The sequence below is a fragment of the Salvelinus namaycush genome, chromosome 26 (assembly GCF_016432855.1).
Source record: "Salvelinus namaycush isolate Seneca chromosome 26, SaNama_1.0, whole genome shotgun sequence".
Classification (NCBI taxonomy): Eukaryota; Metazoa; Chordata; class Actinopteri; order Salmoniformes; family Salmonidae; genus Salvelinus; species Salvelinus namaycush.
Window position 1 is genome coordinate 27,089,495 of NC_052332.1, and position 72,089 is coordinate 27,161,583.

Here is a 72,089-nt window from a genome sequence, read left to right on the forward strand (position 1 = left end):
AGAATTAATTCAAATTTGATAACTAAAATATAGCCACCTTATTTTCAAGCATGGTCGTGCCTGCATCATGATATGGTTCAGTCTGCTTTCCAACAGACACTGGGAGAGGAATTCACCTTTCAGCAGGAAAATAACCTGAAACACAAGGCCAAATATACACTGGAGTTGCTTACCAAGAAGACAGTGAATATTCCTGATTGGCCAAGTTACAGTCTTGACTTAAATCTGCTTGAAAATCTAGGGCAAGACTTGAAAATTGCTGTCTAGCCATGATCCTCAACATCTTGACTGAGCTTGAAGAATTATGAAAAGAACAAGGGCTGATATTGTACAATCCAGGTGTCTAATGCTCTTATAGACATTTCCAAGAAGACTCACCGCTCTAATTGATGCCAAAGGTGTTTATAACATGTATTGACTTAAGGAGCTGAATACGTTTGCAACGACTATATTTTAGTTATTTAATTTCTATCAATCAAAAAATATATATAATTACAGCGTATTTTGTGTAGATTGTTGACCTTTTTTAAAATTAAATCTATTTTAATTCCACTTTGTAACAATAAATGTGAATAAATCCAAGGGGTATGAATACTTTTGCAAGGCACTGTAGTTTCAGTGGCAATAATGAGTTTTAAAGTACTTTCTGAATTCCTGTTCAGAAGAGTGTCGAGAAAGTTGACAATGATAATGATTGTTTATTTCACATAAGGAAACATGCACAGCTGAGGAACTCTCTTCCTGAGAGTACACTTTTCATAGCTCAAAATATACTTTCAAAAAGTATATTTAACAGAAACGTCCACAAAATACATTGAAAGTATACTTTCAAAAACACATTTGCAACTTTTTTGCATATAACCCAGCATCCCTTTCTGCAGTTTTGATTTATAATATGATATTGTTCCTCATATTTAGCTAATTCTAATGATTTTGTGTTCATTTTCCCAAACTGAATAATGTTCTATCTTTACTCACACAGTACACACTTTATTGAAATGTTAATTTATCACCGTAATCTGAACAACTAAAGTGTGAAATCCCACTAGAGCACAGTTATGCACAGTTATCAAAAGCTTTCCTTGTAATTTGAGGCTCCAACAACAACTGCTTTGAAAATAGCATATTGGTTGAGAAGATGCTTTGGTCAATCAAGGTAGCATTTATATGACTAATTACAGTAGTTAATGTGGTTACTGAGTAGAAGTGTATTTGTGAAAGTATACTTGAAACATTAAAAATACACTGTTGTTGTAAAGAAAATACAAAATACATTTGACTCATATACCATTTTAGTATATTTCAAATTTATGAGAAATGTGCAAAAAATGTGCTTAAGGTGTAATCAAAGTATATTTGTTTTGCTCTTTATCTAATATACTAAGTAGGTTAGCTTCAAGTTTTAATATCAAATGCACAAGTACAGTGAAATGCCTTTCTTTCTAACTCAAAACCCAACAATGGAATAAATAATAGCAATGTATTACCAGAAAAAAACACAAGAAATAAGAATAAGATAAATTAAGTACACAATAAAGTAAGTAAGTATGAAGGTAAGCATACTATATACTGGAAATACTTTTTAAAAGTCAGATACAATACCATATTTACAATGTACAGGGATACTGGAGTGATGGAGGTACAGTTGAAGTCGGAAATTTACATACACTTAGGTTGGCGTCATTAAAACTCGTTTTTTAACCACTCCACAAATTTCTTGTTAACAAACTATAGTTAGCTAGCAAGCCAGCCAGCTAACATTAGCTAGCTAACAGTATACTTTAACTTGAAATGAAACCACTTTCTGTCAAAATTAGAAACGTGTAATATCTGAAAATGTAGCTAGCTAGACTATCTTACCCATATACATCATGGATGGACATGTTTCCTACTGGATGCCATGGTTGCCCTTAGTTTGAAGATGTAATCCAGAGACAGATGTTTTCTCCATCTCCAAAGCTATCAAACTCGAATTCCACTGATTTCAAAACTAGGTCCTCCAGAAAGTGGAGAGAATACACGTAACGTTAGTGAGCCAGCCATCTAACGTTAGCTAGCTAACAGTACACTTTAACTTGACATTAGGCTTACGCCGTTTTACTACACAATACATATTTTAAAAGCCGCGTCAGACAGGATTACCTATATATTTAGAGATGGCATACAAGTTTGTTATTAATGCACATGAAAGATCACATGTTCGAGAAGGCATTTTTTATTTTAAAAAAAAGTTTACGTTCAAATGGCTCTCCTGTGAAGTAGTGACCTGCGACATACGCCACATATAAGGTCCCACAGTTGACAGTGCATGCCAGAGAAAAAACCAAGCCATGAGGTCAAAGGAATTGTCCGTAGAGCCCCGAGACAGGATTCTGTTGAAGCACAGATCTGGGAAGTGTATCAAAAAATGTCTTACTCCAACCTCAGCCTCCTTCTGGTTTCCGACAACTCATTCGAGCTTCCCCGGATCTGCACTCCATCTCTCCCTGTGTTACAATAAATACCTTGGTTCATTCATCCCGGTTTCCTTTTCTGAGTCTGCTCTTGGGTTCCCCTGTGCTGCTCCGCCTGTTCCGCCTGTTTTAGGGAAATGTCATCATCAAACATTGTAAGAGCTTTCATTGTCTGCTTATATGCCCCCTTTATTTATCCTACGGTTCTGACTTGGTGTACAGGAAGAATACTGTAAGAACATCCCATGTTCTGAATTCTGCCGCTGTACATTTCAAAAGTGCTGAACAAATAGTTATATTGAATACGTCCGTCCTAGCTCACTTATGTCTTCATCGAAATTACGGATTGCCTCTCATCCGCTCGTCATCCCCTTATGCCATAGTTTGTACATCTCAATTGCCAGTAGAAACCACATTTGTTTAAGCAAGTCAACCATATCATCGATGTTTTTTTTAAAGTCAGTAATTAGGCTGAATGAACCGTTTCGCTGCCAGATAAGGCTCCGCTGATAGCCTGGTGTAGCAGTGGTAAGGATTCACTTGTCACGCCCTGGCCTTAGTTATCTTTGTTTTCTGTATTATTTTAGTTAGGTCAGGGTGTGACATGGGGGATGTTTGTGTGTATTTGTCTCGTCTTGGGTGGTTGTATTGTATAGGGGGTTTTGTAGAGTGTATGGGGTTGTGTTCAGTGTAGGTGTTTAGGAAAGTCTATGGTTGCCTGGTTTGGTTCTCAATCAGAGACAGCTGTCTATTGTTGTCTCTGATTGGGAGCCATATTTAAGGCAGCCATAGGCATTAGGCTGGTTGTGGGTAATTGTCTATGTTGAACGTTAGTAGCTTGTGTGTGCACTTTCGTTTATAGCTTAGTTTATAGTTTATTGTTTTGTTAGTTTTGTAAGAGTGTTTCGTTTTGTGTTACGTCTTCGTCAAATAAAAGGAAGATGTATTTCTCTCACGCTGTGCCTTGGTCCACTCATTCACGTAAAGACGATCATGACATCACTCCATGGTGCTGAAAAGAAAGCTCTGCTGTTGGGACAGCTTTAAGTAGGCCCTAACAGTTTGTGGGTACCGTTTGTCACCGTTATAGTGCATTAATAAATATTTTTTTCAAATTGCATCAACAATTGTTTTTAAATCATATCTGTATCCCTTAATTTGGTCATACAGATGTTCACAGTCAGACTGTTGGAAAAAGGTCAGACGTTTCATTTGCCCATGCTCCCCCTATGGATAGATCCCATTGAAAAACTCTACTAGCTATTCTGGCAGTTTGCATATTCAACAGTTTATTCCAAAGTCTCACCATACATGCCTTCCATCTCATCTCACAGGGTTCCCAGCCCATGTCTCCAGTTATTGCAAGTATAGGTGCAAACTTGTGGACACATAAAAAGTAACGTACTGCTCTGTTATGGACACGTTCGTTTTTAAGATACTTCTTAGCAAATCAAATCAAACTTTATTTGTCACAGGCGCCGAATACAACAAATGTAGACCTTACCGTGAAATGCTTACGTACAAGCCCTTAACCAACAGTGCAGTTCAAGAAGAGTCCAGAAAATATTTACCAAATAAACTAATGTAAAAAATTATAAAAAGTAACACATTAAAATAACATGAACGAGGCTATATATAGGGGGTAGCAGCAGTGTACAAAACAAATGGGGGGGGGGGCTTGGGGGTAGAAGCTGTTATGTAGCCTTTTGGTCCTAGACTTGGTGCTCTGGTACCACTTGCCGTGCAGCAGCAGAGAAAAGAGTCTATGACTTGGGTGACTGGAGTCTCTGGGAATTTTATGGGCTTTCTTCTGACAACACCTATTATATAGGTCCTGGATGGCAGGAAGCTTGGACCCAGTGATGTACTGGACCGTACGCACTACCCTCTGTAGCGCCTTATTGGTCAGATGCCGAGCAGTTGCCATACCAGGCGGTGATGCAACCGGTTAGGATGCTCTCGATGGTGCAGCTGTAGAACCTTTTGAGGATCTGGGGACTCATGCCAAATCTTTTCAGTCTCCTGAGGGGGAAAAGGTTTTGTCGTGCCCTCTTCACGACTGTCTTGGTGTGTTTGGACCATGATAGTTTGTTGGTGATGTGGACTCTCGACCTGCTCCACTACAGCCCCGTCAATGTTAATGGGGGCCTGTTCGGCCCGCCTTTTCCTGTAGTCCATGATCAGCTCCTTTGTCTTGCTCACATTGAGCGAGAGGTTGTTGTCCTGGCACCACACTGCCAGTTCTCTGACCTCCTCCCTATAGGCTGTCTCATCGTTGTCGGTGATCATGACTACCACTGTTATGTTGTCAGCAAACTTAATGATGGTGTTGGAGTCGTGTTTGGCCACGCATTCGTGGGTGAACAAGGAGTACAGGAGGGGACTAAGTATACACCCCTGAGGAGCCCCAGTGTTGAGGATCAGCGTGGCAGACATATTGTTGCCTACCCTTACCACCTGGGGGTCAGGAAGTCCAGGATCCAGTTGCAGAGGGATATGTTTAGTCCCAGGGTCCTTAGCTTAGTGATGAGCTTCGTGGGCACTATGGTGTTGAACGCTGAGATGTAGTCAATAAACAGGATTCTCACATACGTAGGTGTTCCTTTTGTCCAGGTGGGAAAGGGCAGTGTGGAGTGCGATTGAGATTGTGTCATCTGTGGATTTGTTGGGGCGGTATGCGAATTGGAGTGGGTTTAAGGTATCCGGGAGGATGCTTGTGATGTTAGCCATGACCAGCTTTTCAAAGCACTTCATGACTACCAACGTGAGTTCTATGAGCGGTAATCATTTAGGCAGGTTGCCTTCGCTTCCTTGGGCACATGGACTATGGTGGTCTGCTTGAAACATGTAGGTATTACAGACTCGGTCAGGGAGAGGTTGAAAATGTCAGTGAAGACACTTGGCAGAAGGTCTGCACATGCTATGAGTACACGTCCTGGTAATCCGTCTGGCCCAGCGGCTTTGTGAATGTTGACCTGTTTAAAGTTCATGCTCACATCGGCAACCGAGAGCATCATCCAGAACAGCTGGTGCTCTCGTGCATGTTTCAGTGTTGCTTGCCTCAAAGCAAGCATAAAAGGCATTTAGCTCGCATGATAGGTTCGCGTCACTTGGCAGCTTGCGTCTGGGTTTCCCTTTGAAGTCTGTTATAGTTTTTAAGCCCTGTCACATCTGACGAGCGTCAGAGCTGGTGTAATAGGATTTAATTTTAATCCTGTATTGATGCTTTGCTTGTTTGATGGTTCATCTGAGGGCAAAGATTTCCTATAAGCGTCCAGATTAGTGTCCTGCTCCTTGAAAGCGGCAGCTCTAGCCTTTAGCTCGATGCCGATGTTGCCTGTAGTCCATGGCTTCTGGTTGGGTGTATGTACGTACGGTCACTGTGGGGACTACGTCGTCGATGCCCTTGGACGAATCCCGGATCATATACAAGTCTGTGCTAGCAAAACAAGCGAGTCACTGGTACTTCCTGCTTTAGTTTTTGCTTGTAAACAGGAATCAGGAGAACAGAATTATGGTCAGATTTGCAAAATGGATGGTGTGGGAGAGCTTTGTATGCATCTCTGTGTGTGGAGTAAAGGAGGTCTAGTTTTTTTTCTGTTGATTGCACATATGACATGCTGGTAAACATTTGGTAAAACTGATTTAAGTTTGCTTGCATTAAAGTCCCTGGCCACTAGGAGCATTGCTTCTGGATGAGCGTTTTCTTGTTTGCTTATGGCCTTATAGAGTTGATTGAGTGCGGTCTTAGTGCCATCATCGGTTTATGGTGGTAAATAGACAGCTACGAATAGTATAGATGAGGACTCTCTTGGTAGATAGTGTGGTCTACAGCTTATCATAAGGTACTCTACCTCAGGCGAGCAATACCTCAAGACTTCTTTAATATTAGACATCACGCACCAGCTGTTATTGACATTAATGAAGGCTTGAGGTATTGCTCTCCTGAGGTAGAGTTCCTTTTGATAAGCTGATAAAATAAAAACTGATAAAATAATGTCTGTGAGTATAACAGAACTGACATGGCAGGCGAAAACATGAGAAAAATCCATCCAGGAAGTGGGATTTTTTTATTTTTGTAGTTTTCTATTGAATGCCATTACAGTATCCATTGACTTAGGACTCAAATTGCACTTCCCATGGCTTCCACTAGATGTCAACAGTCTTTAGAAATTGTTTCAGGCGTGTATTCTGAAAAACGAGGGAGTAAGACCTCTCTGAATGAGTGGACCCTACAGTGTCCCAGAGCTTTTTCATGCGCGAGACCGAGAGTGCGCCTTTCTTGTTTACCTTTTATATTGACGACGTTATTGTACGGTTGAAATATGATCTATTATTTAGGCTAAAAACAACATGAGGATTGATTTTAAACATCGTTTGACATGTTTCTACGAACTTTACGGATACTATTTGGATTTTTCGTCTGCCTGTTGTGACTGCATTTGAGCCTGTGGATTCCTGAACAAAACGCGCAAAAAAAACAGAGGTTTTTGGATATAAACAGGGACATTTATTGAGTAAATGGGAGTCTCGTGAGTACAACCATATGAAGATCATCAAAGGTAAGTGATTAATTGTATCACTATTTCTGACTTGTGTAACTCCTCTACTTGGCTGGTTACTGTTTGTAATGATTTGTCTGCTGGGCGCTGTTCTCAGATAATCGCATGGTATGCTTTCGCCGTAAAGCCTTTTTTAAATCTGACACCGTGGTTGGATTAACAACAAGTTAATCTTTAAACTCATGTGTAACACTTGTATGTTTCATGAATTTTTATAATGAGTATTTCTGTTTTTGAAATTGGCGCTCTGCAATTTCACTGGATGTTGGCCAGGTGGGACGCTACCATCCCACGTCCCCTAGTGAGGTTAAGTCCTCGTTTTCATCAGCCGGCAGTCCAGCCGCTATGATAGACACGTCTGGGTCGAACTTTGTTGTTTTGGCAGTGCCTATTCTCCCAGATTCTAGGAATTCTACATGGGACTCCAGACGTCCAACTTCAAGATTTATGTTGTCTTATGTCTGCTTGTTATTATTCTCCAGTTGAGTCAGCAAAGCTGCATGATTATCCTGAATGGCTTTCTCCAAAGCTGCATGATTATCTTGAATGGCTTTCTCCAAAGCTGTATGATTATCCTGAATGGCTTTCTCCAAAGATCCACGTAAGCTGTCAACTTTACTATTCATTCCTTTTTCAATACTCAGCTTTTTTGATCTCCTTATCGCCGTCATTAGATTAGCCATGCTATTGCCACTTTGATAAATTCGGCGCAATGCTTTTCTCACCACTGCGTAGATTTCTGCCGGGGTCCATATGTTTTAGCGGTTAAGTGTTTCTGTTATTGCTGTTCAAGGTAGATAGCCAGATAAATGTATAGCTAGGCTAGCCAGATTACTCGCCAAACATTCAACAAGTCTGTCAAATGACTGTCTTTCATCCTCATGGGATTCAGACTTCAGCTGCCTCCATTTACGGGGCACACTCTATGTTGAAACTTTGAAAATGTTTTTTTTTTAAAGTTTTGAAAGAGTTTGGTCCCATAAAGAAGCAGCAATGTTTTTCACTGTGTACACCTGAAGTGAAATTAATGTATTATTTAGTGTCTTGTGTAGAGACACTAAACTCGGACAAAACAGAGATGCTTGTTCTAGGTCCCAAGAAACAAAGAAATCTTCTGTTGAATCTGACAATTAATCTTGATGGTTGTACAGTCGTCTAAAATAAAACTGTGAAGGACCTCGGCGTTACTCTGGACCCTGATCTCTCTTTTGACGAACATATCAAGACTGTTTCAAGGACAGCTTTTTTCCATCTACGTAACATTGCAAAAATCAGAAACTTTCTGTCGAAAAATGATGCAGAGAAATTAATCCATGCTTTTGTTACTTCTTGGTTAGACTACTGGAATGCTCTACTTTCCGGCTACCCGGATAAAGCACAAAATGAACTTCAGTTAGTGCTAAATACGGCTGCTAGAATCCTGACTAGAACCAAAAAATTTGATCATATTACTCCAGTGCTAGCCTCCCTACACTGGCTTCCTGTTAAGGCAAGGGCTGATTTCAAGGTTTTACTGCTAACCTACAAAGCATTACATGGGCTTGCTCCTACATATCTTTCCGATTTGTTCCTGCCGTACATACATACATGTACACTACGGTCACAAGAGGCCTCCTAAATTGTCCCTAGAATTTCTAAGCAAACAGCTGGAGGCAGAGCTTTCTCTTATAGAGCTCCATTTTTATTGAATGGTCTGCCTACCCATGTGAGAGACGCAGACTCGGTCTCAACCTTTAAGTCTTTACTGAAGACTCATCTCTTCAGTAGATCATATGATTGAGTGTAGTCTGGCCCAGGAGTGTGAAGGTGAACGGAAAGGCTCTGGCGCAACGAACCGCCCTTGCTGTCTCTGCCTGGCCGGTTCCCCTCTCTCCACTGGAATTCTCTGCCTCTAACCCTATTACAGGGGCTGAGTCACTGGCTTACTGGTGCTCTTCCATGCCATCCCTAGGAGGGGTGCGTCACTTGAGTGGGTTGAGTCGCTGACGTGGTCTTCCTGTCTGGGTTGGCGCCCCCCCCCCCTTGGGTTGTGCCGTGGCGGAGATCTTTGTGGGCTATACTCGGCCTTGTCTCAGGATGGTAAGTTGGTGGTTGACGATATCCCTCTAGTAGTGTGGGGGCTGTTCTTTGGCAAAGTGGGTGGGGTTATATCCTTCCTGTTTGGCCCTGTCCGGGGGTATCATCGGATGGGGCCACAGTGTCTCCTGACCCATCCTGTCTCAGCCTCCAGTATTTATGCTGCAGTAGTTTATGTGTCGGGTTGGCTAGGGTCAGTCTGTTATATCTGGAGTATTTCTCCTGTCTTATCCGGTGTCCTGTGTGAATTTAAGAATGCTCTCTCTAATTCTTTCTTTCTTTCTTTCTTTCTTTCTTTCTTTCTTTCTTTCTTTCTTTCTTTCTTTCTTTCTTTCTTTCTTTCTTTCTTTCTTTCTCTCTCTCGGAGGACCTGAGCCCTAGGACCATGCCTCAGCTGGCATGATGACTCCTTGCTGTCCCCAGTACACCTGGCCGTGCTGCTGCTCCAGTTTCAACTGTTCTGCCTGCGGCTATGGAACCCTGACCTGTTCACCAGATGTGCTACCTGTCCCAGACCTGCTGTTTTCAACTCTCTAGAGACAGCAGGAGCGGTAGAGATACTCTCAATCATGGCCATGTTCTGTTATAATCTCCACCCGGCACAGCCAGAAGAGGACTGGCCACCCCTCATAGCCTGGTTCCTCTCTAGGTTTCTTCCTAGGTTTTGGCCTTTCTAGGGAGTTTTTCCTAGCCACCGTGCTTCTACACCTGCATTGCTTGCTGTTTGGGGTTTTAGGCTGGGTTTCTGTAGAGCACTTTGATATATCAGCTGATGTAAGAAGGGCTATATAAATAACTTTGATTTGATTTTGATTTGATTTAGAGGCTTTTCTGGCATGCAGCTAAAACATTTTTTCCCCCCACCAAGATTGACATGCTAAAATCATGCTAAAATCATGCTAAAAAATCATGCTAAAATCGCAACTGATCATGACCACCCACAATCCCAGCATAGCCTTGTATTTGTACCCATTCCATGCAGTCGTTAAAAGAGAGACAACCGACAGAATTGTGTCCAGAGTTGTGTCTTCCATCTATCTACACCTTACCAGAACACAACACAGAAAGGTACCGGTACAGAGCCGGTTGCAGAAGTAGTGAGTATTTTTCATAATCTGATCATTTGAGACTGTCATGGAAGGAATGATCATTTGTCAATGATCATTAATGCTCACTTCTATGGTTTAAGAAGAAAGTAAAGGCTTTCCACATCAACAACTATCTATGGACACAATTAAAGGTATTTTCCCATTGTCTAAAATGATTGCATCTCAAGTGTATTAAGGACTGCTATATATTGTTGTCTGATTGATTTACGGTTGATTCAAACATGCTTGCAAGGCTTGGATACTCATATATAGTGAATTCATCTATGTTGATACACCGTTATATTGATATTTGTCTGTTTCAAGTGTCATTTGTGCTACTGTGCCTTTCTTCCAAATTCACTGTAAATCAAATATTAAATGGCAGAGTCAGTCACCTATCCTTCAATTTTAGGAGAGATAGAGAAGCAGATTAAAGGATTTCAACACGAAATTCAAGAGTTTAAGGATGTGCTCCAAAATGAAATGGAGACTACGGAGAGACATCGACTAGAGGAAAAAATTCCAGCCAAAGAACAAGCTTTGAATGACCTCCAAGGTCAACTTCAAGGTGTCTACGAGGAACCTCAAGGCCTTCGACGCTCTGTCCGACCAAAGAACCCTACATACAAAATGATTGCATTGAAAAGTGAAGAGGCACAGAAAAAGGAAAAAATACTTATCTCCATGTATGACCAATGGAAGATCAAAGCCTGCAAAGCAAGAGAGCAGCTAAAGTCAAAGGTAACAGAGTGCCAACTGACATTTCTGATCGACACATTGGAGAAAGGAAAGGATGATGTCATTTGCAACTATCTTGAAATTCGAGATCACATCACACCGACAACTGAGTTAAGGCGTTGTGTCGACAAACGTGAGGCAGTTGCAGCAGATATTATATTATCAGGCATTGATGAAGAGTTGAATGCTGAACAGGAATAATGTTGTCTCCATGAGTTACTTGATCACGACAACGCTCGCTCCCATTTACTGATCTACTGTTCAATCCAGCCCTCACTCCATGGCCTCATGTACAGTTGAAGTCGGAAGTTTACATACACTTAGGTTGAAATCATTAAAACTTGTTTTTCAACCACTCCACAAATTTCTTGTTAAAACTTCTTTGGGATAGGGGGCAGTATTTATCACGTCCGGATGAAAAACGTGCCCAGAGTACACTGCCTGCTACTCAGGCCCAGAAGGTAGGATATGCATAATATTAGTAGATTTGGATAGTAAACACCCTGACATTTCTAAAACTGTTTGAATGATGTCTGTGAGTATAACAAAACTCATATGGCAGGCGAAAACCCGAGAAAAATCCAACCAGGAAGTGGGAAATCTGAGGTTTGTAGTTTTTTAAGTGATTGCCTGTTCTAAAAAAACAGTGTAAATGGGGTCATATTGCACTTCCTAAGGCTTCCACTAGATGTCAATAATCTTTAGAACGTTGTTTCAGGCTTCTACTGTGAAAGGGGAGCGAATAAGAGCTGTTTGAACCAGGGGTCTGACAGAAAGCCTTGAGTTGTTGATCGTGCGCAGCCGTGAGCACGAGCTCCGTTCCCTTTCATTTCTAAAGACAAAGGAATTGTCCGGTTGGAATATTATTGAAGATTTATGATAAAAACATCCTAAAGATTGATTATATACATCGTTTGACATGTTTCTACGAACTGTAATGGAACTTTTTTGACTCTTCGTCTGGACTTAGTGCCTGCGCCTTGTGCATTTGGATTGGTGAACCTAATGCGCGAACAAAAAGGAGGTATTTGGACTTAAAGATTAACTTAATCGAACAAAACAAACATTTATTGTGGAACTGGGATTCCTGGGAGTGCATTCCGATGAAGATCATCAAAGGTAAGTGAATATTTATAACGCTATTTCTGACTTTTACTGACTCCGCAACATGGCGGGTATCTGTATGGTTTGTTTTGGTGGCTGAGCGCTGTACTCAGATTATTGCATGGTGTGCTTTCACTGTAAAGCTTTTTTGAAATCTGACACAGCGGTTGCATTAAGCAGAAGTTTATCGTTAATTCTAAGCATAACACTTGTATTTTTCATCAAAGTTTATGATGAGTATTTCTGGAAATTGATGTGGCTCTCTGCAAATTCGCCGGATGTTTGAGGCAAAACATTACTGAACATAACGCGCCAATGTAAACTGAGATTTTTGGATATAAATATGAACTTTATCGAACAAAACATACATGTATTGTGTAACATGAATTCCTATGAGTGCCATCTGATGAAGATCATCAAAGGTTAGTGATTAATTTTATCTCTATTTCTGCTTTTTGTGACTCCTCTCTTTGGCTGGAAAATGGCTGTATGTTTTTTTGTGACTAGGCGCTGTCCTCAGATAATCGCAATGTATGCTTTCGCCTTAAAGCCTTTTTGAAATCGGACACTGTGGTTGGATTAACAACAAGTTTATCTTTAAAATGGTGTATAATACTTGTATGTTTGAGGAATTTTAATTATGAGATTTCTGTTGTTTGAATTTGGCGCCCTGCAATTTCACTGGCTGTTGTCGAGGTGGGACGCTAGCATCCCACATATCCCAGAGAGGTTTTAACAAACTATAGTTTTGGCAAGTCAGTTAGGACATCTACTTCGTGCATGACACAAGTAATTTTTCCAACAATTGTTTACAGACAGATTATTTCACTTATACCTCACTGTATCACAATTCCAGTGGGTCAGAGGTTTACATACACTAAGTTGACTGTGCCTTTAAACAGCTTGGAAAATTCCAGAAAATGATGTCATGGCTTAAGAAGCTTGTGATAGGCTAATTGACATAATTTGATTCAATTGGAGGTGTACCTGTGAATGTATTTCAAGGCCTACCTTCAAACTCAGTGCCTCTTTGCTTGACATCATGGGAGAATCAAAAATAAATCAGCCAAGACCTCAGAAAATTGTAGACATCCACAAGTCTGGTTCATCCTTGGGAGCAATTTCCAAATGCCTAAAGGTACCACGTTCATCTGTACAAACAATAGTATGCAAGTATAAACACCATGGGACCACGCAGACGTCATACCGCTCAGGAAGGAGACGTGTTCTGTCTCCAAGAGATAAACATACTTTTGTGCGGAAAGTGCAAATCAATCCCAGAACAACTACAAAGGACCTTGTGAAGATGCTGGAGGAAACAGGTACAAAAGTATCTATATTCGCAGTAAAACGAGTCCTATATCGACATAACCTGAAAGGTTGCTCAACAAGAAAGAAGCCACTGTTCCATAACCGTCATAAAAATGCCAGACTACGGTTTGCAACTGCACATGGGGACAAAGATCGTACTATTTGGAGAAATGTCCTCTGGTCTGATGAAACAAAAATAGAACTGTTTGGCCATAATGACCATCGTTATGTTTGGAGGAAATAGGGTGATGCTTGCAAGCCGAAGAACACCATCCCAACCATGAAGCATGGGGGTGGCAGCATCATGTTGTGGGGGTGCTTTGCTGCAGGAGGGACTGGTGCACTTCACAAAATAGATTGCATCATGAGGTAGGAAAATTATGTGGATTTATTGAAGCAACATCTCAAGACATCAGTCAGGAAGGTTGGTCGCAAATGGGTCTTCCAAATGGACAATGACCCCAAGCACACTTCCAAAGTTGTGGTAAAATGGCTTAAGGACAACAAAGTCACGGTATTGAAGTGGCCATCACAAAGCCCTGACCTCAATCCCATAGAGAATGTGTGAGCAGAACTGAAAACGTGTGTGCAAGCAAGGAGGCCTTCAAACCTGACTCAGTTACACCAGCTCTGTCAGGAGGAATGGGACAAAATTCACAACAATTTAGTTTAACAATTTAAAAGGAACCAAATACTAATTGAGTGTATGTAAAATTCTGACCCACTGGGAATGTGATGAAAGAAATATATGCTGAAATAAATCATTGTCTTTACTATTTTTGTGACATTTCACATTCTTAAAATAAAGTGGTGATCCTAACTGAGCTAAGACAGGGAATTTTTACAAGGATTAAATGTCAGGAATTGTGAAAAACTAAGTTTCAATGTATTTGGCTAAGGTGTATATAAACTTCTGACTTCAACTGTATGTTTGCTAACTTATTAGCCACATTATGACTGACTTGTGATCATTGCCCTTCTTGTTATACTCACAGAGATCATTCAAACAGTTTTAGAAACTTCAGAGTGTTTTTTATCCAATACTACTAATAATATGCATATATTAGCATCTGGGACAGAGTAGCAGGCAGTTTACTCTGGGCATGCATTTCATGCAAAAGTGAAAATGTTGCCACCTATCCCAAACAGGTTAAGAAGTACGTGGGTGTACCTGCTCGTAAGACCCTGGATGGTACTTTCTACAGAAATTATGATTGAGCCTACAAAGACGCATGGCACAAACTCAACCATAGATATGCCCAGCCATTTGTCATACAGAGGGCATTTAGCGAAAGGCTAAATTCAACCTAAGGATGCTGTAGACTCAGAGACTTTTCAGAATCGTTTAATGCCTGTCAAGATGCTATACCTCGTGTTATAGGTCTTCAGATATTAAATGGCTGTGAAGAGAATCAGAAGCTAGTTTAAAAACTGCCTGACTGGGCAGCTTCTCGCTGGAACAAACAAGTTACCTAGTTTCCAGGACTTTGCTACTTTTGTGACAATGGAAGCAGAGATTGCCTGCAATCCGATAACTTCTTTCTATGCTCTCCATTCATCTGAATGTACCACTGAGAAAAGATAGCTAGTGTTCTCAGCACTCAAACAATCACAGATAGTGAGAATCAAAAGTCAGCCAAAGGAACTGCAAGCCTTCGTGTATGTTTTGCCAGGACAACAAGCGTCAGCTCCATGGCTGTTCTAAATTCATGACTAAGTCTCTGGGGGAGAGACTGAAAAGACCAAAGTGAATGCTGTGGTGGCTTAAATTTACAACTCCAGTCTAGACATGCTGACATGATGACTGTTTGTTTTGCCATAAAACGTTACACCTAAATGAGAGGGAAAGACATTAAGTACATTTTAACAGAATTTATGTAGTAAATAATCACTTCAGACATTTTTTTCTTTATTTTTAATTATTAGATGAATTGTTAATCCATCACCAATTGACTTAAAACACATAAATCCCATTATGATTTTTCATATTTCATACACTAAAAAATCAAATGTATCAATCATTTGAAATTAGGTTTTAGATTTGTTTTAGAATATTGACAAAATAATACTAGACAATTTCATTTTCAGCATGATTCATGCTGCTCCATACTTTTTAGACCGGTATTTCATCACTAACGAAGTAAGCTTTCTTTCAGCAAACATATACTGTATGTGACAGCAAACAAATGTATGTGACAGAAAACAAATGTATAGGACAATGTACTAAACAACCTGTATTATGTACCAGTATTGTTTACCATTTGCATATGATCCACACCAAATTGTGAGTAAGAAATACAGTACAACTTATTCTGTTTGGACCAGCAGGTCTCCCGGTTTACTTACCTTTGCTCTTCACTGTCTGGGTTTTCTCTGTTTTCTTCTTATCTGCATGGGACATTTTCTCTGTTTTCTTTTTATCTAGTTGAGGTATGTTTCCCACTCTTTTTGAGTCTGGTTTAGCGCTGTTCTCTATCTTTGTGTTCCCTAAATGGGGCATTGTCTTCTTGGACCTTTGTTTGAGTAGCACTCTGACAAAGGAGAACAGAGCCCCTACAGAGCCCAGTGGGATGGTCAGTAGTAAGACCACCACATCCAGGCTGTAGTATGAGTACCAGGGCATGCTGTAGGCCTCAGTACGGAGGTGGGATGCTCCTTTGTTCCTGATCACATACTCAACCCAGAAGACTGCACGATCCAGTGGATGCAGAGGCTGGTCTCTGTGTAGGCTGGACAGTCTCTTCATGCTGCGCTGGTAAGAAGGGTTCTTCAGGATGTCCTGCAACGCCTCCAGGAACTCCCATTCCGTGAGTGTGGCTGCATCCAGCACCTGGGCCGCTCCCTTGGCTTGCAGACGCACCAGGTTGTCCTGCTGGTCAAACAGCAGAGGCAGGCCCAGCACAGGGACACCATGGTAGATGGCCTCATAGATACCGTTGGTGCCTCCGTGGGCCACGAAGGCGCGGGTCTTTGGGTGGCCCAGGAGGTCGTTCTGGGGAAGCCAGTCCAGCAGAAGGGTGTTGTTCCCTAGAGAGGATGGTCTTTTCCCCATTAACCTCCATACAACCTTCTGTGGCAGTTGGGCAAAGGCGGCAGCAACAGCCTCAGTCACCTCCTTAGGCAGAGCAGAGATTAGGGTGCCCAGGGACATCACCACCACCCCCTGCTCCCCAGAGCTCTGCATGAAGGCCTCCAGCTCCCCAGGCAGTGGCTTGGCCGGTCGACACTGGAACCCCCCTATGTAGACCACATTAGGCATAGTGGGCCGCGGGAACTCAAATACAAAGTCCACCCTCATCAGCCACATGTCAGCTGACTGCTGCAAGGATAGCAGGTTAGTCCCTAGGGGGAAATGCTGATTCAGTATGTCACTGTAAATGGGTAGCACCAACAGGCGCTCCTGGAGGAGGTTGATGATGTAATGTATGAGGTTTTGTGTCCTCTGGAGGAGACCCATGTTGTCAGTGAGCCCAGAGCCTGGTACAGGCACATACGAGATAGGAGAGGGGGCTACGGAGAAATGGCCCTCTCCAAAGCTCATCCAGCGCACATTGTAGACCATGGTCAGGTTGAGGTAATGTGCTATGATGATACCAGCAGGCATGCCGGGGTCCGTGAGCATGAGATCAAAGCGTGAGTCCTTGAGCTGTGTCATCAGGGCCCAGTCCTCCAGCATAATGGAGAGCATGGTGCGGGTGGAGCTGTGGGCAGCTCTCAGAATGGACACCAGCTCTCTGATCTGGACCAGGCTGCCCATCACCAGGCCTTTCCTGCGTCCCTCCAGGACATTACGCACCGCTTGCTCAAAAAAGCTCAGGTCGAACGTTGTAACCCCCAGCTTTACCGTGACTGAGGTGTAGTGTGGTGAACGCTCCCTGACGAACCAGCTGTCAGCCTGTCGTATCACAGTCATCTGGTGACTACGCCCATGGAGCTCCTTCACCAGCACCTCCATGTTGACCCAGTGGCTGCCGTCTATAGGGAACACCAGGATCCTGCCGCCATGGCAACCAAGGGGCAGTGTGAGGAGGAGGAGCATCAATGGGAGGAGGAGCCAGACAAAGGTGGGCAGAACCACAGATCTCTGCACACGCTCAGACATTTCTCTCACCTTCACAGAAACAAGATCATTGTCATGGGAAACGGAAATGTCAAAAATCTATACAAAATGGTATCCATTTTTACAATAGCAACACAAAAACAAAAATGAATAAGAAATAAGAAATAATGTAATGCATAGAGTTTATATTCATGTACAGTACAATTACTGTAAACTTGGAATTATATATTTTCCACAAATGAGAATTTATTATATTTTGAATTTGAATTTTGTGATGATTCTATTTTTATTCCTGTTCTGTGTGATACTGTCTGATTGAGGCCGGTGATTAATAAGTATTCGACACTACGAGCTCAGATTAGACGTTTTATTTTTAATCTCAATGATGTTAATGTCTGACATTAATTTTACTCTGCGTATCAAGACCTCTTTAAAATGAGAAAGAGTATTAATCCAACAGGGATTAAAGGAGAGGCTTGATAATATAAGAGTATCCAATTTGAATAGTCTATCAAAATGTATATTATTGGACTCCTTAAAGATAAGTAGCAATGTGCCAGTAAGTATTAGGTTATGAGTTGACTAGCAAGAAGAATGTCGTTAAGAGTGATTTTGGGGGCTGAGCAGGCCTACAAGCTAAAAAGCTGAGCCATCGAGAATACACTAAATAATATATTTGATTAGCAGAGTATAAAATCTGTGCTTTCGTACCTTGATGAAGGGTGATGCACGGTATTATGGTCGTGCAACCTCCCTCTCTCTCCTGATATCTCCTCTTGTAGCCGAGGTCCTCTGGTCCAAATGCCCCTTCAGTCCAAACTGCAGCTAGAACGATAAAGAAGTAGTGTCCACATAAGCACAAACTCACATAATGGAGATCAGGAGGAAATACACTAACATGTCAGAAAGTAATCCTAGTGTGCTCCACAGCTCTGGTGGAAGAGCAAATAGAGGAGAGGGAGTTTGAGTTTGCACAGCTATTGTTCTCCATTTAGAACTACAGTCTAATCCCTCATTGGGAAATAACCCCTATAAACTGGCGAAACCCTAGATCCCTCTCTGAATGTGAGCCCTTTCTCCCCAGCATATTACATGAAAATAGGAATGCTTTCACAAACGTAAGGTTTTGCATAGTGCTTAACAAGTCCTGCCACACATCTTATGCAAACGTGTTTCTCATTGACAATTTATTCATGTAAATTGATCCTGTAGACAGTCTTTTCTAATAGACAAAGATGTTTTATATATGAAGTAACATTCCAATAGAAGAGAAACTCAATATAAATGACTTTATTACATGTCAAGACAATGACCAGTGGACATTACCATCAAATAATGCTCAGACTATAAATCATATAAAAACACATTTTCATCAATCTAATTCATTCATTGACTGTGAACATTACAGCAAAATCAGCTATCAGAAAGTGATTAGATGAAGCAGCAGAGCTCAGCATTTGGATAGTTGGGTGGAGACAGTGGTGTTCACCATATGGTTAGACATGTCAGGGAGTATCATGAAAGCAGGATTATAGGCAGGTGGATCAGAAGTCGTCATTTGTGTCAGATGCCATCTTCATATGACCCCTCCGGCCATGTCAGAGGGCCCTGCCATCATATCAGGGGGCATCTCAACCCCGCTGGAGGACTGTGGGCCGGTCATGACATAGCTCTGTTGTTTGGGGAACTGTGGGCCGGTTATGATGTAGCCCTGTTGGTTGGGGGACTGTGGGCCGGTTATGATGTAGCCCTGTTGGTTGGGGGACTGTGGGTCGGTTTTGACATAGCTCTGTTGTTTGGGGAACTGTGGGCTGGTTATGATGTAGCTCTGTTGGTTGGGGGACTGTGGGCTGGTTATGATGTAGCTCTGTTGGTTGGGGGACTGTGGGCCGGTTATGATGTAGCCCTGTTGGTTGGGGGACTGTGGGTCGGTTTTGACATAGCTCTGTTGGTTGGGGGGCTGTGGGCCGGTTATGATGTAGCTCTGTTGGTTGGGGGACTGTGGGCCGGTTTTGACGTAGCTCTGTTGGTTGGGGGGCTGTGGGCCGGTTATGATGTAGCCCTTTTGGTTGGGGGACAGTGGGCCAGTTATGATGTAGCTCTGTTGGTTGGGGGGCTGTGGGCCGGTCATGATGTAGCTCTGTTGGTTGGGGGACTGTGGGCTGGTTATGATGTAGCTCTGTTGGTTGGGGGACTGTGGGCCGGTCATGATGTAGCTCTGTTGGTTGGGGGGCTGTGGGCCGGTTTTGATGTAGCTCTGTTGGTTGGGGGACTGTGGGTCGGTTTTGACATAGCTCTGTTGGTTGGGGGACAGTGGGCCAGTTATGATGTAGCTCTGTTGGTTGGGGGGCTGTGGGCCGGTCATGATGTAGCTCTGTTGGTTGGGGGACTGTGGGCTGGTTATGATGTAGCTCTGTTGGTTGGGGGACTGTGGGCCGGTCATGATGTAGCTCTGTTGGTTGGGGGGCTGTGGGCCGGTTTTGACGTAGCTCTGTTGGTTGGGGGACTGTGGGTCGGTTTTGACGTAGCTCTGTTGGTTGGGGGACTGTGGGCCGGTTATGATGTAGCCCTTTTGGTTGGGGGACAGTGGGCCAGTTATGATGTAGCTCTGTTGGTTGGGGGGCTGTGGGCCGGTTATGATGTAGCCCTTTTGGTTGGGGGACAGTGGGCCAGTTATGATGTAGCTCTGTTGGTTGGGGGACTGTGGGTCGGTTTTGACATAGCTCTGTTGGTTGGGGGGCTAAGGGGCGGTTTTGACGTAGCTCTGTTGGTTGGGGGACTGTGGGTCGGTTTTGACATAGCTCTGTTGGTTGGGGGACTGTGGGCCGGTTATGACGTAGCGCTGTTGGTTGGGGGACTGCCTAAATGACTACAGACCCATAGCACTCACGTCCGTAGCCATGAAGTGCTTTGAAAGGCTGGTAATGGCTCACATCAACACCATTATCCCAGAAACCCTAGACCCACTCCAATTTGTATACCGCCCAAACATATCTACAGATGATGCAATCTCTATTGCACTCCACACTGCCCTTTCCCACCTGGACAAAAGGAACACTTATGTGAGAATGCTATTCATTGACTACAGCTCAGCATTCAACACCATAGTACCCTCAAATCTCACCACTAAGCTAAGGATCCTGGGACTAAACACCTCCCTCTGCAACTGGATCCTGGACTTCCTGACTGGCCGCCCCCAGGTGGTGAGGGTAGGTAGCAACACATCTGCCACGCTGATCCTCAACACTGGAGCCCCCCAGGGGTGCATGCTCAGTCCCCTCCTGTACTCCCTGTTCACCCATGACTGCATTGCCAGGCACGACTTCAACGCCATCATTAAGTTTGCAGACGACACAAAAGTGGTAGGCCTGATCACCAACAACGACGAGACAGCCTATAGGGAGGAGGTCAGAGACCTGGCCGTGTGGTGCCAGGACAACAACCTATCCCTCAACGTAACCAAGACTAACACGGAACCCAAACCGGCTGCGCGCGTGCGCCATCATGCGCTATCGTGCATACATTTATTTTGTCCCCCTACACCAAACGCGATCACGACACGCAGGTTAAGATATCAAAACATACTCTGAACCAATGACATTAATTTGGGGACAAGTCAAAAAGCATTAAACATGTATGGCAATTTAGCTAGTTAGCTTGAACTTGCTAGCTAATTTGTCCTGGGATATAAACATTGAGTTGTTATTTTACCTGAAATGCACAAGGTCCTCTACTCCGACAATTAATCCACACATAAAACGGCCAACCGAATTGTTTCTAGTAATCTCTTCTCCTTCCAGGCTTTTTCATCTTTGAACTTATATGGTGATTGGCATCTAAACTTTCATAGTATTACCACGACGACCGGCAAAACAGTTTGTCTTTCAATCACCCACGTGGGTATAATCAATGAGGAGATGGCACGTGGGTACCTGCTTCTATAAACCAATGAGGAGATGGGAGAGGCAGGACTTTCAGCGCGATCTGCGTCAGAAATAGAAAGGAGTTCTATTTTAGCCCTTGGCATCGCAGACGCTCGTTGGCTCGCGCCTGCAGAGTGGGTGCAATAATTGAATACCATGGATTTCTAAATTTATTTTGCGACGCTCGCGCACGCGACGTGTCCGGTCTGGTTAGCATGTAAGGAGATGATTGTGGACTACAGGAAAAGGAGGACCGAACACACACCCATTCTCATCGACGGGGCTGTAGTGGAGCAGGTTGAGAGCTTCAAGTTCCTTGGTTTCCACATCAACAAGAAACTAGAATGGTCCGAACACACCAAGACAGTCGTGAAGAGGGCACGACAAAGCATATTCCCCCCTCATGAAACTAAAAAGATTTGGCATGGGTCCTGAGATCCTCAAAATGTTCTACAGCTGCAACATCGAGAGCATCCTGACTGGTTGCATCACTGCCTGGTACGGCAATTGCTCGGCCTCCGACCGCAAGAAACTACAGAGGGTAGTGTGTACGGCCCAGTACATCACTGGGGCCAAGCTGCCTGCCATCCAGGACCTCCATACCAGGCGGTGTCAGAGGAAGGTCCTAAAAATTTTAAAGGACCCCAGCCACCCCAGTCATAGACTGTTCTCTCTGCTATCGCATGGCTAGCGGTACCGGAGTGCCAAGTCTAGGACAAAAAGGCTTCTCAACAGGTTTTACCCGCAAGCCATAAGACTCCTAAACAGGTCATCAAATGGCTACCCGGACTATTTGCATTGTGTGCCCCCCCCTCTCCCCCTCTTTTACGCTGCTGCTCTCTGTTTATCATATATGCATAGTCACTTTATCTATACATTCATGTACATACTACCTCAATTGGCCCGACCAACCAGTGCTCCGGCACATTGGCTAACCGGGCTATCTGCATTGTGTCCCGCCACCCACCGTTCGCCAACCCCTCTTTTACGTTACTGCTACTCTCTGTTCATCATATATGCATAGTCACTTTAACCATATCTACATGTACATACAACCTCAATCAGCCTGACTAACCGGTGTCTGTATGTAGCCTCGCTACAGTTATTTTTCACTGTCTTTTTACTGTCGTTTTTATTTATTTCTTTACTTACCTTTTTTGCACTATTGGTTACTATTGGTTAAGTAAGCATTTCACTGTTGTATTCGGCACACGTGACAAATAAACTTTGATTTGATTTGACTGTGCCGGTTATGACGTAGCTCTGTTGTTTGGTTGTGTAGGACACGTTTGAGTTGGTCATGGTTGGAGGCTGCACTTGGATGGCCACAGGCTGGGTGGTTGTGAAAGTGCAGCCCATCTTGTGGTCTTTGATCTCCCTGGCCATCTGACACCATGAGCACCAGACACAGCAGCAGGACACCATGATATCCTAACAGAGGCTTCGCTGTGGACCCATACAGACACATTTGTTTGACACTACCACATGCACACAAGCAGTGGTGGATCTACCTTGTATGGCTCCTTGGGCGAACCCCCCCTTCAGCGCCCCCCTCCCCTGCCAACAAAAAAAATCACCATTCTGCACTGTAATGTTTATTCAGACATTTGGAACAACACAAATTAATAATCATAACTTTTAAAACTATATAAATATAAAATATATACAAAAATAAGACTCATAAATATCAAAAAGAAGTAACAATGACTAATAGAAACAAATTTGTGTTGATTTGGCACTCGAGCATCAATACATTACCCATCCCCCAACACTGTCAACCAAGAGTCAAGATGAAACCAATTCACCTTGGTGTGCAGACTGGTTGTATATTATTCTTAATGATTTCGCACAAACCAGAAAAAAATCTAACAATATGTCTATGAAACTATATATTCACAGTGTTATGAATGAATTGTGGTTTATTTGGTAGCATTTTGTAGTGTGACTGATTTTACATCATTGCATTGGTACTGTACAAAGTTAGAGGTCCGCTATTTGATAGATTCCCCCGCTCCCCCTACCTCTGGCCTCCAGTGGGGAGACCTGAGGTCAACCTACCCCCGCCCCGCTCCCCATCTCGTACTTCTGAGTGGGAGACCTTCCCAGGCAGTAGCCTGCCTAGCTCACAAACTAGAATCAGGGTGCCCACTCCGACAAGGTTAATTGACCCACAGTCCCACATGGTGACATGATATCAGTAACGTGACGTGTAAATGAGCGATGGAAAACCGATCACGCAAATGTCACAATTCCGATTTTTATTGTGCGGGCGCCCCGTGCTTTCGCCGGCAAGATGCCGCTCTGGGCGCTGCCCGTGTCGCCTATACCTATAACCGCCACTGTATACAAGTAAACAGAACACACATAATACCCTTATCACAACATATGTATCTGCAACATCAACATTTATGTGATGTCTATATGTAATGGGAAACATCACACCTGAATGCCATATTTGTGGCGTACAGCAACCCGCATGGACAGACAGCAGGGCCTATGATGTCCATTAAGGGCAGATAGGTACTCTCTCCAAACTCTCCTGTGGTGGAGCTGGCAAAGCAAGGACAGCACCAGAATTCATTGCAACCTGCACAAACACAAACAGACACGTCTCATCAACAGAGAGAGCAAAAACTAGACAACTCTTATACAGTGGGGAGAACAAGTATTGGATACACTGCCGATTTTGCAGGTTTTCCTACTTACAAAACATGTAGAGGTCTGTAATTGTTATCATAGGTACACTTCAACTGTGAGAGACGGAATCTAAAATCCAGAAAATCACATTGTATGATTTTTAAGTAATTAATTTGCATTTTATTGCATGACATAAGTATTTGATACATCAGAAAAGCAGAACTTAATATTTGGTACAGAAGCCTTTGTTTGCAATTACAGAGATCATACATTTCCTGTAGTTCTTGACCAGGTTTGCACACACTGCAGCAGGGATTTTGGCCCACTCCTCCATACAGATTGTCATTGGCAAACTTTAGACGGGCCTGGACATGCGCTGGCTTGAGCAGGGGGACCTTGCGTGCGCTGCAGGATTTTAATCCATGACGGCGTAGTGTGTTACTAATGGTTTTCTTTGAGACTGTGGTCCCAGCTCTCTTCAGGTCATTGACCAGGTCCTGCCGTGTAAATCTGGGCTGATCCCTCACCTTCCTCATGATCATTGATGCCCCACGAGGTGAGATCTTGCATGGAGCCCCAGACCGAGGGTGATTGACCGTCATCTTGAACTTCTTCCATTTTATAATAACTGTGCCAACAGTTGTTGCCTTCTCACCAAGCTGCTTGCCTATTGTCCTGTAGCCCATCGCAGCCTTGTGCAGGTCTACAATTTTATCCCTGATGTCCTTACACAGCTCTCTGGTCTTGGCCCTTGTGGAGAGGTTGGAGTCTGTTTGATTGAGTGTGTGGACAGGTGTCTTTTATACAGGTAACGAGTTCAAACAGGTGCAGTTAATACAGGTAATGAGTGGAGAACAGGAGGGCTTCTTAAAGAAAAACTAACAGGTCTGTGAGAGCCGGAATTCTTACTGGTTGGTAGGTGATCAAATACTTATGTCATGCAATAAAATGCAAATTAATTACTTAAAAATCATACAATGTGATTTTCTGGATTTTTGTTTTAGATTCCGTCTCTCACAGTTGAAGTGTACCTATGATAAAAATTGCAGACCTCTACATGCTTTGTAAGTAGGAAAACCTGCAAAATCGGCAGTGTATCAAATAGTTGTTCTCCCCACTGTAGGTGGTGCTGATATTTTAATACAGAATACCTTGTGCTTCTGGACAGATGGGATATGATGTCCCATGGATACTCACAGGAATTCATGTCCTGAAAGGAGTTGAAGAGGACAGTCTTACAGCCCTTCAGGTGCTGCCACCTGCTGATGGACTGTCATGTTAGCTGCCATGGTGATCAGACCTGCCTGCAGACACATCGAAAAGGAAGACGTGGCACTCACAATAGTAGTTTATTCGTGAGGGAAAATGCATCAGCAGTATGCGTCTAAGATATAGCTGAACAACATACCTGGCATCAAGCTTATGCTTATAATCTTTTGCTACAATGTAAGAACATTCAAGGTTGCCTAACAAAAAAGATTTTCAAAATATTTCTTCAACTTTTTTTTACTTTTTACTTTTTTGGCAAAGTGTTGCGTGCAATTCACATTCTGAGTTGACCAATAAGGTTTACTGAGTCAGAACATGTGGGAAATATGAAGTGATACTTACAGGTGGCTATTGGTAAATTAGAGTAAATTAAGGTTGTACTTAGAATGCACGTTTTTCTAGTTTGTCACGATCCAATTATTGGACCAGATAGATTTGAAAGAACCCACTATCTTGACTAACCAAGGACCAGATAAAAAGGTACAAAGTCTCACTAATAATGAAAACAAATCCCCTTTTTTTGCTGTATCCGGTTAAATGCATCATATTATAACCTCTGAAATAAATGTTTTCATTGTAAACAAGTCCGTGACAACTGAATGAAGTACTTACTGAAAGGCCCATTGAGAAATATGTTAATGAGAACACATGTTTCTTAAGCGAACACAGTACTTTAAGTTGCGGGTCTCAGGAAACTAAACTTGTTGTTTGATCAACTCAACCATTTGTTTGTAAAGGCAAACTTTAATATTGAATAAGTTCACACAAGGCTGTGGAACTAGTTACTGAGACTTGTCTCATAGACCAGATGTAAATAGTTAATATAAATCCGGGACACTTAAATTAGTATATGTTATACATTTTGTTACATACACTAAACAAAAATATAAACGCAACCTGCAACAATTTCAAAGATTTTACTGAGTTACAGTTCATATAAGGAAATCAGTCAATTTAAATCAATTCATTAGGCCCTATTCTATGGATTTCACATGAATGGGAATATAGATATACATCTGTTGGGCACAGATATCTTAAAAAAAAGTTTGGGCGTGGATCAGAAAACCAGTACGTATCTGGTGTGACCACCATTTGCCTCACGCAGCGTGACACAGCTCCTTCGCATAGAGTTGATCACTCTGTTGATTGTGGCCTGTGGAACATTAATCTACTCCTATTCAATGCCTGTGAGATTTTGCTGGATATTGGAGGGAACTGGAACACGCTATTGTACACGTACACATCTAGTGATGGCGCCGGAGGGGATGGCTGCCGTCTTATCGGCTCTTAACCAACCATGCTATTTTGTTTGTTTTTTCGCTTCGTAACTTATTTTGTACATAATGTTGCTGCTACCGTCTCTTATGATGAAAAGAGCTTCTGGACATCAGAACTGCAATTACTTACCTCAGATTAGACGAAGAGGGATATACTACAGACACCCGACCAGGCCCAGATCCCCGTCATTCGCTGGAGAAGAAAACTGAGATTTCACTGAAAAATATCAGGGTGCCTTGTGAGGATCAGACGATGAGTGGCGAATCTGCCTTTGTCTTCCGTCCTGCTAGCTAACGTTCAATCACTGGAAAATAAATGGGACGAACTGAAAGCACGTATATCCTACCAACTGGACATTAAAACTGGACATTAACTGCAATATCTTATGTTTCACCGAGTCGTGGCTGAACGAAGACATTAAGAACATACAGCTGGCGGGTTATACACTATCGGTAGGATAGAACTGCCGCCTCTGGTAAGACATGGGGCGGGGGTCTATGCATATATGTAAACAACAGCTGGTGCACGATATCTAAGGAAGTCTCATGATAAGCTGTAGACCACACTATCTACCTAGAGAGTTTTCAACCTTAGTTTTCGTAGCTGTCTACATATCACCACAGACTGATGCTGGCACTAAAACCGCACTCAATGAGCTGTATACCGCCATAAGCAAATAGGAAAACGCTCATCCGGAGGCGGCACTCCTAGTGGCCGGGGACTTTAATGCAGGGAAACTTAATAACTTGTTATGGATAGGGGGAAGCATTTTCACGTTTGGATGAAAAGCGTGCTCAGAGTAAACTGCCTGCTACTCAGTCACAGTTGCTAATATATGCATATTATTAGTAGATTTTGATAGAAAACACTCTGAAGTTTCTAAAACTGTTTGAATGATGTCTGTGAGTATAACATAACTCATATGGCAGGCAAAAACATGAGAAAAAATCCAGGAAGTGGAAAATCTGAGGTTGGTCGTTTTCAACTCATTCCCTATTGAAGATACAGTGGGATATGGGTCATGTTGCACTTCCTAAGGCTTCCACTAGATGTCAACAGTCTTTAGAACCTTGTCTGATGCTTCTACTGTGAAGTGGGGCTGAATGAGAGGGGAATGAGTCAGAGGTCTGGCAGAATGCTTTGAGCTCGTGACGCTCGTTCACGTGAGAGCGAGCTCTGTTCCATTTGCTTTTCTACAGACAAAGGAATTCTCTGGTTGGAACATTATTGAAGATTTATGTTAAAAACATGCTAATGATTGATTCTATACTTCGTTTGACATGTTTCTACGGACTGTAATATGACTTTTCGTCTGAACTTTTGCCTGAACCTGCCCACGCGTCGTGAGTTTAGATTGTGTACTGAACGTGCGAACAACAAGGAGGAATTTGGACATAAAGGATGGACTTTATGGAACAAATCAAACATTTATTGTGGAACTGGGATTCCTGGGAGTGCATTCTGATGAAGATCATCAAAGGTAAGTAAATATTTATAATGCTATTTCTGACTTATGTTGACTCCAACATGGCGGATACCTCTTTGGGTTGATATGTCGTCTGAGCGCCATTTGCTTTTTTCCGGAAAGTTTTTTTGAAATCTGACACAGCGGTTGCATTAAGGAGAAGTATATCTTTAAATCTGTGAATAACACTTGTATCTTTTATTAATGTTTATTATGAGTATTTCTGTGATTTGATGTGGCTCTGTGCAAATTCACGGGATGTTTTGGACTTTATTACATGTCGAGACAATGAGCAGTGGACATTACCATCACATAAACCTCAGACTTTAAACCATATAAAAACATATTTTCATAAATCAAATTAATTCACTGACTGTGAACATTACAACAAGGTCAACTATCAGAAAGTGATTAGATGAAGTAGCAGAGATCAGCATTTGGATAGTTGGGTGGAGACAGTGGTGTTCACCATATGGTTAGACATATCACGGGGCATCATGAAACCAGGGTTATAGGCATTAGGAGGGCCTGCCATGGGATGTTGGTCAGATGCCATCTTAATTTGAGCCCCTCCGGCAATGCCAGGGGGCCCTGCCATCATACAAGGGTGCATCTCAACCATGCTGGGGGACTGTGGGCCGGTTATGATGTAGCCCTGTTGGTTGGGGGACTGTGGGCCGGTTAAGATGTAGCCCTGTTGGTTGGGGGACTGTGGCCCGGTTATGATGTAGCCCTGTTGGTTGGGGGACTGTGGGCCGGTTATGATGTAGCCCTGTTGGTTGGGGGACTGTGGGCTGGTCATGGTGTAGCTCTGTTGATTGGGAGACTGTGGGCTGGTCATGGTGTAGCTCTGTTGATTGGTTGTGTAAGACACGTTTGAGTTGGTCATGGTTGGAGGCTGCACTTGGATGGCCACAGGCTGGGTGGTTGTGAAAGTGCAGCCCTTCTTGTGGTCTTTGATCTCCCTGGCCATCTGACACCATGAGCACCAGACACAGCAGCAGGACACCATGATATCCTCACAGAGGCTTCGCTGTGGACCCACACAGACACATTTGTTTAAAACTATAACACACACAGACAAGTTAACAGAACACACATAATACCCCTATCACAACATAAAATGTTTGGGTTCACTTAGAAATGTCTTTGTTTTTAAAAGAAAAGCAATTTTTTTGTCCATTAAAATAACTTAAAATTGATCAGAAATACAACATTGTATTATGGCTATTGTAGCTGTAAACAGCTGATTTTTAATGGAATATTTACATAGGCATACAGAGGCCCATTATCAGCAACCATCACTCCTGTGTTCCAATGGCACATTGTCTTAGCTAATCCAAGTTTATCATTTTAAAAGGCTAATTGATCATTAGAAAACTATTTTGCAATTATGTTAGCATAGCTGAAAACTTTTGTTCTGATTAAAGAAGCAATAAAACTGTCCTTCTTTAGACTAGTTGAGTAACTGGAGAATTTTTTAATATATTTTTTTATTTCACCCTTATTTAACCAGGTAGGCAAGTTCTCATTTACAATTGCGACCTGGCCAAGATAAAGCAAAGCAGTTCGACACACAACAACACAGTTAAACATGGAGTTAAACATGGAGTAAAACAAACATACAGTCAATAATACAGTAGAAAAATAAGTCTATATACAATGTGAGCAAATGAGGTGAGAAGGGAGGTAAAGGCAAAAAAAAGGCCATGGTGGCGAGGTAAATACAATATAGCAAGTAAAACACTGGAATGGTAGATTTGCAGTGGAAGAATGTGCAAAGTAGAAATAGAAATAATCGGGTGCAAAGGAGCAAAATAAATAAATAAATACAGTAGGGGAAGGGGTAGTTGTTTGGGCTAAATTATAGATGGGCTATGTACAGGTGCAGTAATCTGTGAGCTGCTCTGCAAGTTGGTGTTTAAAGCTAGTGAGGGAGATAAGTGTTTCCAGTTTTAGAGATTTTTGTGGTTTGTTCCAGTCATTGGCAGCAGAGAACTGGAAGGAGAGGCGGCCAAAGGAGGAATTGGCTTTGGGGGGTGACCAGAGAGATATACCTGCTGGAGCGCGTGCTACAGGTGGGTGCTGCTATGGTGACCAGCGAGCTGAGATAAGGGGGGACTTTACCTAGCAGGGTCTTGTAGATGACCTGGAGCCAGTGGGTTTGGCCACGAGTATGAAGCGAGGGCCAGCCAACGAGAGCGTACGGGTCGCAGTGGTGGGTAGTATATGGGGCTTTGGTGACAAAACGGATGGCACTGTGATAGACTGCATCCAATTTATTGAGTAGGGTATTGGAGGCTGTTTTGTAAATGACATCGCCGAAGTCGAGGATCGGTAGGATGGTCAGTTTTACGAGGGTATGTGTGGCAGCATGAGTGAAGGATGCTTTGTTGCGAAATAGGAAGCCAATTCTAGATTTAACTTTGGAATGGAGATGTTTGATGTGAGTCTGGAAGGAGAGTTTACAGTCTAACCAGACACCTAGGTATTTGTAGTTGTCCACATATTCTAAGTCAGAACCGTCCAGAGTAGTGATGCTGGACATGCGGGCAGGTGCGGGCAGCGATCGGTTGAAGAGCATGCATTTAGTTTTACTTGTATTTAAGAGCAGTTGGAGGCCACGGAAGGACGGTTGTATGGCATTGAAGCTCGTCTGGAGGGTTGTTAACACAGTGTCCAAAGAAGGGCCAGAAGTATACAGAATGGTGTCGTCTGCGTAGAGGTGGATCAGAGACTCACCAGCAGCAAGAGCGACATCATTGATGTATACAGAGAAGAGAGTCGGCCCAAGAATTGAACCCTGTGGCACCCCCATAGAGACTGCCAGAGGCCCAGACAACAGGCCCTCCGATTTGACACACTGAACTCTATCAGAAAAGTAGTTGGTGAACCAGGCGAGGCAATCATTTGAGAAACCAAGGCTATTGAGTCTGCCGATGAGGATGTGGTGATTGACAGAGTCGAAAGCCTTGGCCAGGTCAATGAATACGGCTGCACAGTATTGTTTCCTATCGATGGCGGTTAAGATATTGTTTAGGACCTTGAGCGTGGCTGAGGTGCACCCATGACCAGCTCTGAAACCAGATTGCATAGCGGAAAAGGTGCGGTGGGATTCGAAATGGTCGGTAATCTGTTTGTTGACTTGGCTTTCGAAGACCTTAGAAAGGCAGGTTAGGATAGATATAGGTCTGTAGCAGTTTGGGTCAAGAGTGTCCCCCCCTTTGAAGAGGGGGATGACCGCAGCTGCTTTCCAATCTTTGGGAATCTCAGACGACACGATCCGCACGATCAGCATCCCGGAGTCGCCTCTTCACTGTTGACGTTGAGACTGGTGTTTTTTGGGTACTATTTAATGAAGCTGCCAGTTGAGGACTTGTAATGCGTCTGTTTCTCATACTAGACACTCTGATGTACTTGTCCTCTTGCTCAGTTGTGCACCGGGGCCTCCCACTAGTCTAAAGAAGGACAGTTTTATTGCTTCTTTAATCAGCACAACAGTTTTCAGCTGTGCTAACATAATTGCAAAAGGGTTTTCTAATGATCAATTAGCCTTTTAAAATGATAAACTTGGATTAGCTAATACAATGTGCCATTTGAACACAGGAGTGATGGTTGCTGATAATGGGCCTCTGTACGCCCATGTAGAAATTTAAAAAAAAATCTGCCATTTCCAGCTACAATAGTCATTTCCAACATTAACAATTTCTACACAGTATTTCTGATCAATTTTATATTATTTTAATGAACAAAAAATGTGCTTTTCTTTCAAAAACAAGGATATTTCTAAGTGACCCCAAACTTTTTAACGGTATTGTAGGTATCTGCAAAAACAACAACATTTATGCAATGTTTGTATGTAATGGGAAACATCACACCTGAATGCCATATTTGTGGCGTACAGCAACCCGCATGGACAGACTTGCGGGTGGCACAATGATGGGCACCCCAAAGGCAACCATGCAAGCAGGGCCAATGATGTCCACTAATGGCAGACAGGTACTCTCTCCAAACTCTCCCGTGGTGGAGCAGGCTAAGCAAGGACAGCACCAGAAACCATAACAACCTGCACACACATAGACATACATACCTTATCAACAGAAAGAGCAACAACAATACAACTCTTAAAGGTGGTGGCAATATTTTAAGACAGAATACCCTGAGTTTAGGGGCGGATGGGATAAGATGTCCCATGGATACTCACAGGAATTCATGTCTTGACAGCAGTCAAAAAGGCCAGTGTTCCAGCCCTTAATAGCAGGTGCTGCCACCTGTTGGTGGACTATTATGTTTGTTTGCATGGTGATCAGACCTGCCTGCAGACACAATGAAAAGGAAGACATAGCACTCACAATCGTAATTTGTTTGTGGGGGAAAATTCCTCAGCAGTATGCTTCTAAGATCTAGCTGAACAACATACTTGGCATCAAGCTTATGCCTATAATTGTTGGCTACACTGTAAAAACAAATAGTTTTTGACTTCACCCAACTTTTTGGGCAAAATGTTGCATGCAATATGCATTTTGAGTTTACCAAAAACTGAGTCAATGAGACAAGTTGGGAAATATCAAGTGATATCAACAGATGGCTTTTGTTGAATTAGTGGAAATTAGGGTTGTACTTAGGGATGTACGTTAACCCTTTATAGTTTCAATCATGATCCAATTACTGGACTAGATAGTGGTTTCTTTCAAATCTACCTTGACTAACCAAAGACCAGATAAAAAATATTACTAATGATGAAAACAAATCGACATTTTGCTATATGCATGATATTTTAACCTCTGAAAATATGTTTTAATTGTAAACATGTAGTTGACAAGTACATTTAATAAAATGAAGTACTTGCTGAAAGGCACACTGGGAAATATGTTAATGAGAACAAATTTATCTTAAGCCAGCACGGTATTTTATGTATTTTATGTTGTGGGTCTCAGGAAACTAAATGTGTTGTGTGATCAAATCAACCATTTGTGTTGCAAAGGCAAACTTTAATATGTAATACGTTCACACAAATCAAAAAGGCTGTGGTTCTAGTAACTAAAACTTTTTTATTTGGGCCACCTCTGATTTATTTCAATTTTGACAGGCCTAGATTTTTTAGGCCTAGATTAAATCAGTTCCAGCGCTAACCAATGATAACTGACAACTGCAACGCAGTTTCATTGTTTTTGTTTAGACGATGTTGGAGGTGTAACTGCATTGGAGCTGGCAAATCGGTGAGCTGTCACACCCGTCCTTAAATCCCACCCACGTTAGAAGTTCAGAACGAGGAAGTGTAGGCTATATTGACATAATGACACTAATACTGAAAATCATTATTTGAAATAATATATGTTTTAATTGTAAACATGTCAGGCTAATCGAGGTGTAGATTACAACACACATTCTAGTGTTCGTACTTGTAACAAGGCTTCTTGCTGATTTTGCAGCTCCAACGTAGTTACACCTCCGACATTGGCTAAATAAAAACAATGAAATTGTTTTGCAGTTGTTGATTTTGCAGTTGCAGTTTTGCAGTTGTTGATTATTTCTGTTAAGACAGAAAGATTTAATTAAACTCATCAAAATCATGCCACGAATGTACAGCGTGACACAGTAGTGATTTACTGATGGTTCCTCATTCACATTCCGACTGTAACCCTGTAAAGATATTATTGACTGTTCTGTAAAATAACTACACCCTTTTTACCAATTTCACACTATTATCTGTTATTATCAACATCTATTATCTATTACTTAAAGTTTTCATCAGAGAGAAAGACATTTCCATAAAAAAACATGGATGTATATAGCCTTTCTTACCTTTCCACCCTTCTCAAATGCTTAGAGAGAATGACAGGAGGTGACGTGGACCTAATCATGAAGCACAATAAACATGTCTGGAATGTCTGCAGGTATGCAGGCTACTTAAAGTGAAACTGACAGCGTTTTAGCAACATTAACTCTTATTAAAATATGTTCATATACACCCCCAGGAAGAATATGACACCTTTTTTTTATTTTACATTTTCTGACAAGCAGCAGGAAATAGTCATTTTCAGGTTTTCATAAATTCATAGAATGTTTGGAATGACGTATATGTCATGACTGTCCTGTGAGGATCACAATGGGTCAGATCAGCTTGGCAATGGTTGACAATACCCAGACCTTCTCTCACCCACAGAAGAGGGGAGGAGGGAACTGGGACGGTTTAACAGTTCACACCCTGTCTATAGAAAATGAATGTCAAATAGGTTTAAATTTTGTGATGTCATTAAAAAGGTTAGAGGAAATACTGAAACTTGAAAAGTATTTACACTACAGGTATGAAGTCTCCATCCTTAACGTTGTATATTAAATATAAAAAATTATAAAAGTATTTTTGTTAAGATATGAATGTGGTTTTAGGAGGTATAAGAGAATCTACAGTTGAAGTCGGAGGTTTACATACACTTAGGTTGAATTTTTTTGTTGTTGAAAAAACTAGTTTTTTAACCACTCCACAAATTTCTTGTTAACAAAATATAGTTTTGGCAAGTCGGTTAGGACATCTACTTTGTGCATGACACAAGTAATTTTTCCAACAATTGTTTACAGACAGATTATTTCACTTATAACTCACTGTATCACAATTCCAGTGGGTCAGAAGTTTACATACACTAAGTTGACTGTGCCTTTAAACAGCTGGGAAAGTTCCAGAAAATGATGTCATGGCTTTAGAAGCTTCTGCTAGGCTAATAGACATAATTTGAGTCAATTGGAGGTGTACCTGTGGATGTATTTCAAGGCTTACTTTCAAACTCAGTGCCTCTTTGCTTGACATCATGGGAAAATCAAAAGATTGACAGCAGTCTTAGCAAATGTCCGATTTATACAGTACGTCCTGACTCTAGCAGCATTCACACTATCTCCATGTGCCAATCATCCGAGGGGCCAGTGTGCTGTTCTGGTATTTCAGCTTTTATAGTTGTTTTCATAGGGATGTCAGCTGTAGTAGACTACCTGTAGGTTATCTACTATCCTGCTTGTCTGCATGACAGATTAAAGTAATTCCCCATGAAGAAAATCATCACTGTAATATTACATTTGGGAAGACATTATTGAATGTTTTGTCATAACGCCAACATAAAGTTGTCATAAACATAAGGGTTTTGTGCCAACGTACGTCACCTCTCCAATAAATATTTGACGATGCATGATGTTTTATCATCATTCAAATGATCCAACAGGAAGGATCAGTTTTAACAAGGAACTAAGGCCAAGACGACATCTTCAATTTCTATTTAATCTTTTCATGTCATGAACATAGTATGCAAATGAGAGGGTTGAGTAACAGTTACTAACATAATGACATAGCCATTCAAAGTGAATGCTAACTACATGGCAATGGAGAGAAAGTGTAAACTATGGTCAGGTTGAGGTAACGCGCTAAGATGATACCAGCAGGCACGCCGGGGTCCATGACCATGAAATTCAAGCTTGTATGTTGCAGGTGGCACTGTGCGTAGATCTCAGAATGGACACCAGCTCTCTGATCTGGACCAGGCTGCCCACCACCAGGCCTTTCCTGCGGCTCTCCAGTACATGACGCCCTGTCTGCTCAAAAAAGTTCAGGTCGAACTTTGCTTCTCCTAGCTTCACCGTGAATGAGGTGTGGTGTGGTGAGCGCTCCCTTACGAACCAGCTGTGTCACAGTTATCGGGATGCCACGCCCATGGAGCTTCTTCACCAGCACCTCCATGTTGACCCAGTGGCTACCATCTACAGGGAACACCAGGATCCTGTTGCCATAGCAACAAGGGGGCAGTGTGAGAAGGAGGAGAAACAATGAGAGGAGGAGCCAGACCAAGGTGGGCAAGAGCTCTCTGCACACACTCAGACATTTCACTCACCTGCACAGAAACAAAAGCAATATCATGGGAAACGGAAATGGCAAACATCTACACAAAATGGTATCCATTTTTATAATAGCAACAACAACAAAAACAAATGAATATAAGAAATGCATGTAATGCATACAGTTTAAATTCATTTACAACACAAGTACAGTATTTTAAGATTCATAATATACATTTGGAAGCTTGGAATTAGTTGTAAACACACTTTCAACTTTTTAAATCATTTCCAAAAATGAGAACGTAAATTCTGTGTTTTGAATTTGAATTTTGTGATGATTTTTCTTGCTCTGCTGTGTGATATTGTTTTATACTATCTAGCTTCTACTTTGATCTCTGTCTGATTTGTACTCTTTCTTACTTTAAAAAGGACATGATACACAGAGTAAAATGAAAGTCAGATTGACATTAACATCATAGAGAATATGTTGAATTTTGTTTCCTCTGAGCTTGTAGTGGCTCATATGTATTCCTCATTGGCCTCAATCAAACTATGCAATTTGTATAATCTATTAAAATGTATATTATCTGACTCCATAAAGATAAATAGCAATGTGCAAGTCAGTATTAGTCTCTCTCTCTCTTCCGATACCTCCTCTTATAGCCAAGGTCCTCTGGTCAAAATGCTCCTTATTCCAAACTGCAGCTAGAGTGAGAAAGAAGTAATGTCCACATAAAGACAAAGTCACATTTTGGAGATCAGGAGGAAATACCCTAAAATGGCTAAAATCATCTTGGTGTGTTCCACAGCTCTGGTGGAAGAGGAAATGGAGGAGAGGGAGTTTGAGTTACCACAGCCATTTTCTTCCCAGTAGCCTAACTTGTAGATGATTGTTGACACATCAACCAGCATTAAGGGTCAGGGCAATTTGTGACTTGTTTTGGTAATCAGTGGCTGTATTGGAGGGGGAGTGGTTTCTCCTCTCCTAGGCAATCAGCAATTAGTACAGGGAGGTGTGCTCTTCACTTCTGATAGGCAATTAGCAACTCATTTTAGTATTTCAATCTCCCTGGTTTCTCAGCGGTTGCTGTGTCAGCGGCGGTTTTGTCGGCAAAACTAAGACCATCGCCGAAACAAAGACAGTTCTGCCGAGTTCTTCGATGAAGGCTCCACACCCCTCTCTCACTTGAGTATCTTACCTGGTTATTTTCTGAAGATCTCATTAGATTTTTTGTAGCTTTGGTAACTATGTGTGTATTTTCTATAAATGTGCGCTACTATCCCTATAGGCTTTACAGACCCACCAACCCTTCTAATTCAGTGTACCCTGCGTGCACAACCCATGTGTAATTCTGGGACTCTGGCAGCGTTCGGAACTGCCGATCTGCGGTCAAGAACACAGAGTTCATCTCCGCTTATGCCCTTAGGTCCCTTGACTTTTTGGCCCTGACGGAGACATGGATCCCGACGATGGCTCACGGCCCTTCGTACTTGGCAAATTCAACCTGTGTAATCTGCCTTCGATTCTTTCATAACAACTTTCTCTTTCCCCTCCTTGCCTCTTTTGACTTCACCCTTTCCCAATCCCCTCCAACTCACAAGGGAGGCAATGCGCTTCACCTCATCTTTACTAGAAGCTGTTTTCCTACTAATCTCACTGCAAACCCCCTCCAGGTCTCTGATCACTACTTTTTTCCTTTTCTGTCTCTCTTTCCTCCAACACTAGCCACTCAGGCCCTACCTAGATGGTCATGCGCCATTGCAATCTTTGCTCTCTCTCTCACTACTCTTTCCTCTTCTATCCTATAGTTTTTTCGCTTCTGAGAAATCCTTCTCCATCCTGTCTCCTGATTCTGCCTCTTCGACCCTAATCTCCTCCCTTTCTGCATCCTGGTACTCGCACTGTCCCCTTTCCTCCTGGCCGGCTTGGCCCGACCCTCCTGCTCCTTGGATTAGTGATTCATTGCGAGCTTACAGAACAGGGTTGGGGGTAGCTGAGCTATAATGGAGGAAAACTAAGCTTCCCGAAGGACCTATCATACTTTCACTGCCTGCTCTATACCTTCTCTTCCTCTAAATCCGCTGTGAAAGACACTTTCTATCACTCTACATTTCAAGCTTCTGCCTCTAAACCTCGGAAATATTTGCACCTTCTCCTTAATCCTCCAACCGCTCCTTCCTCCCACTCTGTGGACCACTTTGTCAAGCACTTTGAAAAAAAGGTTGACATCCATTCCTCATTCACTCATACTATTGAGTCCACTGGTCCCACTTACACAGATATAGCCTACACCTTGACCTTTTTCTCCCCTCACTCTTCAGACGAATTCCTGAGACTAGTGAGGTCTGGCCGCCCGACAACCTGCCCACTCGACCCCCATCACCTCCTCCCTTCTCCAGACCATCTCTGGAGACCTTCTCCCATTCTTTACTTCCCTCATCCACTCATCCCCTCTGACTTCAAAATGGCCAGATTTGCTCCCCTCCTCAACAAACCAGCACTCGACTCATCTGACATCCAAAAACTATAGACCTGTATCTCTTTGTTTTCTTTACAAAACACTTGAGCGTGCTGTCTCTATTAAACTTTCTAGCTATCTCTCTCAGAACGATATTCTTGACAGTAACCAGTCATGCTTAAAGATGGGTCACTCAACCGAGACTGCTCTTGTCTGTGTCACGGAGGCTCTCCGCATTGCCAAAGCTGACTCTCTCTCTGTTCTAATCCTGCTTCATCTATCCGATGCCTTCAACACCGGGAATCATGAAATCTTCCTCTCCACTCTTTCAGGGCTGTGTGTCTCAGACTCTGCAGGCAACTCCTACCAGGCGATGTGGAGAGGATCTGTGTCTGCACCACGTACTCTCACTACTGGTGTCCCAGAGCTCGGTTCTTTGCTTTCTTCTCTCTATACACCAAGTCACTCAGCTCCGTCATATCCACACATGGTCTCCTATCATTGCTATGTGGACGCCATTCAACTACCCCCCCCCCCCCCCCTTCTGACACCCAGGTGGCGACAGGCATCTATGCGTGCCTTGCAGATATCTCAGCTTGGATGTCGGCCCACCACCTCAAGCTCAACCTCGACAAGACGGAACTGCTCGTCCTCCCAGGGAATGCCTGCCCGCTCAAAAACATCTCCATCATGGTTGACAATTCCACAATGTTGCCCTCCAAAGAACCTTGGTGTGAACCTGGACATCACCCTGTCGTTCTCTGCAAACATCAAAGCAGTGACTCTGTCCTGCAGGTTCATGCTCTACAACATCTGTAGAGTAAGACCCTAACAAGTGACGCAATTCCTAATCCATGGCTCTTATCTCCTCCTGTCTGGACTACTACTACTTGGCATTGGCTGGCTTCCTCGCTTGTTCCATCAAACCCCTGCAACTTATGCTGCAGCCCGCCTAGTTTTCAACCTTCCCAAGTTCTCCCATGTCACCCCACTTCTCTGCCCACTCCACTGACTTCCAGTTGAAGCACACATCCACTACAAGACCATGGTGCTTGCCTACAGAAGAGCAAGACTATTTGCCCCTCCGTTCTGCTACCTCTGGTCTCTTGGCCCTCTTGGCAGCTTACGCTCAGCCCAGTCCAAGCACTTCTCTGTCCTGGCACCCCAATGGTGGAACCAGCTTCTCCCTGAAGCTAGGACAGAGTCCCTGCCCATTTTCCGAAAGCACTTGAAACCTTACATCTTCAAACGGGGCTGAATAATCCCCCTCACCCGGACCAAACCCCCCCTCTGACTTTGCCGATAAGTATTTTATTTAGGAAAAGTGTACTTACTATGCCTGTGATATGTGGTTGTCCCACCTAGCTATGTTAAGATGAATGTTCTAACTAAGTCGCTCTGGATCAGAGCGTCTGCTAAATTACTAAAATGTTCTCCATTTAGAACTACAGTCTAATCCCTCATTGGGCAATAACCCCTATAAACTGGCGAAACCCTAGATCCCTCTCTGTGTGAGCCCTTTCTCCCCAGCATATTTGATTAAAAAGGACACTTTCACTAATGCAAGGTTTTGCAAAGTACTTAACAATTCCTGCTTCAATGTTTATGTAAACATATTTGTCATTCTTACTCAATGACAAATATTAATGTAAATTGATCCTGTAGACAGCATTCTAATAGACCAAGATGTTTGATTATAAAATAAGTAACAGTCCAATAGAAGAGAAACCCAATATAAATGACTTTATTACATGTCAAGACAATGAGCAGTGGACATTACCATCACATAAACCTCAGACTATGAACCATATAAAAACATATTTTCATCAATCTAATTCATTTTTTGTCAAATGTCATCTTCATATGACCCCCTCTGGCCATCTCAGGGGGCTCTGCCATCATCCCAGGGGGCATGCTGTAGGACTGTGGGCTGTTCATGACGTAGCTCTGTTGGTAAAGTGACTGGTGGGCCGGTCATGATGTAGCTCTGTTGGTTGTGGGACTGGTGGGCCGGTCATGATGTAGCTCTGTTGGTTGGAGGACTGGTGGGCTGGTCATTTATCAATCAATCAAATGTATTTATAAAGCCCTTTTTACATTAGCCGATGTCACAAAGTGCTATGCAGAAACCCAGCCTAAAACCCCAAACGGCAAGCAATGCAGATGTAGAAGCATGGTGGCTAGGAAAAACTCCCTAGAAAGGCCAGAACCTAGGAAGAAACCTAGGGCGGAACCAGGCTCTGAGGGGTGGCCAGTCCTATTCTGGTTGTGCCGGGTGGAGATTATAACAGTACATGGCCAAGATGTTCAAATGCTCATAGATGACCAGCAGGGTCAAATAATAATAATCACAGTGGTTGTAGAGGGTGCAACAGGTCAGCACCTCAGGAGTACATGTCAGTTGGCTTTTCATAGTCGATCATTCAGAGTCAAAAACGGCAGGTCTGGGTCAAGGTAGCACGTCCGGTGAACAGGTCAGGGTTCCATAGCCGCAGGCAGAACAGTTGAAACTGGAGCAGCAGCACAACCAGGTGGACTGGGGACAGTAATGAGTCATCAGACCAGGTAGTCCTGAGGCGTAGTCCTGAGGCATGGTCCAAGTCCTCCGAGAGAGAGAATTAGAGGGATCATACTTAAAATCACACAGGACACTGGAAAAGACAGGAGAAATACTCCAGATACAGTGGGGCAAAAAAGTATTTAGTCAGCCACCAATTGTGCAAGTTCTCCCACTTAAAAAAATGAGAGAGGCCTGTAATTTTCATCATAGGTACACTTCAACTATGACAGACAAAATGAGAAAAAAAATCCAGAAAATCACATTGTAAGATTTTTAATGAATTTATTTGCAAATTATGGTGGAAAATAAGTATTTGGTCAATAACAAAAGTTTATCTCAATACTTTGTTATATACCCTTTGTTGGCAATGACAGAGGTCAAACGTTTTCTGTAAGTCTTCACAAGGTTGTCACACACTGTTGCTGGTATTTTGGCCCATTCCTCCATGCAGATCTCCTCTAGAGCAGTGATGTTTTGGGGCTGTTGCTGGGCAACACGGACTTTCAACTCCCTCCAAAGATTTTCTATGGGGTTGAGATCTGGAGACTGGCTAGGCCACTCCAGGACTTTGAAATGCTTCTTACGAAGCCACTCCTTCGTTGCCCGGGCGGTGTGTTTGGGATCATTGTCATGCTGAAAGACCCAGCCACGTTTCATCTTCAATGCCCTTGCTGATGGAAGGAGGTTTTCACTCAATCTCACGATACATGGCCCCATTCATTCTTTCCTTTACACGGATCAGTCGTCCTGGTCCCTTTGCAGAAAAACAGCCACAAAGCATGATGTTTCCACCCCCATGCTTCACAGTAGGTATGGTGTTCTTTGGATGCAACTCAGCATTCTTTGTCCTCCAAACACGACGAGTTGAGTTTTTACCAAAAGGTTCTATTTTGGTTTCATCTGACCATATGACATTCTCCCAATCTTCTTCTGGATCATCCAAATGCTCTCTAGCAAACTTCAGACGGGCCTGGACATGTACTGGCTTAAGCAGGGGGACACGTCTGGCACTGCAGGATTTGAGTCCCTGGCGGCGTAGTGTGTTACTGATGGTAGACTTTGTTACTTTGGTCCCAGCTCTCTGCAGGTCATTCACTAGGTCCCTCCGTGTGGTTCTGGGATTTTTGCTCACCGTTCTTGTGATCATTTTGACCCCACGGGGTGAGCTCTTGCGTGGAGCCCCAGATCGAGGGAGATTATCAGTTGTCTTGTATGTCTTCCATTTCCTAATAATTGCTCCCACAGTTGATTTCTTCAAACCAAGCTGCTTACCTATTGCAGATGCAGTCTTCCCAGCCTGGTGCAGGTCTACAATTTTGTTTCTGGTGTCCTTTGACAGCTCTTTGGTCTTGGCCATAGTGGAGTTTGGAGTGTGACTGATTGAGGTTGTGGACAGGTGTCTTTTATACTGATAACAAGTTCAAACATGTGCCATTAATACAGGTAACGAGTGGAGGACAGAGGAGCCTCTTAAAGAAGAAGTTACAGGTCTGTGAGAGCCAGAAATCATGCTTGTTTGTAGGTGACCAAATACTTATTTTCCACCATAATTTGCAAATAAATTCATAAAAAATCCTACAATGTGATTTTCTGGATTTTTTTTCTCATTTTGTCTGTCATAGTTGAAGTGTACTGATGATGAAAATTACAGGCTTCTCTCATCTTTTTAAGTGGGAGAACTTGCACAATTGGTGGCTGACTAAATACTTTTTTGCCCCACTGTGTGTGTGTGTGTGTATATATATATATATATATATATATATATATATATATATATATATATATATATAGCCATTTAGCAGACACTTTTATCCAAAACATCTTACTCATGCATGCATACATTTTACATACGGATGGTTGCAGGAATCGAACCCACTGCCCTGGCTATACACATACCATGCTCTACCAACTGAGTTACCAATGACCAGACATTAGTTACATTTTAATTTTGAGCCATTGAAACTGATACAGTGCATCCTGAATGGGTGGAGGCAGCAAACAATGTACTGTGCCAGCTATTAATTAACAACCTACCAACCTAAGAAACTACCAGGAAATGTATTGGTGAATTATATTAATCATGCATTGAACTGCATCCGTCTATTCTGCCAACAATATCTTACCGCACGTCATGGAATTTTGAGTAAAAAATTACCTGTTTTTAAAACCTCTTACGCATAAACTGGGAATTTGTTATTTTTCACTGATATTATGATTATCTGTTTGTTTCATATTTGCAAAGTAGTTAAAGCGCTGTCAGTTCCACTTTCATAGACACACAAAACCTGCAAAACCTGAATGCACATTGGTTGATGGATTTTTGTCCAGGAAACAGAACATTTTACTTTGCTTTGAGCATAATGTTTGAAAGAGCTTTACAAATCAAGTTATTATGAATTCATCTTTCAGATCAGGTTGCACTGGGATCAACTCAAATGTAGGTTGATTGAGAGGGTATTGTGGTGGTGGAGATTGACAGCAGACTTAGCCAGTGGCAGAATTATACAGTACACCCTAACCACTCTAGCAGCATTCACACTATGTCCATGTGCCATTCATCTGAGGTGCATTGTGCTGCTCTCGTCATTGGGCTGCTACAGTTGTTTTCATAGTGATGTCAGCTGTAGTAGGCCACCTGTAGGTTATCAGCTTTCCTGCATGTCTGGATGCCAGACTAAAGTAATTCCCCATGAAGAAAATCATCACTGTAATATATCATCTGGAAATACTTTATTGAATGTTCGGTCGTAACACCTACATTTTTAGTTGTTTTGCAGACGCTCTTATCCAGTAGAGAATGCATACATTTTCACTTTTGTTCATACTGGTTCCCCGCAGGAATTAAACCTACAACCCTGGCATTGCAAGTGCCATGCTCTACCAACTTAGCTACATGGGACCTAAATAAGTTTGTCATAAACATCAGGTGTTTGTTCCGACTTACATCACACCTCTCCCATAAATATGTTACAATGCATGATGTTTTATCATCATTCAAATGATCAAACAGGAAACACAGAAATGATCAGTTTTATCAAGGCCAAAACAAGAAAACAGGGCCAAGATGACATCTTCAATTTCTATTTGATCCTTTCATGCATGACCATAGTATGCGAATGAGAGGGTTGAGTAACAGTGACGAACATATGACATAACCATTCAGAATGAACACTAACTCCATGGCAATGGTGAGAAACATTAATGTATCAAACATGGGGAAACATTTTCCTTCTAAGGTGTTATGCAATCATGGTCACAGAATAGACCTTGTAGTGGCTAATATTTATTCCTCACTGGCCTCAATCAAACTATGTAAATTGTATAGTATATTAAAATGTATCTCTCAATATCTTCTCTTTATAGCTGAGGTCCTTAGCTCAAAGTGCCTCTTCATTCCAAAATTAGTTAAAAGGATGTTGTGTCCATATAAAAACAAACTTAAATTTTGGAGATCAGCAGGAAATACCCTAACATGGCAGAAAATCATCCTAGTGTGCAGTGGGGAAAAAGTACAATTTATCATACTTGAGTAAAAGTAAAGATATCTTAATAGAAAATGACTCAAATAAAAATGAAAGTCACCCAGTTACATTCGACTTGAGTAAAAGTCTAAAAGTATTTGGTTTTAAATATTCTTAAGTATCAAAAGAAAATGTAATTGCTACAATATACTTACGTATAACAAGTAAAAGTAGAAATCATTTCAAATTCCTTACATAAAGCAAACCAAACAACACCATTTTCTTGCCAGGGGCACACTCCAACACTCAGACATCATTTACAAATGAAGCATGTGTTTTCAGTGAGTCTGCCAGATCAGAGGCAGTAGGGATGACCAGGGATGTTCTCTTGATAAGTATGTGATTTAGGACAATTTTCCTGTCCTGCTAAACAATGAAAATGTAACGAGTACTTTTGGGTGTCAGGGGAAAATGTATGGAGTAAAAAGTACATTATTTTCTTTAGGAATGTAGTAAAATAAAAGTTGTCGAAGATAAATAGCAAAGTAAAGTACAGATACCCCAGAAAATGACTTAAGTAAAAATACTTTAAAGTATTACTTAAGTTTTTAACACCGCTGTAACTCAAACTTCTTGTTAAGTGTTGGTCCCTTGTTTCATGAGCCGAAAAAAAAGACGTGTTTCATATGCACAAAGAGCTTATTTCACTCAAATGTTGTGCACACATTTGTTTACATCCCTGTTAATGAGCATTTCTCCTTTGCCTGACAGATGTGGCATATCAAGAATCTGGGGATAATAAAAGGTCACTCTAAAATATGCAGTTTTGTCACACAACACAAAGCCACAGATGGCTCACATTTTGAGGGGCCGTGCAATTGGCATGCTGACTGCAGGGATGTCCACCAGAGCTGTTGCCAGAGCATTGAATGTTCATTTCTCAACAACATCGTTTTAGAGAATTTGGCAGTACGTCCAACCGTCTTCACAACCGCAGACCACGTGTAACCACGCCAGCCCAGGACCTCCACATCTGGCTTTTTCACCTGCTGGATCGTCTGAGACATGCAACCCGGAGAGCTGATGAAACTGTAGGTTTGCACAACTGAAGAATTTCTGCACAAACTGTCAGAAACCATCTCGGGGAAGCTCATATGCGTGCTCGTCGTCCTCACTAGGCTTTTGACCTGACTGCAGTTCGGCATCGTAACCGACTTCAGGGGGCAAATGCTAACCTTCATTGGCCACTGGCACGCTGGAGAAGTGTGCTCTTCACAGATGAATCTCGAAGTTCAACTGTACAGGGCAGATGGCAGACAGGGTGTATGGTCTTGTGTGGGCGAGCGGTTGGCTGATGTCAATGTTGTGAACAGAGTGCCCAATGGTGTCGGTGGAGTTATGGTATGGGCAGGCATAAGCTACGGACAATGAATACAATTGCATTTTATCGAAGGCAATTTGAATGCACAGAGATGGCATGACGAGATTCTGAGGCCCATTGTCGTGCCATTCATCCGCCGCCATCACCTAATGTTTCAGCATGATAATGCACAGCCCCATGTCACAAGGATCTGTACACAATTCCTGAAAGCTGAAAATGTCCCAGTTCTTCAATGACCTTCATATTCACCAGACATGTCACCCGTTGAACATGTTTGCGATGCTCAGGATCAATGTGTACGACAGCATTTTCCAGTTCCCACCAATATCAAGAAACTTCACACAGCCATTGAAGAGGAGTGGGACAACATTCCACAGACCACAATCAACAGCCTGATAAACTCTATGCGAAGGAGATGTGTCGCAGTGCATGTGGCAAATGGTGGTCAAACTATGACTATATTCCCAGTAATGTGAAATCCAATAGATTAGTGCCTAATGAATTTATTTCAATTGACTGATTTCCTTATAAGACATGTAACTCAGTGAAATCTTTGAAATTGTTCCATGTTGTATTTATAGTTTTATTCAGTGTACTTTAAGTGCTGCCTATCTTCCCAGTAGCCTACTTCGTGTGTTAACTGTAGACTGCTCCTAACTTGTTGATGATTGTTGACACATCAACCAGCATTAAGGGTCAGGGCAATTTGTGACTTGTTTTGGTAATCAGTGGCTGTATTGGTACCTGGTTTCTCAGTGGTAGATGTAAGCGTCAGTGGCAGTCTCACCTGCAGAACTAAGACCATCTCCAAAACAAAGACGGTCCTGCCGAGTTGTTCTGCCGAGTTCTTTGAGAAAGGCTCAACACCACTCTCACTTGCGTATCTTACCTAGTTTTCTGATTATCTAATTTTCTCTTTTGTAGCTTTGGCAACTGTGTGTGTTTTCTATACCTGTTCGCTCCTCTCCCTGTAGTCTTTACAGATACTCCCCACCCCTTGGTTGCAATCCTTCTAATTTAGTGTACCCAGCGAGCACAAGCCATGTGGAATTCCGGGTCTCTGGCCCCGTTTGGAACTGCCGATCTGCAATCAAGAATGCAGAGTTCATCTCAGCCTGTTGCCCTTCAGTCCCTTGACTTTTTAGCCATGACAGAGACATGGATCAACCCATTGTCACGATCGTCTTTGGGTGAGAGAGAGGACCAAGGCGCAGCGTGTGAAAAATACATCTTCTCTTTATTTAGAAGAAGAAAAACGAAACAAAAACAACAAATAGACGAACGTGAAGCTATAAACGACTAAGTGCAAACATGCAACATAGACATAGACACAGACAGAACACCCCACCATCCATGGATCAAGCAGCGTGTGAGGAACCGGCAACAGGGGAAAAAAAACCAGGACTCGTGGACATGGGAGGATGTTTTGGACGGAAAGGGTTGCTACACATGGGAGGAGATCCTGGCTGGAAGAGATCGCCTCCCATGGGAACAGCTGGAGGCGATTAGGAGAGCAGAGGCAACCGGAGAGAGGAACCGGAGTTATGAGGGTACGCGACTAGCAAGGAAGCCTGTAAGTAAACCCCAAAAATGTATTGGGGGGGGGGGCTAGAAGGGAGAGTGGTGAAGTCAGGTAGGAGACCTGTGCCTACTCCCTGTACTTACCGTGGAGAGCGAGAGTACGGGCAGACACCGTGTTACGCAGTAGAGCGCAGGGTGTCTCCTGTACGTGTGCATAGCCCGGTGCGGTACATACCAGCTCCTCGTATCGGCCGGGCTAGATTGAGCGGTGAGCCGGATGTCATGAAGCCGGCCCAACGCATCTGGCCACCAGTGCGTCTCCTCGGGCCGGCTTACATGGCACCAGCCTTACGCATGGTGTCCCCGGTTCGCCTACATAGCCCGGTGCGGGTTATTCCACCTCCCCGCACCGGGCTGGCAACGGTATACAACCAGGTAAGGTTGGGCAGGCTCAGTGCTCAAGGGAGCCAGTACGCCTGTACGGTCCGGTATTTCCGGCGCCACCTCCCCGCTCCAGCCCAGTACCACCAGTGCTTACACCACGCACCAGGCTTCCAGTGCGTATCCAGAGCCCTGTTCCTCCTCCACGCACTCTTCCTGTGGTGCGTGTCTCCAGTCCAGTGCCTCCAGTTCCGGCACCACGCATCAAGCCTCCTGTGCGTCTCCAGAGCCCTGTACGCACTGTTCCTTCTCCCCGTACTCGCCCTGATGTGCGTGCCCTCAGCCCGGTACCACCAGTGCCGGTATCACGCACCAGGCCTATAGTACGCTTTGAGAGTCCAGTGTGCCCTGTTGTTGTTCCCCGCACTAGCCTGAAGGTGCGTGTCTTTAGCCCGGTACCTCCAGTTCCGGTACCACGCACCAGGCCTACAGTGCGTCTCAGCCGGCCAGAATCTGCCGTCTGCCCAGCGGCGCCTGAACGGCCCGTCTGCCAAACGGCGCCTGAATTGCCCGTCTGCCAAACGGCGCCTGAACTGCCCGTCTGCCCAACGGCGCCTGAACTGCACGTCTGCCCAACACCGTCTGAACTGTCCGTCTGCCAAGCGCCGCATGAACTGCCCATCTGTACTGAGCCTTCAAAGCCGCCCGTCTGCCATGAGCCTGCAAAGCCGCCCGTCTGCCATGAGCCTTCAGAGCCGTCCGCCAGACAGGAGCCGCTAGAGCCTTCCGCCAGACAGGAGCCGCTAGAGCCTTCCGCCAGACAGGAGCCGCTAGAGCCTTCCGCCAGACAGGAGCAGCCAAAGCCTTCCGCCAGACAGGATCAGCCAGAGCCTTCCGCCAGACAGGATCAGCCAGAGCCTTCCGCCAGACAGGATCAGCCAGAGCCTTCCGCCAGCCATGACCAGCCAGAGCCGTCAGCGAGCCATGACCAGCCAGAGCCGTCAGCGAGCCATGACCAGCCAGAGCCGTCATCCAGCCATGACCAGCCAGAGCCGTCATCCAGCCATGACCAGCCAGAGCCGTCATCCAGCCATGAGCCGTCATCCAGCCATGACCAGCCAGAGCCGTCATCCAGCCATGACCAGCCAGAGCCGTCATCCAGCCATGACCAGCCAGAGCCGTCATCCAGCATTGTGCCGTCATCCAGCCAGGATCCGCCAGAGCCAGCCAGCCAGGATCCGCCAGAGCCAGCCAGCCAGGATCCGCCAGAGCCAGCCAGCCAGGATCCGCCAGAGCCAGCCAGCCAGGATCCGCCAGAGCCAGCCAGCCAGGATCCGCCAGAGCCAGCCAGCCAGGATCCGCCCCTCAGTCCGGAGCTGCCCCTCAGTCCGGAGCTGCCCCTCAGTCCGGAGCTGCCCCTCAGTCCGGTGCTGCCCCTTAGTCCGGTGGGGTTAATTTGGAGGGTGGCCATTTGGAGGAGGCTACCAAAGCGGGTATTGACAATGGTGGAGTGGGGGCCACGTCCCGCACCCGAGCCGCCGCCATGATGGGGCCCACCCCGTACCCTCCCCTTTCTAGTTCAGGTTGTGCGGTCGGAGTCCGCACCTTTGGGGGGGGGGGGGGTACTGTCACGCCCTGGCCTTAGTATTCTTTGTTTTCCTTATGTTTTTTAGTTAGGTCAGGGTGTGACATGGGGAATGTATGTGTTTTGTAGTGTCTAGGGGTGTTGTATGTGTATGGGGCAGAGTAGAGTAATGTTGTCTAGTTATGTCTATGGCTGCCTAGATTGGTTCTCAATCAGAGACAGCTGTCATTCATTGTCTCTGATTGGGAGCCATATTTAAGGCAGCCATAGGCAGTAGGCTTTTGTGGGGTGTTGTCTATGTCTATGTTCTATGTTGCATGTGTGCACTTAGTTCTGTTTAGCTTCACGATCGTTTGTTTTGTTCATTTTGTAAGTGGTTGTTTTTTCCTTCATTAAAGAAGATGTATTTTTCACGCGCTGCGCCTTGGTCCTCTCTCTCTCACGAAGACGATCGTGACACCCATAGAACACTGCTACTCCAGCTGCTCTCTCTTCATCCTACTACGCTTTCTCTCATAGTCAAAGAGCATCTGGTCGTAGTGGTGTTCAAAGAGTATCTTGAATAATCCCCCTCTTAACCGAGACACGCCCCACACACACATTTTTTAAAAAACTTTAATGAACCAACACTTGCACTTGAGGTTTTGCAAAGTGCTTAACAATTCCTGCCTTATTTAAACATGTTTCTCATTGACAACTTTTTCATGTAAATTGATTCTCCTGTAGGCAGTATTTTCTATTAGACCAAGATGCTTGATTATAAAATAAGTAACAGTCCAATAGAAGAGAAACTCAATATAAATGACTTTATTACATGTCAAGACAATGACCAGTGGACATTACCATCAAATAATCCTCAGACTATAAATCATATAAAAACACATTTTCATCAATCTAATTCATTCATTGACTGTGAACATTACAGCAAAATCAGCTATCAGAAAGTGATTAGATGAAGCAGCAGAGCTCAGCATTTGGATGGTTGGGTGGAGACAGTGGTGTTCACCATACGGTTAGACATGTCAGGGAGTATCATGAAAGCAGGATTATAGGCAGGTGGATCAGAAGTCGTCATTTGTGAATGGCCTGCAATGGCATGTTGGTCAGATGCCATCTTCATATGACCCCTCCGGCCATCTCAGGGGGCCCTCCCATCATACCAGGTGGCATCTCAGCCATGCTGGAAGACTGTAGGCCGGTCATGACATAGCTCTGTTGGTTGGGGGACTGTGGGCCGGTTATGACGTAGCCCTGTTGGTTGGGGGACTGTGGGCCGGTCATGACGTAGCTCTGTTGGTTGGGGGACTGTGGGCCGGTCATGATGTAGCTCTGTTGGATGGGGGACTGTGGGCCGGTTATGACGTAGCTCTGTTGGTTGGGGGACTGTGGGCCGGTCATGACGTAGCTCTGTTGGTTGGGGGACTGTGGGCCGGTTATGGCGTAGCCCTGTTGGTTGGTCATGTAAGACACATTTGAAGTGGTCATGGTAGGAGGCTGCACTTGGATGGACACAGGCTGGGTGGTTGTGAAAGTACAGCCCTTCTTGTGTTCTTTGATCTCCCTGGCCATCTGACACCATGAGCAACAGGCACAGAAGCAGGACACCAGGATGTCCTCAAAGAGGCTTCCCTGTGGACCCACACAGACACACTTGTTTAACACTATCACACACACACACAAGTAAACAGAACACACATAATACCCTTATCACAACATATGTATCTGCAACATCAACATTTATGTGATGTCTATATGTAATGGGAAACATCACACCTGAATGCCATATTTGTGGCGTACAGCAACCCGCATGGACAGACTTGCGGGTGGCACAATGATGGGCACCCCAATAGCAGCCATGAAAGCAGGGCCTATGATGTCCATTAAGGGCAGATAGGTACTCTCTCCAAACTCTCCTGTGGTGGAGCTGGCAAAGCAAGGACAGCACCAGAATTCATTGCAACCTGCACACACACAAACAGACACGTCTCATCAACAGAGAGAGCAACAACAAGACAACTCTTATAGGTGGTGGCAATATTTTAAGACAGAATATCTTGAGCTTAGGATCAGATGGGATATGATGTCCCATGGATACTCACAGATACTCATGTCCTGAAAGGAGTCAAAGAGGCCTGTCTTCCAGCCTTTCATAGCAGGTGCTGCCACCTGCTGATGGACTGTCATGTTAGCTGCCATGGTGATCAGACCTGCCTGCAGACACAATGAAAAGGAAGACGTAGCACTCACAATTGCAGTTTGTTTATGGGAGAAAATTAATCAGCAGTATGCTTCTAAGATCTAGCTGAACAACACGCCTGGAATCAAGTTGATGACTAGTTGTTGGTTACACAATAAAAACATTCAAGGTGGCCCCACAAAAAAATATTTGGAAACGAGTTCCACAACTTTTTTGACTTCACCAACTTTTTGGGAAAAGTGTTGCATGCAATTCACATTTTTAGTTGAGACAAGTTGGGAAATATTTAGGGTTGTCTTTTTAGTTTCAGGTCCAATTTTTGGACCAGAAAGTGGGTTCTTTCAAATCTATCTTGACTAACCAATCTCACTAATAATGAAAACAAATCCACATGTTTTGCAGTATCTGGTTAAACACATCATATTATAACCTCTGAAATATATATTTTAATTGTAAAAAAGTCCTTGACAAGTATTTTCTGAATGGCACACTGGGAAATATGTTAATGAAAAAACATCTATCTTCAGCCAACACAGTATTTTAAGTTGCGGGTCTCAGGAAACTGAACTTGTGTGATTAACTCAAATATTTGTTTTGCAAAGGCAAACTTTACTATTTAATAAGTTTACACAAATCAAAACGGCTGTGGAACTAGTTCACAGATTGGTCTCATAGACTAGACATAACATAGTTAATGTAAATCCGGGACACTCATTAGTATGATGTGTTACATTTGGTATGGTTACACAAGATTGAAGGTGACTTAAGGCAACCTTCAAGACAACAATTGTTTGGTTGATCAAATAATGAGAACGTCTGGCAACCCAAAGGTTGTGTGTTTGAATCTCGTCATGGACAACTTTAGCATTTTAGCTAATTAGCAACTTTGCAACTACTTACTACTTTTTAGTTACTTAGCAACTACGTAACCCTTTTATCTAACACTAACCCCTAGAGCTAGCTAACGTCAGTGTTAGCCACCTAGCTACCTTGCTAATGTTAGCCACAACAAATTGGAATTCGTAACAGATCATACGTTTTGCAAGTTCATAGCATATTGTACTTTAGCAAATTCATAACATGTACTAATTTAAATTCGTAACATATTATACGAATTGTAATTCATAACATATCAAACGAAAAGAGTGATGGACATCCACAAATTAATACACACAGTGCATTCGGAAAGTATTCAGACCCCTTCCCTTTTTCCACATTTTGTTACGTTACACCCTTATTCTAAAATTGATTACATAAAAATACAAATCCTCAACCTACACACAATACCCCATAATGACAAAGCGAAAACAGGGTTTTAGAATTTTTTGCAAATAAAAAAATATATATTAAAAAATATATCTTATTTACATAAGTATACAGACCCTTTGCTATGAGACTCGAAATTGAGCTCAGGTGCATCCTGTTTCCAAAGATCATCATTGAAATGTTACTACAATTTCATTGGAGTCCACCTGTGTTAAATTCAATTGATAGGACATGATTTGGAAAAGCACACACCTGTCTATATAAGGTCCCACACTTGACAGTGCATGTCAGAGTAAAAACCAAGCCATGAGGTGGAAGGAATTGTCCGTAGAGCTCCAAGACAAGATTATGTCGAGGCACAGATCTGGAGATGGATATGGAAACATTTCTGCAGCATTGAAGGTCGCCAGGAACACAAGGACCTCCATCATTCTTAAATGTTAGAAGTTTGGAACCACCAAGACTCTGCTTAGAGCTGGCTGCCCGGCCAAACTGAGCAATCGGGGGAGAAGGGCCTTGGTCAGGTAGGTGACCAAGAACCTACCTGACCAAGGCCACTGTGACAGAGCTCTAGAGTTCCTCTGTGGAGATGGGAGAACCTTCCAGAAGGACAACCATCTCTGCAGCACTCCACCAATCAGGCCTTTATGGTAGAGTGGCCAGACGAAGCCACTCCTCCGTAAAAGGCACATGACAGCCCGCTTGGAGTTTCCCAAAAGGCACCTAAAGGACTCTCAGACCATGAGAAACAAGATTCTCTGGTTTGATGAAACCAAGATTGAACTCTTTGGCCTGAATGCCAAGCGTCATGTCTGGAGGAAACCTAGCACCATCCCTACGGTGAAGCATGGTGGTGGCAGCATCATGCTGCGGGGATGTTTTTCAGCGGCAGGGACTTGTCAGGATCGAGGGAAAGATGAACAGAGCAAAGTACAGAGAGATCCTTGAGAAAACCCTGCTCCAGAGCGCTCAGGACCTCAGACTGGGCTGAAGGTTTACCTTCCAACAGGACAATGACCCGAAGCACACAGCCAAAACAACGCAGGAGTGGCTTCGGGACAAGTTTCTGAATGTCCTTGAGTGGCCCAGCCAGAGCCCGGACTTGAACCCGATCGAACATCTCTGGAGAGACCTGAAAATAGCTGTGCAGCGACGCTCCCCTTCCAACCTGACAGAGCTTGAGAGGATTTGCAGGGAAGAATGTGAGAAACTACCCAAGTACAGGTGTGCCAACCTTGTAACGTCATACCCAAGAAGTCTCGAGGATTTCATTGCTGCCAAAGGTGCTTCAACAAAGTAATGAGTAAAGCATTTGAATACTTATGTAAATGTTTTTTATTTTTATTATTGCACAAATTTCTAAAAACCTGTTTTTGCGTTGTCATTATGGGGTATTGTGTATAGATTGATGAGGGAAAAAGACAATTTAATCATTTTGTAACCTGTAACCCTGTAAAGATATGACCATCTGTTCTGTAAAATAACTACACTCTTTTTTCACACTATTTTCCACTATTATCAACATCTATCGTCTATTATTAATAGATTTTTATTATTAAAAAAACATTAGGCATGGATCTATATAGCATATCTTACCTGTTCACCCTTCTTGAATGCTGTGAGAGAATGACCTGGACTTAATCACGAAACACAATAACCATGTCTGGAATGTCTGCAGGTATGCAGGCTACCTGATAGAAAACGCACACAAAACCTGCAAAACCTGAATGCACGTTGGTTGAGGGATTTTTTTACAGTAAAGAGAAAGTGTTACAAGTGGCTTTAGGTTGTTGATTTGAGCATAATGTATGAAAGAGCTTAACAAATGATGGAATGGAACCGTGCTGACCGTTGATGACCAATGTTCCCTCTAAGCTGCGCACGGGTGCGCAGCTCCCCAAGACTGCTGCACAGAAAAAATATCAGCCTGCAAAGAGCCTTCACTCAACTCTCTAGAGTTTTCCCTGTTAGTTAACACTATCAACGTTTGCCTTTACAGTGGGAATTGTGATCGAATCAACACAATATTAGCCATTTTTAACTTCATATGGCTGCAATCCCGGTAACGGGATCGATATGACAACAGCCAGTGAAAGTGCAGGGCGCCAAATTCAAACAGAAATCTCATATTTAAAATTCCTCAAACATACATGTGTCTTATACCATTTTAAAGGTAATCTTGTTGTTAATCCCACCAAAGTGTCTTTTCAGCAAAAGCACCACAAACGATTATGTTAGGTCACCACCAACTCAAAGAAAAATTCAGCCATTTTTCCAGTCAAAGAGAGGAGCCACAAATAGCACAAATAGAGATAAAATTAATCACTAACCTTTGATGATCTTCATCAGATGACACTCATAGGACTTCATATTACACAATACATATATGTCTTGTTCGATTAAGTTCATATTTATATCCAAAAACCTCTGTTTACATTGGCGCCATGTTCAGAAATGCCTCCAAAATATCCAGAGAAATTGCAGAGCTACGTCAAATAACAAAAATACTCATCATAAACTTTGATGAAAGATACATGTTTTACATAGAATTAAAGATACACTTGTTCTTAATGTAACCGCTGTGTCAGATTTCAAAAATCCAAACAGGAAGTGGAACTTCTCAGGTTTTTGCCTGCCATATGAGTTCTGTTATACTCACAGACATAATTCAAGCAGTTTTAGAAACTTCAGAGTGTTTTCTATCCAATACTAATAATAATATGCATATATTAGCAACTATGACTGAGGAGCAGGCCGTTTACTTTGGGCACCTCTGTGCACCTTTCATCCAAGCTACTCAATACTGCCCCTGCAGCCATAAGAAGTTTTAATGCAACATACGGAAACATCTTTTTGTGTTTTGTTGGTATTTAGTCATTTTCAGCTCTTCAGGTCCTACTCACTGTTGTCAGACGCTCAGCTGGATGAGAGGATCAAAGAACTGATAGGACATAATTAAGAACTTGGTTCTTAGTCTGTGTGGGCACACTTAAGAGGAGAAGGTGTTAGAGTCCAGCAGGAGAGGGTCAGACAGAGTCTGATCCTTGTCAACCCCCAGGGAGCTTTGAGGAGAGCCATGCGGCTACACCGGAGTCAGTATAGAGTTGCAGGCCCTAATTCTTTGTGGCACATCGATGGCAACCATAAGCTGATCCGGTAAGTGTAAACGCTTAAGCCTCCTGAACACTTTTTTACAATCTTAACATCGTAAAAAACAAATGATTTATCTGGTTATATGGTAATAAAATAATTGTGTCCCTATTCCTGGGTATACAGTCCCTTTACACCTCTTGACCTTTTCCACATTTTGTTTTGGTACAACCTGAATTTAATATGAATTAAATTGAGACTTTGTCAGTGGCCTACACACAATACCCCATAATGTGGAATTATGTTTTTAGAATGTTTTACTAATTTAATTTAATTTAAAAATGAAAAGCTGAAATATCTTAAGTCAATAAGTATTCAAACCCTTTGTTATGGCCAGCCTGAATAAGTTCAGGAGTAAACATGTGTCACATAATAAGTTGCATGGACTGTGTGCAATAAATGTTTAACATGTAATAATATTATCAATAATAAAAACAGAATGGTGTCACTATAAGAGGAAAAACATATATATTTTTTCTGACAACAACAAGAGTGCCACAGTCATGGAGTCATTCGAAGCAGCCATCACCAGCTACAGAGTACCATCCCGGGTGAGATGTATCTGTGCCTTCATGGAGCAGTTCAGGGGTGGTGAGCGGGTAAGTGCCCTCTCACTGCCCCAGCTTCAACCACCATCACCTCTCAAGCCATCTCCACCTCAGCTCCTCCAACCGCTGGCGCTGCAGCTCTTTATTAGTCAGAAGGGGTGATTGTGCCAGAAATCCAGTTCACCATTAGCAACACACAGATGGAACTGTTACGGACAATAAATCCATTGGAGGGCCCCAGAGGCAGCCTGGGAGTTGACATTCTACAGAGGGTTTTGGCAGTTATATCTTCAGCGCCACTCATTCCTACTCTAACCTGACTTACTACATACACCCCTGATACTCCCCTACAGGGACAAGGGATCGGACGCTAAATCTTCAGTGACACTCGTTCCTACTCCAACCTGACTTACTACACCCCTGAAACTCCCCTATTGGGACGAGGGATTGGACGCTATATCTTCAGCGCCACCCGTTCCTTCGAGTCAGTTCATTTTTATAATAGTATTTGAAATGGTAACGACTCATATTTTTTTCAGTCCTTGAATCAGTTCATTTTTATAACACCAATAATAACACCACCAATTAGGACGCCACTATTAGTGAACTCTTCTTCAACCAGAGCTCTGGAAAACCCTCTCCTCCTTGCACAGAAAATGTTCCCGAGGTAACACTCCCCCTCTTTTACACACTGTATGATTTGGTCTCTAGAAAGGTACTACAGACATGTTCAACCCTTAACAAAGAGTGTCAAGGTGTATGGCCCCTCGGTGGGTTCAACGATACAGTACTAGTCAAAAGTTTGTACACACTTTGACATTAGACCGGTGGAAATCTGTCCTTTGGTCTGATGAGTCTAAATTTGAGATTTTTGGTTCCAACCGCTGTGTCTTTGTTAGACGCAGAGTAGGTGAACGAAAGATCTCTGCATGTGTGCTTCCCACTGTGAAGCATGGAGGAGGAGGTGTGGGGGTGCTTTGCTATTGACACTCAGTGATTTATTTAGAATTCAAGGCAAACTTAACCAGCATGAGTACCACAGCATTCTGCAGAGATATGCCATCCCATCTGGTTTGTGCTTAGTGGGACTCTAATTAGTTTTTCAACTGGACAATGACCCAACACACCTCCAGGCTGTGTAAGGGCTATTTGAGTGCTGCATCAGATGACCTGGCCTCCACAATCACCTAACCTCAACCCAATGGAGATGGTTTGGAATGAGTTGCACCGCAGAGTGACGGAAACGCAGCCAATAAGTGTGTTGAGGTTGGGGGGTTGTGGAGGCCAGTCATCTGATGCAACTCTCCAACACTCTCCTTCTTGGTCAAATAGCCAAATAATTAAGTATGTTGGGTCATTGTCCTGTTGAAAAACAAATTAGAGTCCCACTAAGCACAAACCAGATGGGATGGCATATCTCTGCAGAATGCTGTGGTACTCATGCTGGTTAAGTTTGCCTTGAATTCTAAATAAATCACTGAGTGCCTCCAGGAAAGCACCCCCACACCATCACACCTCCTCCATGCTTCACGATGGGAACCACACATGCGGAGATCTTACGTTCACCTACTCTGCATCTAACAAAGACACAGCGGTTGGAACCAAAAATCTCAAATTTGGACTCATCAGACCAAAGGACAGATTTCCACGGTCTAATGTCTGTCTAATTGCTCTTGTTTCTTGGCCCAAGCAAGTATCTTCTTCTTATTGGTGTCCTTTAGTACTAGATTCTTGCAGCAATTCGACCATGAAGGCCTGATTTACGCAGTCTCCTCTGAACAGTTGATGTTGAGATGTGTCTGTTACTTGAACTCTGTGAAGCATTTATTTGGGCTGCAAACTGAGGTGCAGTTAACTCTAATGAACTTATTCTCTGCAGCAGAGTTAACTCTGGGTCTTCCTTTCCTGTGACAGTCCTCATGAGAGCCAGGCATTCATCATAACGCTTAATGGTTTTTGCGACTGCAATTGAAGAAACGTTCAAAGTTATTGAAATTTTCCGGATTGACTGACTTTCATGTCTTAAAGTAATGATGGACTGTCGTTTCTCTTTGCTTATTTGAGCTGTTCTTGCCATGATATGGACTTGGTCTTTTACCAAATAGGACTATCTTCTGTATACACCCCCCTACCTTGTCACAAACACAACTGATTGGCTCAAACGCATTAAGAAGGAAATAAATTCCACACATGATCTTTTAACAAGGCACACCTGTTAAATGAAATGCATTCCAGGTGACTACCTCATGAAGCTGGTTGAGAGAATGCCAAGAGTGTGCAAAGCTGTCATCAAGGCAAAGGGTGGCTACTTTGAAGTCTCAAATATAAAATATATTTTGGTTACTACATGATTCCATGTGTTATTTCATAGTTTTCATAGTGTCTTCACTATTATTCTACAATGTAGAAAATAGGAAAAATAAAGAAAAACCCTTGAATGAGTAGGTGTGTCCAAACTTTTGACTGGTACTGTATGTCTTTGTGTTTAGGTACTACTGAAGTTGGCAGTGCGCAATGGTCCTGACACCGTTGAGGTAGCTAGACAACTTGTGCTGTAGCTGAACTGGAGCGGACCTTGACAAGAGTTGAAGCGATAAGAGGAGACCTTACAAAAAGTTAAGTACTTCTCCATTCAACATACACCCCGCCTCTCCATTTACCTTTGATTTTGAATGACCTTATCATGCTTTGTTGATTTCCCTGTTGAGTTGTGGATGTATCTACTATTCGAATAAACCCCCACTTCCTTCCACTCTGCTCGCAAACGTGCAATCTTTGGAGAATAAAATCGATGACCTACGCAGAAGATTAAACTACCAACGGGACATTCAAAACTTTAATATCTTATGCTTCTCGGAGTCGTGGCTAAAAGACGACACTATCAACATACAGCTGGCTGGTTATACGCTGTACCGGCAGGGTAGAACAGCAACATCTGGTAAGACAAGGAGAGGCGGACTATGCATTTTTGTAAATAACAGCTGGTGCACGATATCTAAGGAAGTCTCAAGCTATTTCTCGCCTGAGGTAGAGTATCTCATGATAAGCTGTAGACCACACTACCTAGAGAGTTTTCATTTTTCGTAGTTGTTTACATACCACCACAGACTGAGGCTGGCACTAAGACAGCATTGAATGATCTGTATTCCGCCATAAGCAAACAAGAAAATGCTCACCCAGAGGTGGCACTCCTAGAAGCCAGGGACTTTAATGTGCAACTGGAGGGGAAAAAAACTCTGGACCACCTTTACTCCACACACAGAGACACATACAAAGCTCTCCCTCACCCTCCATTTGGCAAATCTGACCATAATTCTATCCTCCTGATTCCTGCTTACAAGCAAAAATTAAAGCAGGAAGCACCAGTGACTAAATCAATAAAAAAAAGTGGTCAGATGAAGAAGATGCTAAGCTACAGGACTGTTTTGCTAGCACAAACTGGAATATGTTCCGGGAATCCATCGATGGCATTGAGGAGTACACCACATTAGTCAATGGCTTCATCAATAAGTGCATCGATGACGTCATCCCCACAGTGACCGTACGTACATACCCCAACCAGAAGCCATGGATTACAGGCAACAACCGCGCTGAGATAAAGGCTAGAGCTGCTGCTTTCAAGGAGTGGGACTTTAACCCGGAAGCTGATAAGAAATCCTGCTACACCCTCAGACGAACAATTAAACAGGTAAAGCGTCAATACAGGACTAAGATCGAATCGTATTACACCGGCTCTGACGCTCGTCAGATGTGGCAGGGCTTGCAAACCATTACAGCCCACAACGGGAAGCACAGCCACGAGCTGCCCAGTGACACGAGCCTACCAGACGAGCTAAGCTACTTCTATGCTCGCTTCGAGGCAAAGAACACTGAAACATGCATGAGAGCATCAGCTGTTCCGGAAGACTTTGTGATCACGCTCTCCGCAGCCGATGTGAGTAAGACCTTTTAAACGGTCAACATTCACATGTCAGGGCCAGATTACCAGAACGTGTGCTGCGAGCATGCGCTGACCAACTGGCAAGTGTCTTCACTGACATTTTCAACCTCTCCCTGTCCAAGTCTGTAATATCAATATGTTTTAAGCAGACCACCATAGTGCCTGTGCCCAAGAACATTAAAACTTCACTAGGGTAGGGGGCAGCATTCTGAATTTTTGATGAAAAGCGTGCCCAAATTAAACTGCCTGCTACTCAGGCCCAGAAGCTAGGATATGCATACAATTAGTTGATTTGGATAGAAAACACTCTACAGTTTCCAAAACTGTTTAGATAATGTATGTGAGTATAACAGAACTGATATGGCAGGCAAAAACCTGAGGAAAATCCATCCAGGAAGTACTATTATTTTGAAAGGCTGTTTTTCCATTCAAAGCCTATCCACCATACAAATAATAAGGACCCAGTTCACGGTCTCTATGGCTTCTTCTACATGTGGCCAGTCTTTAGGCATTGTTTCAGGCTTTTCCGCTGAAAAATTAGGGAGATACAGCACTTTCAATGAGTGGACAGTGGAAATTTCCAGACATGAGTCCAGTGCGTGATTGGGAGCGCACCTTTCTTGTTTCTCCTTTTCTATTGATGAATCTTTTGTCCGTTTTAAATGTTATTGATTATTTATGACAAAAACAACCTGAGGATTGATTTTAAACATTGTTTGACATGTTTCTACGAACTTTTATTGTACTTTTTTAAACTTTTTGTCTGTACGTTGACTAGGCGCTGACCTAACATAATCGCGTGGTGTGCTTTCGCCGTAAAGCCTTTTTGAAATCGGACACTGTGGTTGGATGAACAAGACGTTTATCTTTAAAATGGTGTATAATACTTGTAAGTTTCAGGAATTTTAATTATGGGATTTCTGTTGTTTTGAATTTGGCGCCCTGCAATTTCACTTGCTGTTGTTGAGGTGGGACGCTACCGTCCCACTGGTGAAAGAGAGGTTAAGGTAACCTGCCTAAATGACTACCGACCCGTAGCACTCACGTCTGTAGCCATGAAGTGCTTTGAAAGGCTGGTCATGGCTCACATTAACACCATTATCCCAGAAACCCTAGACCCACTCCAATTTGCATACATCCCCAACAGATCCACAGATGATGCAATCTCTATTGCACTCCACACTACCCTTTCCCACCTGGACAAAAGGAACTACCTATGTAAGAATGCTATTCATTGACTACAGCTCAGCGTTCAACACCATAGTGCCCTCAAAAATCATCAATAAGCTAAGGACCCTGGGACTAAACACCTCCCTCTTCAATTGGATCCTGGACTTCCTGACGGGCCACCCCCAGGTGGTAAGGGTAGTTAATAACACATCTGCCACGCTGATCCTCAACACAGGGGCCCCTCTCGGGTGCGTGCTCAGTCCCCTCCTGTACTCCCTGTTCACGCATGACTGCACGGCCAGGCACGACTCCAACACCATCATTACGTTTGCCAATGACACAACCGTGGTAGGCCTGATCACTAACAACAACGAGACAGCCTATAGGGAGGAGGTCAGAGACCTGGTCATGTGGTGCCAGGACAACAATCTCTCCCTAAACGTGATCAAGACAAAGGAGATGATTGTGGACTACAGGAAAAGAGGACTGAGCACACCCCCATTCTCATCGACGGGGCTGCAGTGGAGCAGGTTGAGAGCTTCAAGTTCCTTGGTGTCCACATCACCAACAAACTAACATGGTCCAAGCACACCAAGACAGTCGTGAAGAGGGCACGACAAAACCTATTCCCCCTCAAGAGACTGAAAAGATTTGGCATGGGTCCTCAGATCCTCAAAAGGTTCTACAGCTGCACCATCGAGAGCATCCTGACTGTTTGCATCACTGCCTGGTATGGCAACTGCTCGGCCTCTGTCCGCAAGGCACTACAGAGGGTAGTGCGTACTGGGGCCAAGCTTCCTGCCATCTAGGACCTCTATACCGGGCGGTGTTAGAGCAAGGCCCTATAAATTGTTAAAGACTCCAGCCATGCTAGTCATAGACTGTTCTCTCTGCTACCGCATGGCAAGCGGTACCGGAGCGCCAAGTCTGGGTCCAAGAGGCTTCTAAACAGCTTCTACCCAAGCCATAAGACTCCTGAATATCTAATCAAATGGCTACTGTTAAAGGAATTTAATTCCTATATTTATCAACCAATTCAATTAAAACACTCTGCCCATAAATAAGAATTTGTAAGATAATTATCAGCATTAAATGGACAGAAACCAGTCTTAAAATCAATCAATCAATAGCGTTTATTCTCGAGAGTACTGATCATAATACATTTTACATCAGGTTATATAATAAAGATGATGTCATAGGTTTTAATGTCCATCCTCCTCTCGGATACAATGCCAGTACAGTTAGCGTTCTCATTACTGTCTGCCACCTGTTTACCTATCTGCAACCAACCCAAGGTCTTTCCCCTCCCTGGGTAGAGACATCATTCTAGCCTGTCTGAAGATAAACCCATTCTTTCTAACAAGGAACACATAACATTCAACATTATGATTATAATAAGATTCATTCTTACAGTAATATAGTAGTATTCTGTTTAGTTATAATTCTAAGTCAAATGTATACATATTTTAGTCATTAAACACAAAAATCCCGTAACACTACCCAGACTATTTGTATTGCCCCCTCCCCCCTCTCCCCCTCTTTTACAACGCTGCTATTCTCTGTTGTTATCATCTATGCATAGTCACATTAATAACTCTACCTACATGTACATATTACCTCAACTAACCGGTGCCGCCGCATATTAATTGTGTACCGGTACCCCCCTGTATATAGTCTCGCTATTATTATTTTACTGCTGCTCTTTAATTACTTGTTACTTTTATTTCATATTCTTAAACGTATTTTTATTTTATTTAAACTGCATTGTTGGTTAGGGGCTCGTAAGTAAGCGTTTCACTGTAAGGTCTACACCTGTTCGGTGCATGTGTCTAATAAAATTTGATTTGACCATCCAGTTGCTGAACAGGATAGGTAAATTTGCCCTATATCCATGCAGTACATGAGGACGCACACAGTGCACTGCACAGTGCTTGCTTTGTAAGTAAGCTAGGTGTGAATCTATCTTGTGATTAAACAGACTTTTTGAAGGTTATTTTACTGATTTAAAGATCATGGACTGTTTCCCTGTGTATATTCGGATACGTTTTATTAGATTTAAATAATGTTTCAATATCTCAGTATCTTTAGAGTATCCTGTGAAGCAGGTCAAAGTGCTCTATGGTCAGGAGGAGAGCAGCTTCTTGAAGATTTTGGGGGAAACATTCCCCCAGATGAATCCAAATGTAGAGGCCTTTAAGACAAGACAGAAGGAGGAGGCTCGTTCCAACTGCAATCAAATCAGCTGGGCTAGGGAGGTCTGCCCTGTACTTAAGATTGAAGGTATTTGATATTTTATGTGTCAGAGAGAGGTAGATTGAGCTTTATTATGTCATGTGATAAATGCCAGAGGTAATGAATTAATTTGAAAAAAAAACTGGATTTCCCTCTGTATACAAAAGTAATAAAGTAATTGAGTAACTAGTGATTTCTTGTATTTTTATGAAAATGGAAACAAAGGGAGGAGACAACCTCGGAGGCAGAGATGCTTCAGTGACACTAGAGGTTTGGAATGTTACATGACCTTTTCCACTTTTATCATCAAATTATAAAGTATAATATTAGTTATAGGATTCTCCTTGTAATTTAACAATCCCAATGGCTTTGTTTACATTACTGTCCCTGTATTGATTTCAGTCTCTAGAGGAAATGTGGGAGATACGGCGTCTTCAAGACGAGGCCTACCATCTCTCTCTGGATGCAGACCAGGAGAACGTATATACAGTGGGGCAAAAAAGTATTTAGTCAGCCACCAATTGTGCAAGTTCTCCCACTTAAAAAGATGAGATAGGCCTGTAATTTTCATCATAGGTACACTTCAACTATGACAGACAAAATGAGAAAAAAAATCCAGAAAATCACATTGTAGGATTTTTTATGAATTTATTTGCAAATTATGGTGGAAACTAAGTATTTGGTCACCTACAAACAAGCAAGATTTCTGGCTCTCACAGACCTGTAACTTCTTCTTTAAGAGGCTCCTCTGTCCTCCACTCGTTACCTGTATTAATGGCACCTGTTTGACCCTGTTATCAGTATAAAAGACACCTGTCCACAACCTCAAACAGTCACACTCCAAACTCCACTATGGCCAAGACCAAAGAGCTGTCAAAGGACACCAGAAACAAAATTGTAGACCTGCACCAGGCTGGGAAGACTGAATCTGCAATATGTAAGCAGCTTGGTTAAAGAAATCAACTGTGGGAGCAATTATTAGGAAATGGAAGACATACAAGACCACTGATAATCTCCCTCGATCTGGGGCTCCACGCAAGATCTCACCCCGTGGGGTCAAAATGATCACAAGAACGGTGAGCAAAAATCCCAGAACCACACGGGGGGACCTAGTGAATGACCTGCAGAGAGCTGGGACCAAAGTAACAAAGCCTACCATCAGTAACACACTACGCCGCCAGGGACTCAAATCCTGCAGTGCCAGACGTGTCCCCCTGCTTAAGCCAGTACATGTCCAGGCCCGTCTGAAGTTTGCTAGAGAGCATTTGGATGATCCAGAAGAAGATTGGGAGAATGTCATATGGTCAGATGAAACCAAAATATAACTTTTTGGTAAAAACTCAACTCGTTGTGTTTGGAGGACAAAGAATGCTGAATTGCATCCAAAGAACACCATACCTACTGTGAAGCATGGGGGTGGAAACATCATGCTTTGTGGCTGTTTTTCTGCAAAGGGACCAGGACGACTGATCCGTGTAAAGGAAAGAATGAATGGGGCCATGTATCGTGAGATTTTGAGTGAAAACCTCCTTCCATCAGCAAGGGCATTGAAGATGAAACGTGGCTGGGTCTTTCAGCATGACAATGATCCCAAACACACCGCCCGGGCAACGAAGGAGTGGCTTCATAAGAAGCATTTCAAGGTCCTGGAGTGGCCTAGCCAGTTTCCAGATCTCAACCCCATAGAAAATCTTTGGAGGGAGTTGAAAGTCTGTGTTGCCCAGCAACAGCCACAAAACATCACTGCTCTAGAGGAGATCTGCATGGAGGAATGGGCCAAAATACCAGCAACAGTGTGTGAAAACCTTGTGAAGACTTACAGAAAACGTTTGACCTCTGTCATTGCCAACAAAGGGTATATAACAAAGTATTGAGATTGAAAAAGTAAAAGTATTGAGTATTGACCAAATACTTATTTTCCACCATAATTTGCAAATAAATTCATTAAAAATCCTACAATGTGATTTTCTGGAATTTTTTTTCTCATTTTGTCTGTCCTAGTTGAAGTGTACCTATGATGAAAATTACAGGCCTCTCTCATCTTTTTAAGTAGGAGAACTTGCACAATTGGTGGCTGACTAAATACTTTTTTGCCCCACTGTATATAATGTAGCTTAGTAAATCTGTTCAAATCACACATCATTAACACTCCAACAGGAATCACTTACATTTTCATACACAAAATAGATAAATTCAATACTTATTTTTGCCACAGGAGATAAAACGTTGTCGCTTTGAGGAGTGGGAGAGCAGGCGGGGGAAGTTAAGGGATTTCACCAAGTTGATATCATCTATTTACTATGTAGGGGATAAACGCAGACGTTCTGTACATTACCTTGAAAATAATGGACGATGCAGCGGGACTAGGCCAAGGTAATGTACAGAAAGGAAGCGTTTATCCCGCTTATACCAAAGTTGACAAAGAAAATAATACTTAAGCACACATTTATCGGCAGAAATCCTGCTGCTTTTTGCTGCTACTGCTACTATGTGCCGGCTTCTTGCTCCCACCACCACCCCAGCCTTCACCTGTTAGGTTCTGTATTCCTGCCGAGGGCATTGGTATAGCTTACCGCACTCACTGCCTGTAGGCTATTTTATATTGATGCTTTGCTTGGGTAGTGAGCTACCCTTAAGGAGCAGAGCCTATATCGCCAAGACTTGCATTATTCATTGCTTAATAAATAGTTAAACGTATTTCTAAGTGCAGTTTTTTTTTTACTGGTTTTAATGGCCTTTCTAGAATTCAACAATGCTGTGGTATAAATATATTTATAACTTAACACTAACAGTAATGCATATTGTAGTCGATAGAGGAGACAAGACAGAGGGTGGTCTCTCATCCAGAGCTGCCTGATGGAGTGCCCTTTAAGATCAAATACCCGGATGGGAGGGAGCGGATTAGGAGATTTTGGTTCTCTGAATCCATTCAGGTAAATCATTCATTCACTTGTTGTTAAACTCAGTACTTTAAATGTACATTTCAGGCTGAATTACAATTGTTAAAACCTTTTCTCAATAGGGGGGTGCTGTTTTCACTTTGTAAAAATTCGTTCACAAATTAAACTGCCTCGTACTCAATTCTTGCTCGTACAATATGCATATTATTATTACTATTGGATAGAAAACACTCTCTAGTTTCTAAAACCGTTTGAATTATATCTGTGAGTAAAACAGAACTCATTTTGCAGCAAACTTCCTTTCAGGAAGTGAGAAATCTGAAATCGGGGGCTCTGTTCCAGGGTCAGTTTATTAATTTGCATGTAATCTATGGGTCTACATGCACTGCATACGCCTTCCCCTAGATGTCAGTAAGCAGTGAGAATTGGAATGGTGTGTCTAGGTAGATCTGAGGCCGTTTAACTTCTTCTCAATAGGGGGTGCTGTTTGCACTTTGTAATAATTTCGTTCCCAAATTAAACTGCCTCGTACTCAATTCTTGCTCGTACAATATGCATATTATTATTACTATTGGATAGAAAACACTCTCTAGTTTCTAAAACCGTTTGAATTATATCTGTGAGTTAAACAGAACTCGAGTTAGAGCATTTTTCCTATGAGGATGTGAGAATGCAGAATTATGCAAGCTGTTCCCAGGTCAGTTTATTAATTTGCCTGTCTTCTATTGGTTGAGATGCACTGCATACGCCTTCCCCTGGATGTCAGCGAATAGTGAGATTTGAAATGGAGTCTCTAGGCAGATCTGAGAGGTTATAAATAGCTTGGGAACGAAGGGTCCTGTCTTTGTTCACTTCGCTCTGACGCAGGAAGGACCTTGGCATGTCGTAGTAGAAAGCTCCGGTTATAGCTCTTAGATATATCCGGCTCTGTTTTTATTCGATATAGCTGTTAAAGACATCATAATGTTGTTATTTTAAACCGAGTTATATCAGTTTATGTCAGTATATTGCGATTTTCGGATATTTATTAGTGTTGCGTTCTAGGGAGTTGGTGATGTCTGGCCCACATGGCTAATGTTTACTGCTAATTGCAACGTTGAAGACTACATTCTACAACCGAGCAACGATTCTTTTGGACAAAGGACAACTTTCCCAAGATTCTGATGCAAGCACATCAAAAAGTAAGAACTATTTATGCTGTTAATTCGTTGTTCTGTTGAAAAATGTAAAATGCATAATCCGCCATTAATTTCCGTGCGGTCTCGCTTTAACGCACGCTGTATGTCGTAGTAACGTTAATTTTAAAAATGTGACACAGCGATTGCATTAAGAACTAATGTATCTTTCATTTGCTGTCCAACCTGTATTTTTTAGTCAAGTTTATGATTAGTTATCGATTAGAATAGGTGCCTCTCCCAAGATTTCCTGACATTTTCTTTGCAGCTTGGCTACTTTTCTCATTGTATAACCACGATTTGTGCCGCTAAATATGCAAATTTTCGAACAAACTCTATATGTATTGTGTAATATGATGTTATAGGACTGTCATCTGAAGAATTCTGAGCAGGTCAGTGAAAAAATTAATATCTTTTGCTGGGTTATACGTTATCGCTATTGTTGGCTTGAATCAATGCTGTTGTGTGGTTTGCTATTGTGGTAAGCTAATATAATGCTATATTGTGTTTTCGCTGTAAAACACTTAAAAAATCTGAAATATTGGCTGGATTCACAAGATGTTTGTCTTTCATTTGCTGTACGCTGTGTATTTTTCATAAATGTTTTATGATGAGTATTTAGGTAATTCACGTTGCTCTCTGTAGTTATTCTAGTCGCTTTGGTGAGAGTTGTGATGGTGGCTGCAATGGTAAACTATGATTTATACCTGAAATATGCACATTTTTCTAACAAAACATATGCTATACAATAAATATGTTATCAGACTGTCATCTGATGAAGTTGTTTCTTGGTTAGTGGCTATTTATATCTTTATTTGGTCGAATTTGTGATAGCTACCTATGCAGGAAAAAAATGGTGGAGTAAAAAAAGTGGTGTCTTTTGCTAACGTGGTTAGCTAATAGATTTACATATTGTGTCTTCCCTGTAAAACATTTTAAAAATCAGAAATGATGGCTGGATTCACAAGATGTGTATCTTTCATCTGGTGTCTTGGACTTGTGATTTAATGATATTTAGATGCTAGTATTTACTTGTGACGCTATGCTAGGCTATGCTAGTCAGCTTTTTTACTGATGGGGGTGCTCCCGGATCCGGGATTGTGTGGAAGTAGAGGATAAAAGCTCTTGGAACCGGGTGTGCAGTCTTTTCAACGTTCGTCATGACGCAAGACAGACCTCAGGATTGCATTCTGAAAAGCTCTCGTTATAGGCGTTAGATATATCCGGCTCTGATTTTATTCGATATAGGTGTTAAAAACATCATAATGTAGTTATTTTAAACCGAGTTATATCAGTTTATATCAGTATATTGCGATTTTCGGTATTTCATTTGTGCTGCGTTATAGTGAGTTGGACACGTCTTCGCCACATGGCTAATGTTTGCTGCTAATTCCAAAGTTGAAGACGACAATCTACAACCGAGCAACGATTCTTCTGGACAAAGGACAACTTGCACAAGATTCTGATGGAAGCTCATCAAATAGTAAGAACTATTTATGATGTTAATTCGTTGTTCTGTTGAAAAATGTTAAACTATTATTCCGCCATTAATTTCGGTGCGGTCTCGCTTTAACGCACGCTGTATGTCGTAGTAACGTTAATTTTAAAAATCTAACACAGCGGTTGCATTAAGAACTAATGTATCTTTCATTTGCTGTCCAACCTGTATTTTTTTGTCAAGTTTATGATTAGTTACTGATTAGATTAGGTGCCTCTCCCAAGATTTTTCCCGACATTTTGTTTGCAGCTTGGCTACTATTCTCATTGTATAACCACGATTTGTGCCGCTAAATATGCACATTTTCGAACAAACCATATATGTATTGTGTAATATGATGTTATAGGACTGTCATCTGATGAAGTTTTGAGAAGGTTAGTGAAAAATGTAATATCTTTTGCTGGTTTATTCGCTATCGCTAATGTGCATGAATCAATGCTGCTGTGTGGTTGGCTATTGTAGTAAGCTAATATAATGCTATATTGTGTTTTCGCTGTAAAACACTTAAAAAATCTGAAATATTGGCTGGATTCACAAGATCTTTGTCTTTCATTTGCTGTACACTGTGTATTTTTCATAAATGTTTTATGATGAGTATTTAGTTAATTCACGTTGCTCTCTGTAGTTATTCTAGTTGCTTTGGTGAGAGTTGTGATGGTGGCTGCAATGTAAAAATATGATTTATACCTGAAATATGCACATTTTTCGAACAAAACATATGCTATACAATAAATATGTTATCAGACTGTCATCTGATGAAGTTGTTTCTTGGTTAGTGACTATTTATATCTTTATTTGGTCGAATTTGTGATAGCTACCTATGCAGTAAAAAAATGGTGGGGAAAAAAAGTTGTGTCTTTTGCTATCGTGGTTAGCTAATAGAAATACATATTGTGTCTTCCCTGTAAAACATTTTAAAAATCAGAAATGATGGCTGGATTCACAAGATGTGTATCTTTCATCTGGTGTCTTGGACTTGTGATTTCATGATATTTAGATGCTAGTATTTACTTGTGGCGCTATGCTAGGCTATGCTAGTCAGCTTTTTTACTGATGAGGGTGCTCCCGGATCCGGGATTGGGACCAACTAGAAGTTAATGTAGGTCTTTTGTTATATAGATGATGTTTGATTTTGTGGGGGATGATGATGCATCGAGTGAGGTTTTTACCCTCCAGGCAGCAGTGGGCTTCGCAACCCTGAAGAGCACGATTAACGGGTCATTGGAGGAACATGACATTCGGAAGTCCACAACACTGTATGTGTTGTGGTTGTTTGTGGAGGATGTGCAGGTGACTAGCATGACACTACTTAATAATAATATATTTGATGTTCGTATGGAACTACAGTTGAACTACAGTTGAACTAAAAGTTATAACTTTTGTGAGTGGTGGTTTCTGTTCATTTACAGGCAATCCTATCGCCTCACCTCTCACCTATCCTCTCTTCTCACCTTTCCCCTCTCTTCACCTCTCGCCAGCCTCTTCTCCTCTCCACCTTCATCAAACTTTCCTTCTTATCACCCCTCACCCTTAACGTCCTCACTCTTTCCTTCTTTTCTCCCCTCATCCTTAACATCCTCACTCTTTCCTTCTTATCACCCCTTACCCTTAACGTCCTCACTCTTTCCTTCTTGTCACCCCTCACCCTTAACGTCCTCACTCTTTCCTTCTTTTCTCCCCTCACCCTTAACGTCCTCACTCTTTCCTTCTTGTCACCCCTCACCCTTAACGTCCTCACTCTTTCCTTCTTTTCTCCCCTCATCCTTAACATCCTCACTCTTTCCTTCTTATCACCCCTCACCCTTAACGTCCTCACTCTTTCCTTCTTGTCACCCCTCACCCTTAACGTCCTCACTCTTTCCTTCTTTTCTCCCCTCATCCTTAACATCCTCACTCTTTCCTTCTTTTCACCCCTCACCCTTAACGTCCTCACTCTTTCCTTCTTTTCACCCCTCACCCTTAATAACGTCCTCACTCTTTCCTTCTTTTCTCCCCTCATCCTTAACATCCTCACTCTTTCCTTCTTTTCACCCCTCACCCTTAACGTCCTCACTCTTTCCTTCTTTTCACCCCTCACCCTTAACATCCTCACTCTTTCCTTCTTTTCACCCCTCACCCTTAACGTCCTCACTCTTTCCTTCTTTTCACCCCTCATCCTTAACGTCCTCACTCTTTCCTTCTTTTCTCCCCTCATCCTTAACATCCTCACTCTTTCCTTCTTTTCACCCCTCACCCTTAACGTCCTCACTCTTTCCTTCTTTTCTCCCCTCATCCTTAACATCCTCACTCTTTCCTTCTTTTCACCCCTCACCCTTAACGTCCTCACTCTTTCCTTCTTTTCTCCCCTCATCCTTAACATCCTCACTCTTTCCTTCTTTTCTCCCCTCATCCTTAACATCCTCACTCTTTCCTTCTTTTCTCCCCTCATCCTTAACATCCTCACTCTTTCCTTCTTATCATCCCTCACCCTTAACGTCCTCACTCTTTCCTTCTTTTCTCCCCTCATCCTTAACATCCTCACTCTTTCCTTCTTTTCACCCCTCACCCTTAACGTCCTCACTCTTTCCTTCTTTTCTCCCCTCATCCTTAACATCCTCACTCTTTCCTTCTTTTCACCCCTCACCCTTAACGTCCTCACTCTTTCCTTCTTTTCTACCCTCATCCTTAACATCCTCACTCTTTCCTTCTTTTCACCCCTCACCCTTAACGTCCTCACTCTTTCCTTCTTTTCACCCCTCACCCTTAACGTCCTCACTCTTTCCTTCTTATCACCCCTCACCCTTAACGTCCTCACTCTTTCCTTCTTTTCTCCCCTCACCCTTAACGTCCTCACTCTTTCCTTCTTTTCTCCCCTCATCCTTAACATCCTCACTCTTTCCTTCT

At 42.8% G+C, this 72,089-nt stretch overlaps 2 protein-coding genes and 2 pseudogenes across 2 annotated transcripts; all 4 read right to left on the reverse strand.

Annotated features, from left to right (window-relative positions):
* Positions 1-15,670: 15,670 nt before the first annotated feature.
* On the reverse strand, positions 15,671-17,380 carry ugt5g2 (UDP glucuronosyltransferase 5 family, polypeptide G2). Its single transcript, XM_038964682.1, has one exon. The coding sequence runs from the start codon at positions 17,369-17,371 to the stop codon at positions 15,671-15,673; it is 1,701 nt and encodes a 566-aa protein (XP_038820610.1). The 5' UTR covers positions 17,372-17,380.
* A 1,462-nt stretch (positions 17,381-18,842) lies between these two features.
* On the reverse strand, positions 18,843-25,241 carry LOC120021720 (annotated as a pseudogene).
* Positions 25,242-28,394: 3,153 nt separating this feature from the next.
* On the reverse strand, positions 28,395-32,265 carry LOC120020923 (protein PLANT CADMIUM RESISTANCE 10-like). Its single transcript, XM_038964560.1, has 4 exons — positions 32,169-32,265; positions 31,843-32,030; positions 28,714-28,997; positions 28,395-28,587 (listed from the first exon to the last, which is right to left on the reverse strand). Exons 1-4 carry the CDS (start codon positions 32,263-32,265, stop codon positions 28,395-28,397), a joined length of 762 nt encoding a protein of 253 aa, XP_038820488.1.
* Positions 32,266-50,097: 17,832 nt separating this feature from the next.
* LOC120021196 lies at positions 50,098-51,326 on the reverse strand (annotated as a pseudogene).
* Between the last annotated feature and the right edge of the window lie 20,763 nt (positions 51,327-72,089).

Excerpts from the sequence above, each read along its gene's own strand:
- LOC120020923 (XM_038964560.1), bottom strand. The coding sequence starts at position 32,265 with ATGCAAACAAACATAATAGTCCACCAACAGGTGGCAGCACCTGCTATT. Across the intron at positions 32,031-32,168 it reads CTGTCAAGACATGAATTCCT|GTTGTTATGGTTTCTGGTGC; the intron begins GTGAGTATCCAT and ends ATGTGTGTGCAG. Across the intron at positions 28,588-28,713 it reads TACATCATAACCGGCCCACA|CATGGTTGAGATGCACCCTT; the intron begins GTCCCCCAACCA and ends ACAGTCCCCCAG.
- ugt5g2 (XM_038964682.1), bottom strand. The coding sequence starts at position 17,371 with ATGCTCCTCCTCCTCACACTGCCCCTTGGTTGCCATGGCGGCAGGATC.